Source organism: Setaria viridis, chromosome 4, assembly GCF_005286985.2.
Source record: "Setaria viridis chromosome 4, Setaria_viridis_v4.0, whole genome shotgun sequence".
In the NCBI taxonomy this organism is placed as follows: Eukaryota; Viridiplantae; Streptophyta; class Magnoliopsida; order Poales; family Poaceae; genus Setaria; species Setaria viridis.
This window is the reverse complement of record NC_048266.2, coordinates 14611157-14683245: the sequence shown is the minus strand read 5'-3', so window position 1 is coordinate 14683245 and position 72089 is coordinate 14611157. Positions and strand designations below refer to the sequence as shown.

General features: G+C 44.8%; 1 protein-coding gene, 1 long non-coding RNA gene and 2 pseudogenes across 2 annotated transcripts; 2 read left to right on the top strand and 2 right to left on the bottom strand.

The window, feature by feature from the left end:
• Positions 1 to 8629: 8629 nt before the first annotated feature.
• Positions 8630 to 10378, top strand: LOC117853124 (lecithin-cholesterol acyltransferase-like 1). Its single transcript, XM_034735491.2, has 2 exons — positions 8630 to 9157; positions 9240 to 10378. The coding sequence occupies exons 1-2, from the start codon at positions 8748 to 8750 to the stop codon at positions 10135 to 10137; spliced, it is 1308 nt and encodes a 435-aa protein (XP_034591382.1). The 5' UTR covers positions 8630 to 8747; the 3' UTR covers positions 10138 to 10378.
• A 9955-nt stretch (positions 10379 to 20333) lies between these two features.
• On the bottom strand, positions 20334 to 21295 carry LOC140222583 (uncharacterized; annotated as a pseudogene).
• A 19772-nt stretch (positions 21296 to 41067) lies between these two features.
• On the bottom strand, positions 41068 to 57407 carry LOC140222582 (uncharacterized; annotated as a pseudogene).
• Positions 50406 to 52822, top strand: LOC117853034 (uncharacterized). The gene is made up of 3 exons (XR_004640008.2): positions 50406 to 52224; positions 52347 to 52421; positions 52540 to 52822. It is a non-coding gene; the product is annotated as an uncharacterized lncRNA (long non-coding RNA).
• Positions 57408 to 72089: the final 14682 nt, after the last annotated feature.

The window sequence follows — 72089 nt, the reverse complement described above, 5'->3', positions numbered from 1 at the left end:
TCTAGGCTGCAATTTGCTAGACCTATTACCAACAAAAGTAGTAATCGGCCTTTCCTTTTTATAAAAGGCTACGGTATTGCCTCGTGATTAGCCAGGACACGGTCACGTAGCTTGTATCCACCCCAACTGAATAAGGGAAAAAAAAATCCTCCGTAGACCTCCGGGCTTTGATCAAATCTATATACATACGGCCAACTGTTTCTGAGAGTAACATTCCATTGCAAATTGCGGACTGAATACCTTCGGATTTTGCTGGCCATGTTACTCCCTTTGAATAATTTTGAACTCATCGGCTGATGATCAACAGCAATTAATTTTCTTCTGATTTTTCGCCCGCCATCAGATCAAACTCAAAGGAGCGGTGGGCACTTGCGTCGAGCCGATCACCGGTATCAGTTTTGGTTCTAGTCAACTTGTTCCATCGTTGAGCCGATTAAATGAACTATCCTGTAATAATTATTGGCAGCAGGTATATCTTCTGGTCCCACCGAGCGTGACAAAATGTGTTGACGCAAAATACCGACGGTGATGGACCCTACATCACCACATGAGGACCTGGGAGATCTGCTTAACTCCAGTGCAGAATCCAAATCGGCGCACGTGGTGTGCGCGGGCGTGCCAGTCAGTTTGACCATTCAACTGACAAGGAGATGATAGTCGTTGTGAAGTCCGAGGCAACCGGCCGATCAGGCTGATATAATCCTGGCACAGTAGCGATAATGGTGCAACAAAATAAATCATGACAAATATATTAGCTGTGAAGCCGATTCCAGTGCCTTGATGAATGTGAGTGATTCATCAGCCATCCAGCCGATTTAATATAATTTAGAATAACCATCGGCCAGGCGGTCGATAGAAAACAGGATGCTATTGAGCTGCCGCTCCACCATAGCTAGAGCCACAAACTGATGAGATCTAAACTAAACTCTCCACCAATATCTCTAGATGAAACCACAGCGATGCGCCCGGTAGTTGCAGTCTAGAAATATTTAGCAGGATGTTAATCTGAACCCCACCAGCCGATGAATCCAATCATAACGACACTTAATCCCAACAGCACTCGAAGGGGTAACCAAGACTAAGATGCAACAGGCTATTAAGCGATCTGTCATCTATAATGAACCGATCTAAAGCTAACTAAAGCAAACTGAACGGCAAGACGATAGAATAGATAAATATCAGTCGATGCAAACTTAATCAAGGCTGGATAACTGGTGAATACTGTAGATCAAGACAGAAGCGATGCGCCGTAAGTCGAAGATCCAAGATATTCGATAACTGGTAGATGAAACTAGACAAAACCACAGCGATGCGCCCGGTGGTTAAAGCCTAGAACACCTGGTGACGGAACTTTGCAGCTCGCCGGAGATCAAGGTCGATGCAGCCCAGCTTGCTAGAAGGAACTCGTCGAGAAACTACATTACTCCTATTCCTAATGCAATTGCATGAAGCAGAAAGGATAAATAAAAGATAAATGTGTTGTATATTGATCGTCTGATGATTCTTTACAATGGCCATGTCCCTTTATATTTATAGGATGGACGTTACATAATTGGCATCTAACCACGCACGAGGCAAGTCACGTACACAATCTTTTCTAATAAAAAACTCTATCTCTAACTAACCCAACTCTATCTCTAAAATATTTTATTCTATGAAACAACCTCCCGTACATGCAAAGATCAGCTGCATGCATAATTATTCTGGTAGCCTCCCACGTATGGCATGCAAAGTACACCAGAATCCATGTTGTATATTCTAATCATTTTTATCCATACGTGCTGGCCTTTCCTTTATGTCAGCCTTGCCTCTCCTTGCCGATCAATCCAATGAAGCCGATTTTGGACTCCGTGCCCATGTGCATGCATGCTAGCTTCTTATTGTTGTACGTGACTCCAATTATCTCGTACTCCGAATTTATAGAATTGGTCAAAATCCGGTGTCAACACAGCCTCCCAATTTCGGAGTATGAATGCTTCATGTTCCGAAACTAATTATAGAAGTATGATACTTGTCTTCAGAGCTAATGACGTCTGATTGCAATATTCAAAATCACGTCGACTCCTCTTGAAATATAAAGAACACCATCGGCATTGCCGGCAGTAGAAACAACAAATCAGTTTGTTGACACCAAAACTTGGTGCAGTAACCAGCAAGCTTTTGTTGTCAACACAGGCCCCCAGTTTCGAAGTATGAATATTTCATGCTTCGAAATTAATATCCAATATATTTTATAAGTAGTCGATACTATTTTGCTTGATCGAATCAGCTGAATTTTTTTTTATTGGCCAAGCAATCAGCCGATGCTTATCGCCAAGCAATCAATCGGCCGAAGCAATCAGCTGATGCGTCATTCAAGGCGGTGAGAGTTGCAGATAGGTACTTGTGGAGATAGTCCGTGGCCATGTCGACTCCATCGTGAGTAGCTATGAAAGTCTTTGCTTCAGCACTAGCCCTAGACGGAAGGTACCGGCGATATGTATACTACAGCCGTGGACATTCCTCGTGAGAGAGGACCTGAAGTGCTCTCCTAGCTGTCAGCCTCCATGGTCCTCCTCATCGCCACGTCATGGTGAACAGCCACCACCCTCCATCCTCCTTCATGCTCCTCACGAAGGGTAACCTTCACCTCCCAAAACGTAGGATAGCGAGGGTGTGTGTACTGTGCACACTTGTAGACAGGCCTCATGGTATATCCCAAATGGTGACAAGTCCATCTCAGCAAGTCAGCCATGTGTACTCCTTGTCCATAGTCCTCCTTCAACCATCTGATCCATCTTTCAGGCTCAGGAGCTTCTACGGCTGCTTCTGGCTCGGGCTCGGGAGCGTCTACTAGTGCTGAATCTTCTTCTGGCTCCGGTGCTGGGTGCTCTTCTGGTTCGGGCTCCTCGTCCGATATGTCGATGACAGGTACGGGTGTCGGGGTTGGTGCAGGTGCTGGTGCCGGTGCTATCTCCTTCTCCACGGGCACTGCGTCCTCGTTAGTCCCATCCCCTGGGTACTGAAAGTAGTAGACCTCCTCTTCCTCCTCTTCTCTAGGCTCCATGGGGTGATACGGTACGATGCCGTGATGCGGGGGACAGGTGCTCTTGCGTGCTGTCAACCAAGTGCGAGCCATCTAACAGAAAGGAAAAGAAGAATTTTAGAATAAAATTTTGAATGAACCAAGATAAAAGTAAAATAAAGGATTAAAAATAGCAACAAGGATGAGGCAAATCAAGTTTAAGAATATTTAAGTAGATTTAAATTAAGAAAAGGTAGGAATGGCTACTAGATTATTATAATCCTTAAATACGACCATTTTCTAACTAGGCTAACATCCTACATTCAACACGGCTCTGGTACCACTTTTATCACACCCGATTTTAAGGACAAAACTGAGTTCTTTCAATACATGTGCACCAAGATCAAGTTACACACATGTATGACAATAGTGAATAACAAAGACAGTGCTAAAGTGAATAGAGGGAGTATTAAACATTATTACATGACCGGCAGTCTCAATAAAACACAAAGCCTAAATTATTACGCAGCGGACTCCGAAGATGACAATGTCACCACAGGTAGCTGACTGAAGAACCGTACGCCTAGAATCCTCAAAGTCGTCACAGTACTCCACCGGATTAGCTTGGTCTGAACAGCGGTTTTGCAAGAGTGAGTACACTTATGGTTGGTACTCAACAAGACGTGGGGAATAGTGTAGTGTAAGGCAAACCAAGGCATGGCTAAGGCTTAATGAGCATCAGCTTTTATTTAAGTTGGTCAAATTTTATTAGCAATTAACTAAGTATAAGTTCATACCACCCAAAATTAAACAAGAGCATAAATAAAGTAAACAACATATGCATGAAATAACAACAATTTAAGTCCATCTTTCGATAACATTATCATGTGAGGGTCCAGGCCGCTCTTAACCGTGAGCACGGCTGATCGATCAGTTTTACACTCTGCAGAGGTTGCACATCTTTACCCACAAGTCGCGTAAAAGTTCAAAAGAACTTTGGACCCAACCATGCGGTGTTTGCAAGGCACCATACCACACTTAGTGGGTGTAGTGTCTTAGCAAAGTCCACTTCCCTAGAGAGCGAGTGCTATATCCCATGAACGCCTCCCCTCTTACCCTTTCGATAAGATTACCCCTAGACTAGAGTTTCTAATTATTCAGCCAAGACCAGAGCCATTTAGTCTTGTGGTAGCACTATTTTCCTGGGTGGTTCTCTATGTTTCGATTAAACACACATGATCTTGTATTAATGAAAGGTATAACTGAAGTAAAGCAAGCTTAATCATTAAGTTCATTTGAACCACCATATACCAAGTAGGCACTAAGCATGAACTACCCAACACAAAACGGTAAACTCGGTTGGTCAAGGCAAAGGTAAATTCAATCTAGGCGAACCTTAATTTGGGACCCATCAATTTAATCTTAACATGTGCATAGCATAAAAGTTGAGTATGAGAAACTAAAGGTGTATAGGACGGAGAAGTAGTGCTCCTGCTGTTCGTACTCCTTGAAGGCTTGATCTTCAAATCCCTCGAACTGCTGAACGTCTACACGTGTCACACGAGCACATACAAGCAAACATGGGCAAAAAGTAAGAAACAGTACACCAATCACAATTAAACAGACAAAACAAGCTTGTAAAATTGATCTACGCTTTAAAACGAACATGTGGATATAAAGAACTCGAAAAAAAAGAGTTAAGATGCAAAAGATATGATTAAAACAAGATCCATGGGCTTTTCTGCGAGAAAAATAAAACTTCTAGGGTCAAACTACGAAAAACCGAGGACCTATACATAATTACGCGTATAAACCGAAGGTTTAACACGCAAAAACACCAAAATGGATGGCGGGTTGATTTTAGAGAAACTCAAGGTTTAAACCGAAAGAAAACAGGACCAAAACACAAATACTTTTGAACTAGATTGGACCGCGGGTTGATTTGCAGAAAAGGCGAGGGCTTAAGTGCAAAAGAAACACGGCGCGGCGCGGTTGATCGGTACGCGATTTGGTTAACTCGCTGCCGGCCATCGGACCAAATCCGACGGTCACGGTCATCGATGACACCGTAGCAGCGGCGGCAGAAGGCGGCGGACGGCAACAAGCGGCGGCGAGTGACGGCGAGCGGCGGTGGGGTCGCCGGAGTTGGCCGAAACGGCGCTCCGGGGCTCGGTTTCGCGCGCGGAGAACACCAAAAGCACGAGAAAAGCAAGGTGATCTCGTTTCGGCGGTTCATGATGACCGAGGCTCACCGTAGGGCGGTGCTTGGCAGCAGAGAAGTGGGGGCGGCGCTGGAGCTCGCGACTAGGGTTTCGTGCACTGCTGCGGGGTGCTCGAGGCCGAGGGGGTGCGGCGGCTTAAATAGGGGCGGAGGGCAGCGGGATAAGGGTAGGGGCAGATCCCGCGCGGGGAACTCGCGCGGCGGTTGCGGGAGGCGGGCGGAGTCCGGCGCGGTCAGGGGAGGAAGTCCCGGCCGGATACGACCGGAGGACGGGGATGACGGGTGGGCCCCACCCGTCAGACCAGTGGAAGGGAGCGGGCCGCGCTGCTTCGCGGGCTGCGGAGGAAGGAGAGGTGGGCCGAGCGGGCGAGGAAAGCTGGGCCGGGCAAGCAAGACGGGCGGGCGAGGGGAAAACGGTCGGTGAAGCTACTGGCATTGGGCCGCGAGGGAAGGTGGTGCTTGGGCCGGAAGAAAAGAAGGAAGGGGAAGGAGAAGAATGCGGCCCAAGAGAAGAAGGAAAAGAAAAAGAAAAGGAGAAAATGAAAGGTTTTGAAAATTGGAAATTGAATTTGAGATTCAAATTTGATTCAAACACAATCAACCAAAAATTATACACCAGCATGAATGCACTATAAACTCCTATGGTGAATTAATTTAATTTGGAGAAAATCAAAATTAATATGCCTAAGAATTTAAATGACATCCTAATTTGAGAGAATTTTAGTGAATTTAATTTCTTGAAAAAAAATTTTGGGTGTTACAGAACACAAGGGAAGGGGTTAGTACCTCAGGCGTTGGACAAGAGGGGGTCCCGGGGTTCGCCTATGGGTTCAAACCTTAGCCCGGCAATCTTGCGATTGGGAGACTCTTTGTAAAGGTCTCATAGCATCCCTATGCTGTCACATCTTGGTAGTGTGATAAGTGCCTGATCAGCACATCGCAATGAGGTTAACGCGACTCATCGGTAAACATGTACCACCTCTGCAGAGTGTAAAAACTATTATAACAGCCATGCTCACGGTCAAGAGTAGCCTGGACCCTCACATGGTTAGTCTGGTTGGGTGAATCACAGAGTGGTACCTGTGGTTTGGGTTTAATTGTAAGAGGGTTAAATTTAACATGGTTGTGGTTTGGGAAGCCTTATAATATAATATTAATATCTCTAGATGCTTAATTAAAATTTGACCAACTAAAACTTGAGCTTGGAGGCCAACAAAAAAAAGCCTTTCTTTTTTCTAAGCCTGCATGTTATCAATATAATTCCCTCCACTTGCGGAGTACACGTCTCCAAGTGTACTCACCATTTTCCCTTTCAACCCTTGCTATTCTCGCCCCACTGCTGCTCAGATAGATAGAAGCTACAAGATGGAGCTACCTCAAGAAGACTTGAAGTTCTAGGTTGACATTCCCCCGGTCGATGTTCCTATGGAAGATGGTGCCGACTCCGCTGCGATTAGTCTACGACTATCTAATCTTTTTGTTTAGACCCTATGATCATTTCATGCTTATGCATGAAAACTTGATCTGGGTATGCATAAAGTTAGCGTTGGGTTTGTCCTTTAAACTGGGCGTGACATTAAATATGATAGTTTTAGTTAGGAGTTACCATATACATCAATATATACCTCCCCGAACAGGCAGGAATTGCCATGACTGTTGGATGAGATCACCGTTGTGTTCATTTGATGGCCGGATGTTTCTTATGATAATTTTTAGAATTTATCTCTATTTATCTAACGCGTCCTGGTAGGATTAAGGGGTAGGATTAACATTGAATTAGAAATAGTGATGTTTAAGATTTTAAGATAATACATTGGGTTGGTGATGATTATTTAAAATGCTTGAGTGCTGACATCTGAATACATATTGTTTTAATTCACTTACAATAATGATATCGTATCAACATGTTGTACATGTGTGTTGCATGTGCATGCTAACACTCCTAGAAAAAGTGGCTCTAGTATCGGTTCCCAACCCCCCTCTAATACCGGTTGTGCAATTGGTATTGGCTATTCGGTACTAGAGAGGGGTGCTCTAATACCTGTTGGAATAACCGGTACTAGAGGGTATTAAAAAATTAAAAAAAAGCAAGATCCCCGCCAGCCCCGTCCCTACCCCCACCGGCGGCCCTGACCGCCCCTCCTCCCCCACCCCTGCCGCCTCCTCCTCCTCCACCCCTTCCCGCCAGCCCCCTCCACCCCCGCCGCCTCCTCCCTCCTCTGCCCCTCCTCCGCCGCCGCCTCTAGCCTCCTCCGTCTCCACCCCACCTCCGCCCTCCTCCGACCAGATCCACCCCGCCTCCACCCTCCTCTGGCCGGCCTCCTCCGCCTCCACTGCCGCCGCCCCTCCTCTACCTTCTTCGCCTCGTCCCGCCCGTCGGCCACTCCCCGCCGCCACCACTCCATCCTCCTGCGTCGCTGCAGCCACTGCAGACGCCTTAGCCTGCTGCCGCCACCTCACCTCACCCCGCCGCTGCTCCTCACCGCTAGCGAGGGGCGCGTGGAGGGGGGAGGGGAGTGGAGGCAGGTTGGATCGGAGGAGACGTGTGACAGAGAGAGAGGGAGGAGGCAGACGTGAGAGAGAGGAGAGTGAGAGAGAGGAGGATAAGGAGGAGGAGATAACGGGCGTGAGAGAGAGGAGAGCGAGAGAGATGAAAAAATCTAAGTCTCGTGGTGCAGTACGTGCAGGGGGTCAGGAGGCTGGCGGATGGGGTTTTAGTACTGGGTGGGGTTCCCACCCGATATTAAAAGCCTCCCTTTAGTACCGGGTGGAGCCTCCACCCAATACTAGAGGTCTTGAGGTCCTCTAGTACCGGTTGAAGGCTCCACCCAGTACTAGAGGGTGACCTCTAATATCAGTGGAGCCCCCACCCGGTACTAGAGGGCCTCCAGGGGCTCCCAAACTTGGAACCAGTACTAATACTAACATTAGTACCGGATCCAAACCTAACCGGTACAAATGCTCGGGATGAGAACATTAGTACCGGGTCCAAACCTAACCGGTACAAATGCTTGGGATGAGAGGTCATATTTTTAGTAGTGTAACTAAGTACTACCTCCACGTTTTTCTTTACATATGATGTCGGCGGTTGACAATGTTACCTAGTTACCACTAAAGTAGCCGTGTGACCGTGTCTATAAAATGTATTTGTAAACAAAACGGAGGTACCTCTCCATCTTCAACAATGTACCCGTCATCTGTTCATACTGAAAAAATATTGTTGTCTGAAAGAATACTGAAAAACATATGGTCACACGCATTCACGCGTATCAATTGACTTTATAAAGTCAACGCAACTTACCTACTGACCACCTTTTATCCGAAAAAAAAATGCTACTAACCACTAACCACCTAATCTGCAAGACGGCAACCAGCTAGTGCCGTGTTGCCCTGCACGAGAGATTAAAGGACTCGGTACCAGCATGATTGTCATTTGTCAACCCAGTGGCGTACAAACACAAGAGAACGAAACCAAGTTCCATCGCCAGTAGCTACCAGCATCAGCAATCTCAGCGGCCCGGGATGGAGCCGCAGCAGCAGCGCCTCTTCGCGCCCCTTGTTCTCCTGCTTGCCACGATCTTCTTCGCCGGCGCACCGGCGGTCATAGGACACGGCGAGGCCGCGTCCGGTCTCCACCCGGTCGTGCTGCTCCCGGGCTACACGTGCAGTCAGTTCGACGCGCGGCTCACCGACCAGTACAAGCCTCCGACGCCGGGCTGCGGCGTTCGGAAGCAGGGCCGCGGGTGGTTCCGGCTGTGGGAGAACTACACGGCGCTGCAGGCGGACCCAGGGCTCCTGCCGTGCTACCAGGACCAGCTCCGGCTGGTGTACGACCGCGCCGGCGGCGACTACCGCAACGCGCACGGCGTCGAGACCCGCGTCGTGTCCTTCGGCACCGCCCGCAGCTTCCGCTTCGACGATCCCGCCCAAAAGTAAGCTGAACCATGGATAGACCATGTCGAATTCTAATTTACAGGTGCTGAACCAAATATTTCGCCTCGTTATCCTGATTAGGAACGCATGCATGGAAAGACTTGTGGAGGCACTGGAAGGCGTCGGGTACAGGGAGGGAGCGAGCCTGTTCGGCGCCCCGTACGACTTCCGATACGCGCCGGCGGCGCCTGGCGTGACGGCCAGGGCGTTCTCCGATTTCAGCACGAGCCTGACGCGCCTCGTGGAGCGCGCGAGCGAGAGGAACGGGAACAGGCCGGTCATCCTCGTCACTCACAGCTTTGGCGGCTTCTACGCCATGGAGTTCCTCAACAAGAGCCCCCTGCCGTGGCGCAGGAGGCACGTCAAGCACCTCGTCATGCTCTGCCACGGCGTCGGCGGCTCGGCGCTGATCATGCAGGTCCTCGCCTCCACCATGGGCAGCCCGTCTCCGGCACCGACGTTGCGAGACACCGTGCTGTCTTTCGGGAACAGGAGCTTCGGCAGCATGTTCTCGCTGCTGCCGTCCCCGAAGGTGTACGGCGACACTCCCCTGGTGATCACGCGAGCCAAGAACTACTCTGCCGAGAACATGCCGGAGTTTCTTGCGGCGGTGGGGTTCTCCGACGATGAGGTCGCGCGCTACCGTACAAGGGCGCTGCCGTTGACGCTGAATTTCAGGGCGCCGCTCGTGCCAATGACGTCTATCAATGGCGTTGGTGTGCCAACAGTGGACAAGGTTGTTTACTGGGATGCTAACTTCACTGAGATGCCTCGAGTGGTGAACGGTGATGGCGATGGGATAGTTAACTTGGAGACCGTGCTGGCTTTGCAAAGGCTTGTCGGGGATGTACCGGATCAACCGTACTTCAAGTCAATTTTGATCCCGAACACGACGCACAACAGTATGATCTCAGATGATTCTGCGCTCAGGGTCGTGGTTAAGGAAATTCTGGAAGTAAACCAAGCCACTTCTTCTTAGGGGCCATTATCTAAAGTTATGTGGTAATTTTGCTTGAATTTTGGGCATGTGTTTCATTGTAAAAATAAATTATATGCATCAAAATATTAGGCACATATATATATCAGTACGTGGAGGTACCGTGAGCTGCAGCGGAAATTAACAAAATGTATCAAATTTATAAATTATACTCGCTGAGGCTGTTACAGTTTGTAAGTAATTATTCCTAAATGTGAAACTTGCATATGCACCCGATTATTTAGCCCCAACAGCATAGAACATCCTCGCGCGCACAAGCATATACAAAGATCAGCGCACGGATCGGAAGATCCAATTTTGTTTCTTTCTATGAAACTAATCAACTGATTGGAAGCATCACACTCAGTGCAGACCTCAAGGGAAAAAAGAGGAAAAGCACAAGTGTTAGAAATTTAGGAAAATTATGGCTTTTTTAATTTTGAAAATTTAGGAAAATTATGGCTTTTTTAATTTTGAGAAATATTGAGTAAATCATGAAGTTGTCTAGCGGGAGTGATCATATGAAAGCAAAGTGTGTGGATGTGTTCATATTTAAACTTCTAATTAGAGTAAAATATACACGCGGCCCCTGAATTTGTCATGGGGTGTCATCTACATCGCTAAACTCTAAAAATGCACTTTTCAGGTCTCTAAACTCTCAAAACAACATTTTGGTCCCCCAACATGTCTCAGGGTGTCATCCATACCTTAAACTATCAAAGTGCATTTTAAGATCCTCTAATCAAGCGCAAAGCAATACATGCATGATCACTAGCATAAAGTGGTTGCGAAAGCAATGAGTGATGATGAAGCATTGCTATCAGCAGCAGGTGACAGGTTTTAAGATTTGAAAATATATTTTGAGAGTTTAGGGATCCAGATGAAACCCGAGGATAAGTTTGGGGGCCTAAATATGCACTTTAAGAGTCTAGGGACCCAGATGAAATCATGGAACAAGTTTGCGGCCCTAAAAATGCATTTTCAGAGTTTAGGAACCCAGATGACACCACATGAAAAGTTTAGGAACCGCCATTGTATTTCTATTTAACATGATCAAGAAAAGGTTCATGATATGTATCCACACTGAATGTGTTTTTCATGACTGGGGATTGTACCGGTCCGAGCTATTTGATCATTTGTTGCTGTGCAGTCCATTGAATGGTCTCCAAGGATGTAGGTGAAGTAGTCATAAGGAGTGCACCACCAGAAAGTAGTGAATTAGAGAAGCTAGCAGTCGCGCCTTGTAGAAACCTGACTGTCTGCTTGTCCCGAGCAGGATCTCAGCAGCGGAAGGATTTTGGAGGTCTGCTCTCGCAGCAAACTATGCATGCAGAATGCCGAGATGGAGATGCAGAGGTGCAGAACAAAAGAGAACGTCTCTCTTATTTAGGTACAAGGGCGAAGGAGAAGACGATGAACCTGGACATCGCGATTTCAATCTTCACTGATGAGAGTAATCGCCATCAAGCATTGGACACCTAGCATACTACCCGTGTAAATTGCTAGGGTCAATTCTCATCAACAGCAAAAAAAAAAACACCACACCGCAACACCTCCACATCCACGGACCCAACTAGACCCGACATGCGACGCCACATTCACGTCCATGGCATGCGCCTCCGCCTCGATCCGACGAGGTGAGGGGCACATGTGCCTGTGGCATATACCTATATCATTTTCCAACGACATAGACTGTGAACTCAAAGTCAATCGATTAAATGGGTTAGGATCCTCCTCAACTTCTCATGTTTGATTAACCGCTTTGTAACTCCATAGCATTAATCGTGGGCATTTTAATTTTAATCAGTTTAATTGAAAATAAATGGGCCAAGCCCAATTGAATCAACAATCCTCACCTTCAGTTTCACTGTTTGTGATACCGGTGTTTCAATGGAGCATGCTAAGTTGAACATCCACCTAGAGTTAGGACTTAAGACTACACTTACGGACAACTGATCTATGGACAATGTCTTGAATTGACAGGCTTTTATCTGCAAGCTTGTCTAGAGCCCATTACTGATACTAATAGGCTACTTTAAGCATCCTCTTTCTCTAGAGGATATAGGTCAGATTCCTTGGCCTTTTATGGGCTTCTTGAGATCTCACCTAATCTTCTAGATGTATTCCTTTATAGATGTTTTGTTGGACAATATCTTTGCTTTGAATAAACCTCTCGAAACAGATTTAGGCATACAACAACTTGCCAACAGTTTAGAAGAAAAATGCACATATAGCGGAATGAGCCCTTTACAATGTTCTCTTCTCTCTCTCAATCTATAGCTTATTTCACCATCCTACTTCACTGGAGTATTGGTCACATTGGACAGCTTACCACTATGGTATGACGCACATTAGTCTCAAGTTCAATTCCTTGGTTGCATTGTCTATTTGATTTTATGAAAGACTCTTTGTGAACTGATCTCATAGGTTTTTAGACATTTGGACATAATTCGAGGCTAACACTTTGGAGTTTCTCATTTTCCTTGATGGATTTCAACAGCCTTTTTACATGTCTTGATTACTTCTTATCCTTATAACTATTCACTTTGACAATCACAGTTCATTAAGATAGCTGATATTAGTTTTCAACATCTGACAAATCCACTAGGAGTTCACAGAACCACTCAGCCTCAACAGTGGTGGTGTTTAATGTTGTAAGTTCTACTTCTGTTGCTGACTTTATTAAGATTGTCTGTTTGCAAGACTTCTAGAATAGCACAACCTCTAAGTGTGAACATATGTCTATTTGTGGCTTTTATCTCAACACCACCAGAAATCCAATTTGAAACACTAAGTACCTTTGGATACCCAGTATAGTAAATCACATAGCTACCTTTAGAAAACACAATGATCATCTCCTTGATTGATATGAATCGGCTTAGTTTGCTCATAGGAAACAAGACATCAGACCTTATAGCACTAGCTAAGTCCTTAAGTGAGGCAAATAATATCTCAATTGATCTCTCATTCTCCTTTTAATTTTCCGCAATACTTTACTAGTATCATAAAGTGTTGGAGCTAACTTATAGTTACTATATTCAAAGCGACTGCACCTTTTTTCGCATACATGGATTGCAAGAGTGTAACCCCACCATCACCTTCTTTCACTAGTTTATATGTAGAATAAATCAGCCTCTCCTAAATGTTTCATTTCAAAGTTTTGGAACAAAAAGTCTTTTACTTATTATGGCTTGTCCAAAAAATAAGTACATACAAGCACAAGACAACTCCTTCACCCAGCCATAGCAGTAGTATAGACACTTGTAGACATGAGAGCTCTGTCAGATTCCTCATACCATTGGATAGGTACTTGCTTAAGGCAACCAAAGAGTTTAACAATTTACACATTATTCTTTCTGGACCCTTTGCTATAAACCCAGTTTATTTATTCATATAGATCTCCTACTGAAACTCTCCAATAAAGAAAGCACTGGTGGACCCAAAGGGTAGTCCAGGTAGGCCCAGGACTACCCTGAATTTTGGCCTAAATATTCTTTAGTAGTTCCCATTTGTAGCCCAAAACTAATAATTAGCCCAACAAGCAGCGCCAGGCTAGCTTGTGCCGCCTGCCAACCCTATCCATCCCCCACGCCCGACTGGTTGACTCGAGTGGTCTTGGATCGATGGTGTTGCCACACTGCCACACTCTCGATGTGCTGCAAAACCTCCCCCCAGTCACCCCAGACCCTGAGTCTTGATGCCATCCGCACCTCAGTCTGCTCGCCCATCATCCCCATCTCTGCTCAAGCATGACGCTTGAACTCGAGGATGCGAGCCCAAGCACCGGTTACCCGTGCCCTGCCAGTGCCGTGCGACTCCCTGATCGGTGATCGGCTAGCTCCTGATGCCGTGAGCCCACCGTGTCGTGTCTAGTCTATTGCGCAACGCACGGGACCCCACTCCTCGATAGGTGTCTGTGTTTAGACTCGACGACCTATCAAAGGTATCCCCTAGATAGTGGATTGGTTGATGGGGCTCACCAAGATCATGAATTCAAAGGTGAATGCTAACACACGATTAGACAAGTTCGGGCCGCTGAATAGCGTAATACCCTACGTCATGTGTATTTTATTGTGTTGGTTGTATTGAATTTCTTTGGAGGGGTCCCTGCCTCACCTTATATACACAGCAGCAGGATTACAGGTCAGTTGGCTTACAAAAATACTAGTCGAATACGATTAGAGGAGTTCTACTCTTACTACAATGAGTACTTTCTCAATCCTCGACTAGTTCTTGTCTTTCCATATAGACTACGCAGCCTTGCGCCATGGTCTCCATGTTAGATACGTCTTGATGACCAACCCTATTTGGGTCCATCCAACCTTCCGGTGGGTCCATAAATGTATGTATGACAAGCCCCCGAGTACTTTTTAGTCGAATGCAGCAGTCCCGAGTATTTTTGTAGACCTTCACCGAGTACTTTTGGTGCTCTCTGAGTACTTTTCCTGGTTGAATCTTCAAAGATACTCAAAACTGCCATGAGGTTGGAATATGCTCAAGCCCCATTTAACTTGGCCTTGTAATCTTCAATCTCTAAATTTTATTTGGAAGTGCAATGAAAGTCGCACTCCATAAGGAGTAGCCCCCGAGCTTAGGTTGAATCAAAGAATCAGGTTGAGGGTCAATCATCAAATTGCTTCACTTTCCCCTTAAAACACAGAGAAAAAATATTTTTGTCGATGGACATGTGGCACATAGCCCTCGAGCATTTAGCCGACTAGTTTGGTGGGTATAAAAGTCAAACTTGGTTAACATGACCATCTTCTTGAAAAAAAAACTTATCTCTACCTGAAATAAAGGTAACTGCCAATCAAATCTCTTGATTTTTAGAAATCCTTTAAACTGAAAAGATCCACTGCCCAGTTTTTACTGTGCCATCTTTATAAATAACGGAGGTAATTATCCTCTCCGTTTCACTCTTTGTCATTTGCCTCTTCATCTTCCGCACTATTGCCGTAGCACTACCACCGCTGCTCAATCTTCGAGCGCTAGCGCCACCATCCCCCAATCCCAAGCCCCCGAGCATATGCGAGAGAAAACACTCGTGACAACTAGAATGGGGAAGAAAGAATTTGCAACCAAACCTGCCGATGGGGAGAAGAAGAAGAAAATCGGCAAGAAGAAGGAACTGCACCTGCCGACGCTGAGGTATGGATTCGTCAACACCAAACAGCCGCCTATTGTTGTGTGCACATGGAAGTAGTCAGTGACAACCGAGGAGGATCTCCAGGCACTTGTAACTGCCAAGTTGCTCCAGGAAAAGGGTATTATCGATTGGAGATCAGCTTTGGACAACCCTTTCACCTTGGTGACATACTAGAATGAGACGGTAATCTTCCCTCTCTTATTTGAGCGAGGTCTTGGATTGCCAGTTTGCGATTTTCGGCGTGGTCTCCTCCACTATTATAAGTTGGAACATGTGCATCTGAACCCCAACGACATTTTCTATGTCATGATCTTTGTTCATTTTTGCGAAGCTTTTCTGGGGATCAAGCCCCATTTTCAACTATTTCGGAAAATTTTCCATGTTAAGCCCCAACCAAAGAAGGAAAACATGGTACTCATTGGAGAGGCAGGGATCTAGTTGCGGTAGGACAAGAGTAGTCAATATATCAACTACAAGCTGAAGGAGTCCAATGCCAACTGGAAGGACAAATGGTGCTACATTGGCAACCACAACCCCAAGCTTCCCAAGGCATCTGGATATCATCCCGTGTGGAACAATCGTTGGCTTGATGAACAAAATACTGCAGAATGCCTCTAGATCCTAGAATTGCTCAAGAGGATTGCTGATCTTAAGAAGCAGGGACTCACTAGAGTTGGAGTGGCCTATAGTTGGATGAAGCATCGCGTCCAGCCTCTTCAGAAGCATTGTAATTTTTTTTATGAGTACATTGGCCCTGACGATCCGTCGCGATTCTCCCCTGATGATATTTGTACCGACGAGGCATGGTCAGGCTTGGCCAGATGTTCAATAATGCTAATAGGATTCCTACTATTGTGCGAGAATTCAGCGTGTGAACCTGCCGAAGCAAGTAAGTACCCATGACTGAGCCCCCGAGTAATTATTTCAGCTTGTTATCCCACTGACTTGTTGTTATCTGCAGGAAGATGTAGATTTGTTGTTCTCTGCAGCTGCTCTACTCGAGCTTGAAGGCACATCCATTGCTCCCTCTTGTGTAATTACACTGGAAGATATTAGGGGTGGTGAGGAAGAGGAAGAAGAAGTTATCAAAACATCCAGCGGAATCGTCCAGCGGTACCAGCTCTGGTGCCACAGATAGAACTTTGAAATTAAGGCCCGGCCGTCTAGTAAGGCTGGGTCTTCCTATGGAGCTGTCAAGCACTGTACGATGGAGGCGCTTGGAAATGCAATCCCCACATTGCCAAAGAAAAAATAGTCCACCATTGGAAAACGGCTGGTGAAGAGGTCCAATGTGTCTAGCGAGGACATCCTGCCCAAGGTAATTACCTTTGAGGAGGAATAAGACCACAGCGAGTGTATTCTGCCCAAGGGCATTTCCAATGCCTCCATCGTGTCGACTAAGGAGGACACTGTTGGTGTGTAGGTACTCGAGCTAGCGACGAAAGCAGAGAAGGCAGTTGCTCTGGCTGCTCAAGATCGAGGATTATCCAGAGCCCCAAGCTGATGTTGAGGACAACTTGTCTGGGCAGATGGTGAACCCTGCCGGTGCTAGAACAACCCAAACAGAAAGAGGTGGAACTCAAGGCTGGCCAAGATCCTATTGCGGATGTGCAGGCCGTGCTAAAAGGACTGTCTCCCGCCATTAGGCATCTGCGTCTAATAGGCGAACCCAAGATTAAGTTAAGGAAATAATCAAGGTAATCCTCTTGCTCTGTCCAGTACTTATTGTAGCTCTTAACTTGTTGTACTCACAATTATGAGTTCTTGTATTGTACAGGAAATCCTTGAACACGGATTTGTCAAGGCCTGGCTCTAAGTCTGTCACTGATGGTAGTTGCCCCTATGCTCAAGCCATCGCCTCAGTGTTGCCAGCCCCTGAGCCTCAAGAACAACCTGTGGTGATGTCGTCCACTCCGAGCACCATAGTTGCTATGGTGGCCCTGATGCACAAAGTCATTTCTTCCACAACTGACATGGTGCCGCCAGCCCTTGAGATGAAGATATCCGCAGAGATGGTGACTACTTCTGGCGTCGTGGCTGCTTCTGCAGCCTTCGAGCCAGAAGTGGAACTCCAAGCGATGACAACCCTAGGTACCATAGCCATGAGTACATCGTCTGTCCCCGGGACCTCAACATCCGATGCTGCACTTGCATTGATTGCACAAGAGCATGCGGACGCTGATCCTGAGATGGATGCGGTGGCACGAGTGATGTGTCTGTTGAAGATATCTAGCTTATCAGCGACCCGCTGCTTAACCCAGAGGTAGTCACGTGCATGATGGACATGCACCACCATCTTTGCAAATATGCAGAGGTAAGGCTTTGCTTCTTTGCATCGATATGGTCTTGAAATTGTAGCACGTATTCTAAAATGAGTACTTATTGTGCTGTAGGATCTTATTGCGCACTTTCAGCACAAATCACAGATGTTGCAGGGATATGGAGAAACGGTACTCCATGCTAAGGTGCTTGAAAGAGAGCTAACCAAGGAGAAGCTCTTCATCTTCTGGCTTATGATGAAGCCCGATGGAGTTACTACAACGTACCAAAACCAGATCCAACAACCGGAGAAGGAGAAAGATCAACTCATAGTTGGCAACAAGACACTAAATCGGTCTCTACGAGGTAATTCTCAACCTTGGTTGCTGTCAAGTACTGATTTTGCTATATAACACTGACCAACTTGCTTCTTGTTGTGCCGACCATGAAAAAATAGAGTGTGATCTCCAAGCACAAGTCACAGAATGGCACAGTGCGCATTACTGTGTAGCGGATCAACATGATAAGTTCGTGGTTCAATATGAAAAACTAGAGCATCACCTAGAGAATGAGAGGAAAATGTGCGAGGATGCTGATGTTGAACTGGTGAATGCCATGAAGACCATCTAGGAGCACGATGCTGAGGCGGAGGTGGCAACATTCACCATGAACAAGATCATTGAAGCCACCCAGCCAATTGCTGACATGGTGGAGCCTCGCATCGAAGGCATAGAGCCTTGTCCATTGTCAAAGATTCTCAAGGATATGCCAACGAAATTCTTTGGCTACCTTAAAAAGATGGCGAAATCTATCTCCAAGCAAGTGTTGAGCTTCGTGAAGTCCTTCTACCCCTGGCCTGACCTGACACCTGTTGCGGAAGGCATGGCAGAGGACTACACAGCTAAAGATTTAAATAAATACATGTAGGAGATGGATCCCATCACTAAGGGTGCGTTTGGTTGGGCTGTGGTTTTTGGAAAAGCTGTTGTGAGCTGTGGGCTGTGGAAAAGCAGCTGTGAGAAAGCAGCTGTGGGAAAAGCAGAAGACCGTTTGGTTAGAGGAGCTGTGAAACTGTAGGCTGTGTAAGAAATACCTGTAATGCCCCTAAAGGTCTGTGAGTGTGTTTATATGCAAATTGCTCGTAACAAAATAATGTGTTCACTAGTTCAAATGTAAACCACTATTTTAGGAAGAAAAAAAATAAATTTTATATGTTTTTCATCCATTAAAGTAATTGGTCCACATAAATCGAAGTATCCATCAAAAGTTCTATACAAGGATGCCATCCCTCAACATTACTCTCCTCCTCTCGCACTAACCAAAGCATCAGCTATCCTAGTACGAATGGTATTCATGGTATCCTCATTCTCCACATCGTCACTATCATCTCCTTGTGTTTGTCTCATACCACATGTATGTTGTACCAAGTAATCCTCATCATCATCACATCTCTTGAACTCCTTGTCACACAAATTGCTGTCACGAATAAAATTATGCAATGCAAGACAAGCCATAATGATATGTTTCTGAGTACGAGGTGAGAAACTTGGCATGTCCTTCAAAATACGCCACTTCTGCTTTAAGACTCCAAAAGAACTTTCAATGACATTACGAAGAGATGAATGCAAGAAATTGAACATCTCATACTTTCCTTGGGGAGGCCCCGAATGATGCTGAAATTCTGGTATATGATACGTGCTTCCTTTGAAAGGCGCAAGATACCCAATTCGGTTTGGGTAACCGGAGTCCACAAGATAATACTTTCCTACAAAACCAAGTTAGTAAGGTACATAATAATACAAGTATTGCTAATTGGATGAAGGAACCGTGTATACCTTTAGGAGGCACGGGGAATGAAGGAAAATTTGCCAATGCATGATTGAGGATACGTGTGTCATGTGCAGAACCCGGCCACCCGGCAACCGCAAAGGTGAACCTCATGTCAAAGTCACAAATAGCTAGCACATTCTGAGATGTACATCCATGACGACACGTGTGGTTAACCACTTCGTCCACTGGCACTACCACTTTAACATGTGAACCATCTATTGCTCCAATTGCATCTTTAAAGTATGGCCAAAAACGGTCCTCTCTCACCCTTTTATGCTCTGTAGAAAAAGTGGGATCTCTTGGTTTAATATTGTCCTTAGCTAACTTGCGCAAACACTTCAACACTTCGTGAAACTTCATGTGAACTGTCCAAAGTGACCGTGTGAAATGATTTTCAGCTTGTGAAAAAGATTGTGGTCCTCCGACGATCCACAAGAACATTGCCAATGACTCAATAGACGAAACATTGTTGGTTGAGGTCAATCCGTAAGTAGAGACTAGCAAGTCATGAAGTTTATCGAAAATCTCGGTGCTGATCTGAAACATCTTATAAAAATACCTCGGGCGTGATATACACCTCATCACCCATTGAATTCCAGTTTCTGACGTTTCCCTATATTCAGCTTTATGCAAATACCGCTCAGTATACAAGTTTCCCATTTCTCCCATGGCACCAGCATGTTGTGCAAGTTCAGCTAGCAGTAGTAGTCCTTTCTGTCCTCCTTTGGCTACATCTCCCAATCTATCATCCATCTACATGAGACATTAGTATATTAATAATTAAATACAACAACTTTCTTGACAATACTAAATGAAGAAGCTCAACATAACACAATAATAGATACATAATGTTTCACATCTCCAAGCAAACTATGGTTCAACATAGGGTAACAAATTATGGTTCAACATAGAAAAATTCTTATCATATATGATAATAAAATAATCTCACAAACATGGAAACAAATCAGTGGCGCTTCATCATCTCCTTTTCTAGCTCCCTCTCAATCAAATTGAGTCTTCCTTTAGTTGTTTCTAGAGAGCTAAAGAGCTCCCTAAATTCAGGTTTAACAATTAGGGAGGCGGCTGTGTGCATTAGAGCAGTTCCTTCTTGCACCCCACATTCTTTCACCATCTTCATAGTCTCTGTAATGGTAGGAACTAGGTTGGTTGGAGGAGCTGATGATGCTTCAACACTTGTGGAGATCCTCTCTGCAGCATTTTCTATCTTCAAACAAGTGGTCTTGTACAAACGAAAGAATGGGCTCTTCTCATCCTTCTCTTCAACACCAATGGAGGTACCCTTACGTTTCCTTTTTCCTAGGTTCACTGTCATATCCTTCTGCTTAGGTTTTGCTACCTCATCCACATCCTCATCACTTGCCTCATCGGATGATATATCTCCAGGACAGGATGCAGAAGACCCACTTACATGTGCCTTGCCAAACAAGATATGCAGGTCATCAAGGAACTTGGGTCCTTGTTTTCGAAACTTCACATGGTGGCATTTGATTCCTTTCTCACGATTGTTGCATCTCTACAATTAGAAAAAAAATTAATAAGGCACACCATAACGAAGAATGGGAAGAATATAATTACAATGACAACATAGTTCTTACAGCAAGGTGTTCGTACCACCATTCGTCTGAGCAGTCAATAGTTTGTTTTGCCTCATCCCATCCAAGACCAGTTGCACAATTCTTGAACTCCATAAATGTTGAGTACTCCTTTTTAAGAAGATCTAACTTGTTCTTCAATTGTTTTTTTTGTTCTCTTGTCACCGGATTTTTCTGCAAACTTTGAAACAACATTCTTCCAACCGGTAGTAGTAAAAATTCCCATCGGCCTATTCCCAGCTTCAATCTCTTGTTTGCAGGCATCAATCAAATGCCTTAAAAAAGCATCACCCCAATCCGCCTTATCACCCATTCTTCAGCCAACCAAAAATATTGTTTGATTCAATTCATATGACTAATGATAGATATTGTGACTTCAATAAATTGTAAGATTTGCATGTGAACAATTTTGAGCCACTACCATCCTAAAAAATATTAAATAGCTTAGATAAAATGAAACTGAGGTTGTAAACTCATGGGGTTTCTATTTTCCTTCCACGAAAAGAAAGCTACCAGTTCAAACATTGATAAGAAGACCTACAATGCGTAAATAGAAAGCTACCAATTTGATTCGGTGAGCTCAGGAGCTACTTCATCATCATTACTGCCTGTCAAATCGTAAATAGAAAGTGCTGCTGTTCTACTAGCCATCAACGTCTACGGCAGCAGGGGCTACTTCATCATCATTACTGCCTATCATTGCTACTGATCTACTAGCCATCATTACTACCACGGCAGCAACTATTACCATCGACAGATGAAATTGTCGATGAAATCGAGCCAAGTCCCAACGACTCACCTTCAACGAGACGGACGTGAGAGCAGACGCGCAGAATACGACGGCCGTCGGCGGGCAGGCGCGGCGTCCGCAGGAACATGTACATACGAAATATGAGGCCGGAGGCGGACGACCGGGTGCGGTGGCCGGGGGCGCGGTGTGGCGGGTGATCCAGGGGCGGCGACCGGATCAGGAGGCAGACTGGCGACTGGGGCGGCGGCCAGCGACCGGGGCCGGAGGGCCGGCGACCGGGACTCGGAGGGAGACGGTCCGCCAGGGGCGGCACTGGAGAATACAGGAGGTGGACAGTTGACGGAAGACTTGCGCTAGAAATAGATCGGAAAAAATTGAACCGTTACCTTTCATAAAGAGTGGCAGGTGGGTAATTTTTTACCCCAAAAGCACCTCAAAGCAGGGGGGTGGTGCTTTTGCATTTGTACTACACCAAAAGCAGCTTTTGGGCAAAAACATATAGAGCTTTTTTGCCTTTTGGTTGGCTTTTGGCTTTTGCAAAAGCAAAAGCAGGTTCAAAAGCCCAACCAAAGACACCCTAAGGAAGTATCCAAACAATTTGACCTTGAGTGAATCTGTACAAAACAATCATTAGTCATGTAATGAACAATTATCAACGCTTGTAATGTAACTATATCTAAGTCTTTTCACAATTATTGTTGCTTTGCGACTTGTTCTTTTCAGTGCATCTTATGATCGACCCTGATGTTTGCCTCATGCGGTCGATATAAATGTCTACGCACATGGCTTCTCTTGTGAGCCTCATCAGATGCCAATGTAGAGTACTTATAATCGTGTATTCCTTTTGCGGACTGCGAGTACTCGGGTTATCTGGATAATAGACACTTCAACGAGTAGTCTCTTCAGGAATTCATAACTAGAGCCTATGTTTGCAACCTTTATGGGTTGTGTCGATGTGCGCTCTGGAGAACCCGAAATCTGCGAACTTGCTATTACAAGTCGTGATTGGACATGTTTGTCCGATAAGTAGTCATTCAGGTGGTTAAATAATCCCTTATATGCTGCAAACTTGTGTTTGCAAGCCGCGATTGGATGGTTTGTCCATTGAGCTAAACAGATCATTGGGACACTGCAAACTTACTTTTGCAAGCCACGATGGGACAAAGTATAATAGGAAATAAGTATTTGAATTACAACCAAAATATACTCTGCTTTGTTGAATTGTAAATACGACTGAGGACGATGGCTGTTCATGGTCCTTAAGTGCTAAATCCAACCGTCAATGTACTCGATGAACAAAGGAAAACTAACATTTCTTACTTACATATTTAGTTATAATAATCTAGCTCCACATGTATTGGCAAATAAGTGATTTTAGGGACATAAGTCCCCATAAGGAGAGAAACATGCGCAAATGCCAGAGAAACACACTAAACATCACTCTACGTGAAGCACGATTACCAAAGGGCCCACATGCCAGAGCAAACTAGCCCAATCTAGCGGGAATCCATAGGGATTAGCGCCAAGGCCCACCAGGCAGAGGCGGTGGAGGGGCGACCCAGTTAAGGGTCAATCTAACCACAGGTTCGGCCAAACCTGGATGAGTCCCGCTCATCCTCATCCTTCACATGGCGGCCTCTGGTGGACTCCTTATGGCGGTGGAAGAAGATTCCCTGAAGATACCTCCTGGGAACCGCCTCTACCACCTATAAACAGAGGAGGAGACCCCCCCCCCCTCTCACACACACCGCACTTGAAGCCTCTCTCCCCCTCTCTCTAAGCTAGACTTGTAATCTTTAGGCTAGTGGAGCAAGGCTAGAGCTACTCTCTTGTAGTGCTAAGCTATCCTCTGGGTTGTTGTGGGATGCAACCTTCGGCCTTGGGTATGGCTTTGTACTCAACTTATCGGTACCTTAGTTATAATATAGAGTATGGTTGTTATGCTCACTACAAGGTTTTGTGCCTAAAGCAACACCTCAAAATTGTTGCAATAAGGGTATTTTTGTTGCAATATGCAACACTTTGGTGGCGTTGGGAGGCATTGCAAGTACCTCCGATGCAATAGGGTATTGCATCACAGTTGTACGGCGTTGCCATAAATGTGGCATATTGCAACACAGTATGGCATTGCAATGGGTTGTAGAAGCAATGATCATGGGCGTTGCATTAGTGGTATTTGCAATGACGGGCAACGTTGCTATTGTGATTATTGCAACAATGTATGCTAGTTGCAAGCAAGCACTATTACAATGCTAGAAGTTTGTAGCAATATCCTATATTGCCACGATATCTGGTCGTTGCGAAAACACATATGCTGTTGCAATATGCTTAGGACATATCACAACGAATATGCAGGCGTTGCTATATGCTAAAAGCCAATCGCAATGAAATTTATGTCGTCACTATATGCCTAAAGAATATCGCAACTAAATGTGCGTCGTTGCTATACGCTTAAATGGTAGAGCAACACCATTTGAGTCATTGCTATTTGCTTAGAAGATATCGCAACACAATAATGAGTCATTGCTATTTTCTTAAAGGATATCGCAACACAATAAGAGTCATTACCATATGCTTAAAGGATATCACAACATGGTGTGTATTCTTGTAATAGCCACATTTAGCATCGGTTAATGATCATGGCAATATGCGAAATGGTTGTGGCAATACTGAATTCACACCGAATGAGAAACGTTGATTCCATGGTTAGTGCATCGATGTTGATTCTTTAATGCAACAAAATTTTTGAAAAAAAGAAATTGATGCAACAAATATATATATTATCAATGAAATCAATCCATCATTTACTCCCATCATTCATCATACAATTAATGCAACAGAATATTCAACATACGAAAGTAAGAACTCTTGTCCTTTAATCCATCACTCCCAATAAAAAAATATCTACAAAACCTATATACTATTCGTACGCATCTATAATCTTGATCACTCCCACCATTCATGATCTTTAACTGGTGTTGCATCAATGTTATCCACTGTGCTCCTAGCTTCATCTTGTGTTGTATCGTTGGTTTCAGGGGTAGTCTGCTCGTTTTAAAAAAATGGCAGGTAGGAGATTAGCAGACATATCTATTGTCAATCACAACCAATTATAGTTGTTTAGTCTCACAGCCACAACATAACAATATTTTTAAGTAATTCTCAGATTGTGACTATAATCTAGATGAGCAATTTGCTACCTTTTTCTCAAGTATAAATAATTAATTGCCAATAGAGCATGTACACGTAGGAAAATTGCCAAAATATCAAACACTTCTCCTATAAGGCGTGTGTCAATACACAACAGGAAACATTGCCCATAGTGGAAACAGAGAAAATTAAATATTAGGACACAGAAAACATACATATGGACAACTAGTCATAATTTGTATGCAGAACCAACATTAGTTAACATTCTACAGTTCTGTAGCTAGTTTGATACTTGAAACTAGACTAGCTATGTCACATTATACTCAGATGACTCAAAACTCATGAACACAAATAATTTAATCACCATGGTAGTACCATTGTTCTTTCTGTTTATCAAAAAAAAAGGGTTCAATAAGTGATAAATGAACTGTGAACTTGCATATTAGCATGGACAGGACATGTTTCAAAGCTGCAAGCTTAAAGTTGATCACAAATTTACATCTCTCAATCAAAGTAACCCATCATCACCAGAAACAAAAGCTAGGTTCACTAGTAGAGAACTAACTTTCGATGCGCCCCCTTTTATCCCGGTTTAAAGAAGGCCCGGGAGAAAAGGGGGTGCTCCACGGTAGGCAAGAATAGAGGGGAGATTTACTCCCGGTTGGTATTTGCAACCGGGACTAAAGGTCCCCTTTTAATCCTGGTTGTAACGGCTAGTTCCGGGGTATCGGTGGGTTGACCCTTTTGTCCCGGTTTGAATTACCAACGAGGACTTGGTAATTCCAACCGGGACAAAAGGGCCACCTTTTTGTCCCGGTTGGAGCCTCCAACCGGGAGTAAACTTTCAACTGGGACAAAAGGTGTTCCTTTTTGTCTCGGTTGGAGTTTTTAACCAGGATAAAAACTCCAACCGAGACAAAAGGGTGCCCGAATTTTTTTCTCATTTTCGTGGAAATTTCACTCATCCAAAGTGTTGTGAAGGTTTGCTACTTCATCCTCATGTTACGCTTTGATTTATGCTTTGGAGATGGATAGTTTATTTGCTAGAATGTGAAGTAGAAAATGGAGAGGTATTTTGAGCTAAAATGTGAGGATGATTGATGTGTCATATATAGTATGTATCCTTGCAGTGATTTAAGAATGATGTTACCCTTGTCTAGATGATTTATCTTGTCAAATTCAATATGATTTTTCAAATACATACTTGTTGAACTTGCATACCGTGTTCATCTCGGTGAGAATGTTCTCCACCGAGCAGCAATGTATGTCAAGGAGTAGGTCCGATTCTACGAGAAGGAGTGGATACGGACATCGTGGAAGACCGTGTCCCCTTTTTCGTAGAATCAAACCTCTTCCATGACGAAGTGCGGTGCCACCCAGTTGAGAACATGCGCGCCAGATGATCACGGTCTTCAAGTTCAACAAGTTCTGCAGGTATACCGTGTTCATCTCGGTAAGCATGTTCCCAATGGAGCAGCAACGAACGTCAAGGAGGAGCTTCGATTTTACGAGAAAGAGTGGCAACAGACATCGTGGAAGACTGTGTCCCCTTTCTCGTAAAATCAAAGCTCTTCCATGATGAAGTACAGTGCTGCCCAGTTGAGAACATGCTCGCCGAGATGATCACGGTCTTCAACTTCAACAAGTTCTGCAGTGCTAAGGTAAGAATTTTTGTACATAAATACCTTCTGCTACTGGAGCAAGTGGCGATGGTGGGGGCGATAGTCGTTCCTCTTCTAGCAAGGGGAAAATCATAGTTGGCCCTCAGGATAAGTTGAAGAAAATGAGCATGTTGGAGAAAGCAATGCTTTATTATTTGCAAAAACATCATGAAGAAGCTGTTGCGGCGGGTCAGGAATTTCCTTTTGGTGGTCGTTATGCTTCACCGTCAGTCCCGTGTGTTTCACGTCCACTTAATACTACCGTTTCAGGCAGCACAAATAAACCACAAGATGATGTTGGGTTAGCGGAACCTTCGTCTTCACCGCCCAAGGATGCTTAAAGTCCTCCTAGATAATAAGCAGTGGACGGCTTGACGTAGTGTATCATGTTGTTTGGATATTTAATTTAAATATGTGTATTCGTATCTGTATCTAAACTTTCAGCATTATTTGCACTACAACATTTGACATGCTTTCAATCGTGAATCCATTTTCATGTGTAATCAATTTTCAAGTGTAATCCATTTTCATACGTAATCCATTTTCAAGTGTAATCCATTTTCATGCGTAATCAATTTTCAGTGTAATCCATTTTCATGCGTAACCCATTTTCAAGTGTAATCCATTTTCATGCGTAATACGATGCAGATGGACTGGCAATGGATGTATAATGCAGACAGACGGAGCAAGGTGTTTATTGATGGTTTGCATCATTTTCTCGAAGTGGCCAAAGCGAACAAGCCAGAGAATGGGTTCGTAAGGAACTCTGAAGTGACTGAAGTCACTCATAAGGAATGGTGCGAGGCAATGAGTCATGCAGAACAGTGGACAGAAATCCAAGCAGAGGCCAGTGCGTGGTTCAAGAAACAAGCCGAAGAAAAAAAAAGCAAGGGAGATGGAGCCACCGCTAGTAAATCGAAGAGATTTAAATTTTTTTATAAGGATAGAAGAAGGAGCCAAGAAAAGGATACCACTACTATCAAACTACGAACGGGCTTTAGTAAAGGCTGATAAGAGGGACAAAAGGAAAGGAAAGTTATCTTTCAGTGGTGTTGGTCCTGACCTCGGGCATCTATCAAAAAAAGACGCTCAAAAGATAGCAGCAATGCCCTTGGATCAACAAGCACATGTATTGAAATTCATGGAAGAAACAGGTATGGGACTTGATGAACGTTTAGGGCAAGTTGAGCCGCCAGTTCAACTGAGATGGACTTTTGAGCTAGGCAAATCTCTAGTAAGGCCTGAGTTGGTACAGAAGCTATCAACAAAGATGTAGGAATTCCATCAATGGTACATGAAGGTGTCCGCTGACTTGAGGGAGATGTTTGGCCTTAAGGTAAAACTGATAGATTTTTACGGCAAAGGTGAGAAAGTTCTGTGGCTAGACTTCAAGGATATATATGAAGTGTACCATCATGATGCCCTGGACGTCTCTCTGATCAGCGCCTAGGTTCTGTAAGTGTCCGTTTATCTACATGTAAATTTTGGCTCATATCATTATATTTTTTGCGTGCATCATCGTACTAACTTCATCTTCCATTTTATGTAGGATGCTAATTCAGACGTGCCGACGAGAGGCATACCTATATATTGGCTTCATGGATCCATCCAGAGTTAACCAAAAACAGATACAATTATCGTCAGAAAAAACCTTGGTGGAAGTATACAATTTCCTAGACAAACAAAAATTCAAGGATTTCATACTACTTCCATACAACTTCAAGTAAGTGTGTGTATACCGTCTACTTTTATTTTCTTTTTCCTTACCTGATTAATATTAGTTGGCTCTAATATGCATGAATATTTTACGTACGCAGCTTCCACTGGATCCTCATTATAATTGAGCCTGAAAGAAGCCACGTCATTGTCTTCGATTCGTTGAGGAAAGATCCGGTGGAGTACCAAGACATGCAAGACATGCTAGGCTTGTAATAATTCTGGACCTTTATCTCTATGCAAAAGTTTGTTTCCTAAATTTTATCCCTGTTACACTATATAATTCATTATTCTAATCCGCAGCGCATGGAAACAATTCATAAGGACACACAAAGGTCCATTCAAAGAAAAACTTACATGGAACACAGACTTCCCGGTACGTATGAAGTCTGCACATTTAGTACATTGTATAACATGAATATCTCATAACTTATTTTTTTCCGCATTGAAGTGCTTAAGACAGGAACCCGGGAATAATCTATGTGGCTACTACATCTGTGAGCACATGCACAATTTTGTGGGACCCAAGGGACTAAAGATGACACCGCACAACTTTAAAGTACGTAAAATAAAACTATTACTAGTTAATTATTTTCTAGCTCCTTATATTTAATTGTTCGTGTAACATTCACATAGTTCCAAATTATAGATGTTAAATATTCAACAAGGACTCTTAAAGAAAGAAAGAGTAGCGGCAATATGTGAAGGTCTCATTGGATTCCTAATGGACGAGGTGGTAAATCCACAAGGAGAATTTTATTACAATGGATGACATTTAGACGCTCCGAGCAACACCTCGACGGCAAGATTGTAGATATATAGTTTGATTTGTATGTATAATACGTGCTAAGATCAATTTGTATATATAGTTGATTTCATTATACTAGTTGAATTGTGTATATGAATTGTGTATATATATAGTAATTGTATAATTACTAATTTCATTCGTCTAAATACTAGTTGATTTCATTATAAAAAAAGTCTCAACTACTAAAGATTAACAAAAGGGTCGCGGTACGTACGTGATGCATGAAAATTTCAGACGCCATGTAGGGCGCGATGCATGAAAATTTAAGTAGGACTTTAGTCCCGGTTGGGAAACCCAACCGGGAGTAAAGGGCCTGTCCCGTGCTAGGAGTGGCTGGCCCTTTAGTCCCGGTTGGAGGATCCGGGACTAAAGACCCCCCTTTTGTCTCAATTGGTTTATCCCGGATGGATTTTTGGGAGATATGCATCCTACCAACTGGGATTAAAGGTGAGTTCTCTATTAGTGGTTCATGCAAAAAGTTTGGTTCCAGCAAAAACTAGCATACCACATGTCGCTTAGCTTGGTCAACTTTGACCTAGCAGAAGCTCAACCTCGTTGATCATGTCCTGCAGCTTTGCTTCAGTGGGGTTCTGGCCAAGGGAGTGCATCACAGTTCTAAGCTCCTTGGTAGCGATGCAACCTGACAAGGGGAAAAGAAATACATATGATTAGTATTAGAAAACACAGTCTTCTCGTCAGGGGCTTACAAAGTCATATTTAAAGCACAAACAAAGTGACATACTCACTCTGGTCCAAATTAGAAGTCATTTCAACTTTTTGGAGAGTCAAAACATCTCAAGTTTGACCAAATTTATACAATAAAATACTAACATTCATGATACAAAATAGGTACCATTAATTCCTTCATTAAATATATTTTTCATAGTATATCTATTCGGTGCCATAAACTTTTGTGATCTTCTCTGTAATTTTAGTCAAATATAAAATAGTTTGATTCTCCAAGAAAGTTGGAATGACTTATAATTTGGAACAGAGGGAGTAGCTTTCAGCTTATCTTTTGAGAATATATACTCAGGCCTGGTTTGGTTACATGTGCTTATTTTTAGCACCCGTCACATCGAATGTTTAGATACTAATTAGGAGTATTAAACGTAGACTATTTATAAAACCCATTACATAAGTGGAGGCTAAACGGCGAGACGAATCTATTAAGCCTAATTAGTCCATGATTTGATAATGTGTTGCTACATTAAACATTTGCTAATGATGGATTAATTAGGCTTAATAGATTCGTCTCGCCGTTTAGCCTCCACTTATGTAATAGGTTTTGTAAATAGTCTACGTTTAATACTCCTAATTAGTATCTAAACATTTGATGTGACACGTGCTAAAAATAAGCAAAGGGAACCAAATACCCCTCAATTATTGTCAGAATACAGGGCACATCATAGTGCCATGATCAAAATTGCAAGCCAAGCTACTAGATACTGCTGGAGTACAGGAACAAAGGCATAAAACGAGCTTAATCTTGTACAGATACTATATGCAACAGAAATTAAATGCAAGCAATAGGTTTTTTCATGTATTAGTGCTAATCTGCTGCTACTGAAACCAATGGAAAATTGAGGGGAGGAGAGAACTGTTGCAGCTTCTCACCTGAGAGAAATCGAACTTGATCTGTGGTGTTGCTGCCCGTGCAAGGGCTGTCGAGCTGACCTCCAGAGAAGAAGTGCAGAGACGAGCTGACCTGCAGAGAAAAGAACAGAGTTATAAACCAAACACAGTGAAACAACTATTAGATCTTTCAGAAAAAATTGGTGCTACCAACCAGTAACAATTCTGGGATTCCCTGCCCTGGTAGAGCCCCTCGACGGCCAGCACGGTACAAACTCAATTCGCCATGAGAGGAGCCTTACATCGTATCAAAGGTCACAGGTCCAAGATCCTACAGGCTACAATATCCCTTTGGCGAAGACGTCGAGAACTCATGGAACATCGAGCATCTCTGTCGTTTCTACCCCTAGTCAGTAGACTACGGGACATTGTACACAGGCTACTAGCCTCAATCTTTTTTATGCAATTATTTTTTGGCGGCAGCCGACTATATGTCCTCGCCTCAAATAGCAGCTCGCAAAGGTGGGTCAGCTGCAACCATGAGCTATTCAGCTCTCTGGGCCTTAGCGACCCAGTACGACTTGTAGTCACAAGTCTAGTTGAGTTATTCAACTCACTAAGCGGCTCGCAAAGGCGGGTCAGCTGCAACCATGAGCTAGTAAGCTCTCGGGGGCAGAACGCCCAACTTGGCTTGTATTCACAAGTCTAAGCGAGTTATTCAATTCATCCAACAGTCTGTAAATATGGACTAGCAGGGCAACAAGCCAACAATTCGACAAAAAGAGTACACAAAACTACTCGTTTCGACTACTTATCTCATATATACATTTTTTGTATTAACAAATCTTGCAGGATACATCAAATGCTTCCACCTCAAGAAGTCGGAATGTCATGAATCTTACAGGATACATCAAATGCTTCCGCCTCAAGAAGTCGGAATGTCAAGAATACAACAAAAGGGCACAGCAATGACTGCAAGCAACTTCCTACTGGTGGTTACATCAGAAGCCCCAGGCTTTCACTATATCACACCAAGCATGCGTGGATGAGCCTGGAGACTACTCCAACACCCAGAGCAAGAAGTGTCGAGGAGCAGGAAGTGCATGCAAGAAAGCTGCGCTCTAGGCAGTTGTGCCCTACTCCTCCCCTCGACGGTGACCTGGATGTAGACTGGGGCATACAACACCCCCGTCGTCTCATCTAGCATCACCTCCCTCTCTCTTCCACAAACACCCAGATTAGGACTATGAGGACACATCTTGTACTTGAGTCTTGCCCGGAGAAACCACGGAGAGAGGTAGCGGTCAGAACCACACCACCCTCCTCAACAAGATAGTTGGATAAAGATCAAGATGCTGACCTTTCTCTGCCTGCGAGCTCCAGCGTCGATTCATCCAGAGAGCAGGGGAAAAGCCGGGGCACACGGTGCTTCCTCGTATGAGGATTCTTCTAGCATGGGAGCCACCGAACTCGGCTCGAGGATCTGTGGAAGGAATGTGGAACCTCAATACAAGGAATCTTCTAGCACCAGAGCGCTCATTGGAAGCTCGCCACCATCAAAGAGAAGAAGCCTAAGGCGAACTACTACTATAACCCAAGCCATACTTTTCACAGAGACAGATGGAGCTCTATTTATAGCCAGGAAGCCAAGCTACCATCCAAGGATTGCAACAACACTCTCGTGACTACACAGTGCAAAGCTTGCCCCACCGCCTGGCACAAGTACAGTGCCCACGTGCAGAATCAATCGATAAGAGTAAACACTCGCATGTGATCCGCCCTGATTGCAAGACGACAAGGTACGCATAGTACTCTCGTGCATCCTCTCGGATACGCTTGCAATAATGCAGACACAAAGGACAAAGGCACAGTGTTCTCATGCGTCCTCTCGAGTACACTCATAATAATGCAGAGAAAAAGGGATGACTACTTCCACTACGAGGCTATGAGTGGTAAACTACTACAGACTACTCATCAGCCGAACTCACAAGAAGCTCGCAAATATGACTCATGCCAAGTCAACAATAGAAAAATGCTCAACAAACTACTAAGGATCATCATGGCTGCACTAGTCAAAAATTGCAATACAATATTTCAGTTCCTCCAAAACATCATTGTTCAAAGGCACAAAGATTCAGAAGCAGTTACAACCAATATGAACCCAGAAAACTACTGCAGGTTGATGAATTTGGCTACTTCCTCAGCTATAGGGTCCAATTCTTCCAAGTATTGCTGATAAGTTTTGTTCGAGCAATCCGCAGCGACACCCTCCGCCACTGGAGACAGTTCAGCCTTGGGATAGAATGATTTGACAAATCCCAGCAGCTGCTTGCACACCGAATTGGCCATGCCTTGGACTAGGCTATCAATCTTCGCTGGTGCATCCTTGACCCTCTCCTGCAGGGGACAAGGCTCTACTCCTTCTTCAGGGAGCTCCACCATATTAGCCAGAGGTCACGCCGCATCAAACCACTCCTAGAGAAGCTCTTGTTGCACCTTGAGAGTAGTCATGGCCCCAACCAGGCCAACACCACCATCTCAGTGCATCTTAGACTCCTTCTCTAGATCACACTCTATTTCCTCCAACCGGCTCTTGAGCTCTTCATGCTCCTCCATCAGCCTACAGAAGGCATTCTTCCAGTCAATGATTGTGTTCTTCAACATAGTCTCCTAGCTTTTCAACTCTGCAAAAATAGCAACAATTAGTCAGAAGACAGACCACATACAACAGACAACTCAGAGACTGCATGCACGAGTACTCACCCTCAACTTTTTGGTGCAAGGACTTGTTGCGCGCAACAATTCGGCTCTTTTCACCTTCAAATTCCCACCGCTCCACCTGGAACGACGGAACGGCGCTATCATACTGCTCCAGAAACTGGGCAGTCCGCCGATGCTCCTCGCTAATTTCCTTCTCCAGGAGCTCAACATGATGCGCAGCCTCGCTTTGCTCTCGCAGAAGTTGGACATTTTGGCAAGATTTCTCAAACAGATCCTGAGTATAGAAAAATTAGTACTCTCAACGGAAAACTAGTCACTCAAATCAAGCAACAAGAGTACAAGAGCTGAACTCACCTTAGTATATGCCATGATACGCTGGTTCATCTCCAAGATGGAGGATATGGCCTGCGGCTCCAACAGGGGGCTCTCAAAAGCCTTGATTTCCCTCCGCAGCGATAGATGCTCAGCTGCTGAATTAGTCTTTGCACCGGGCACCAAGTCTAGTTCCCGACTAAACGACGGCCCTGCCTCCGACGATGTTCCTGCAGCTGCCGCAACAGATCCAAGGGCGCGCATGACCTCGGGGGCTCCAGTACCCGCAGAGTTGAGAGGAACGGCATCCAAGACGTATGTCGCAGATGGGTCTTCAACAGATACGGGCTCAGGCAGCGGTCCGGGGGCAGTAGTCTGGGGAGCTGCCGATGCTACGTCCTGGAGAGAACCGATCACATCCTGCAACAATGCGGCCGCCAATGACATAGCGTCTTTCCTCACCACCGGAGCTATGTTCTCCTCCGATTCGATGACATGTGTGGGGGTTGGGTTCGCAGTTGAGTGGCTTTCGTCATCAACTGCTAGGCCTATGCCTACTGCACCAAGGTCAACACTCAAAGATGACCTACACACAGCAAAGCATCAGAACCAGATAGCAACTACTCGATACAAATTCAGTACTCAATCACAGTGCCAGGGTACTCACCTGGTCGACCGACGAGGCACTAGGGGAGCTTTCCTTACCAAGCGCATTGGCAAGGTACTAGGAATTGGCATACTTGATGGGGTAGCTAGCGGAGCTCCAGGGTTGTCGCCAATACCCGCAGTAATAACTTGGGTAGCGGCAGCCACGCACTTACCACTGGTGTCCACGCGTTCTCTGCCTCTGGAAATTTTGGACAGAGTAGCATCAGACACAGCCTCTGGCGTCTTAACTGCTTCACTCATGTCCGTCTCCGTTGAACTAGCTACACCACCAGCAGTCACCGCTGCCTCCATGGTCACACATGGAGTAGTTGTCTCCGAAGCCACGATCACATTACCAGCAGCCATATCCACCGCAACAGCTCCGTCGAAGGTTACTATTTCAGCAACTTCGCCATCATTATTAGTAGCCGTCTCCATGGCATCAACAACCTCATCAGCAGCTGCCTCTACAGTCTTGACTACTTCACTAGTAGTCTGCAGAAGAAAGAACTTAATAATAAGTAGTCAAAACTACATACAACAAATACAAGAGTACTCGCACCTCAACACCTTGCCCTTCCACAAAAGTTATTACTAGCGGGGGCGCATCATGAATGCGAAGATCATGCCTAGTGCGCCTTTTGGGCACAACAGTTCACTGCTTCTTTGGCGGCGATGCCAAATCAGCATTTACGTCATTGATAGCACGGTGTCTCAACGCGACAGAAGATGACTTGTCTTGCTCCGACGTGCGTGGCTGCAATACAAAGTCACCTTCATCGTCAGAATTAGAGCTATCAATGGGATCAGACTCTTCATCCTCCCCCTCCTCCCCTTCCTTTTTCTGAGGAAACCCCAGGCAATTGGAGTGAATACACTGGCATTGCGTTCTTTGCGACATCCGCACCGGGAGGAGGAGGAGGAGGCAAATAATACACGAGTATATTTGCCTGCACAAGAAGAAACAAGTCAGAAAAGAACAGATCAAAACAATAGAAGTACTCGAAGTAGAACACTGACAAATACTTACTTCATTCGGCTTTTTTTGGATGTCGAACTCTTCAACCGCTCCAGGTTCGCCCTCAAGTTCTTTGAACGTCCGGCGCAGTCGGGCTCCAACCTCTTCATCAGAGATATCATCAGGCAACATCTGTGAGGGATCATCGAGCCCCAAGTACTCGTATGCAGGAGTCTGCCGAAACTGCAATGGCTGCATCCGTGTTTTCAGAAAGCTAGCATCTACGACTACTCCTGTCAAACCATGCTTCTTCAATGCAGCAATCTTGGTCAACAGATTGGGTACTTGAATACTTTCAGCAGTTGTTGGTTCATCAAGCTACCGGCTGCTGTACTTTGGATGATGTCCAGTAATCTTTGGCAGAGACGGCCTGTGATCTTCATTATAAAACCACTTCTCCTTCCAACTGCCATGAGATTCCATCAGCTCATACTCCAAATACAGATTCGAGTACTACTCACGGATCTGGAAGCCGGCACCTCCAATAACCTGCATATTCTCCCGATTAGGCTACGGCTTCAGACAAAAAATATTACGGAAAAGGCCAAAATGGGGTAGAATCCCGAGAAACGATTCGCACAAGTGAATAAAGATGGAGATATGCAAGATGCTGTTGGAATTGAGATGGATGAGTTGCAATGAATAGTACTCCAAGAGGCCCAGGTAGAAGTCAGAAGTCGGAATAGCAAGCCCACGCTCCACAAACCGAGCAAATATTACCGTTTCATTGGGGTGCACTTGAAAAACCTAAGCATTGCCATAAGAGGACCTTCAACCCACGACTGCCTGCTCCAGTAGCAGCTTGGCATCCACCAGCTCTTAGATTTCCGCGTCCTTCATGGTGGATCGCTTCCAGGCCATCGCCTAATTGGGCGGCGCAGTCTGGTTGGTCTCCCCACACTTCGGTGCTGGCAGTTCGGGCTCCTTCCCCTTCTTGGAAGTTCCCCTCTGGGAACCCTCCTTGGGTGCCTTCTTGGCATCCTCCTTGGACCCCTTCTTCGGACCTTTGAGTTTCCTCCCCATCTTGATTATTGCCTTGGTCTTTACTCACATGCACTCGGGGGCTTCGAGGAGGCATCGCAGACGACGGAAGGCACGGCTGCACTAGCGGTTTAAGATGAGATCGCGGAGGCGCTAAGAGCTAGGGTTTTTTCAGGCAAGACAAATGATAGATGTAAAATGGCAGCGTAAAGGGAAGGAGTAACTCCCATGTAACTTTTATAACCGCGATGGAGTCTCTAGGATAACGGCAAGATGTTTTCGCTAATTAGCAGCAATTACGGCCTTATCCATGCAAGACAGGTTTTTTTCCAAACCAGCAGCTGAAAGGTCATGGTAACAGATTAAAAGACCCTTATACCTCCCAAAACTAGTCAGGTAATGGCTCGGGGGCTGCGTATACCATGCCCGTTGGATAAAATTTCTTTTTCTTCAAAGATCAAGATGAAGATGGAACAAATGCAGATTGACCCTCTGCCTAATTGTTCGATTCAACCTAAGGCTCGTGGGCTACTCCACATGGAGTGTGCATCGCACTCCCATATAAAGGTTTGAAGACAGACTTCTCAGAAACAACATCAGATGAGGCTAGAGTACCTTCCAGCCGCATGACAGCACTCAAATACTCAAAGACTTGGCCACAACCAAAGTACTCAAAGAGCACCAGAAACTAAGTCGAGCAACATCTGCAGAAGTACCCGAGGCTGTTACATTTGACTACAAAGTACTCAGGGGCTTGTCGGGCATACATCCATGGGCCCACCAGAAGGTTTGTACAAATCCATACGAGAGAAGTACACCGAGATATATCAGGACATGGAGATTACGGTACAGGGTGGTGTGGTCTACATGAACTACCAGGACACTAGTCTAGACAAGGAAACTACTCTTCCGAATTAGAGTAGAACTCTGTAGTCATATCCGACTAGTACTCTTGTAAAACAACTACCCTGTAACCCTGCTCCCCAGAAATATAAGGGCGAGCAGGGACCCCCTCCAGACAAGTTCAATCCAATACAAGCGAACAATACACAGGATGTAGGGTATTACGCGATCTAGTAACTCAAACCTATTTAAATCGCGTGCCTACGTACACCATCGAGCTCCTGATTTGGCGACACCCACCAACCAAAAACTCTACCTCGGGTACTCCCTTGGTAGGTGAATAAAAAAAGGTTAAAACACCGACAGCAGGGGCCAAGCCGATCGGCCTAGACACCCTCAGGCCGATCGGCTTGGGTGGTTCCTCCCTCCCCTAGACCCTCTGAATTTTGGCATGGATAATCCTCAGGACGAATAAAATAATTTTCTGATGAAAATTGAAGATTCTAGTACTTACCTTAGTAGTTTATCTTTCTTTCTCTTTCATGCTCAAGGATGAGCATTGCCTAAGCATGGGGGAGGAGTCATCGCATTATGTTTGACTACTACTGAGTAAAGTACTATGTCGCAAGAAGTTCTGAGGAGTAAAAAGAAAAAAAATAAGGAAAAAGAAAAAAAGAAGAAAGAAAACAAAAAGGAATGAAAAAGAAAAAATAATGGAGAAAAGGAATAAAATGTTCCTCAGTTCTTTGAGCCTCATTAAAGTTCCTAGTGCTCTTAAGGTTACGAATTGATCCATACTCATTCTCCAACCATGTGCAATCCGATTACAAGAACTTCATTTGTGTCTCGCAATCACCCTTTGCCCTTGCACATGTCCACTATGTAAATGTGTGTGTTTCATCCCTCTCCCTCTCCAAAATTTATTTTCCATGGTCTTTTTGACAAGTCTCAGCAATCCCAATAGATTTCTCTTAGTTTGACAATATTTCAGATATAATGTTTTGCTAGGATTATTTCTACCTACCAAGCTTCACATAAGCCTTCCACTTTCATATATAAGTAGAATAGGTGCATTGTATTTATTTTATCGTGGCATGTTCTTTATTGCTACTCTATCTTCCATGATGAAAATAGCCGGTCACAACTTGAACTTTAAATGCTAAATACTTGAGAGAGCAATGTGTCTTATTATGTATAACAAAGTGCAGGGATAACATCAAAGGGCAATACTGATTTCCTGATTAAGTATTTTGGACTTACTCCAGAACGAGCAAGGTTTAAGCATGGGGAGATTGTTGACGCTCATTATCTACAAACATTTAGTGCCATTTGAATAGTATTTTCATGCATATTCTTATACTAACCCACCACTTGACACCTGAAATAACCCCATATTCACATATGTGTTGTGTTTTGAACCATATTGCAAAATCATAGGAAATACGACATAAATGAAGGGTTTTTCTACAAGTTGGATTTGGACCTGTACTTTGGATAACACAAGAAGTCTACACGAGAAAGACGAGGATCAGTGGAGACCAAAAGAGGGTAGGCCAATCGGCCAAGGACCCATAGGCCGATCGGCCTGAACCAATTCACCATCCAAATGTAGCCATATTGAATGAACCATCATTCTAGATGACTTAAAGGTGAAGTATATGGTAATTTGGCAAGTCAATCTCATGGTCAATCTAAGGGAAACCAAAGATTGGAAGGTCATAAGGCCCGTAGAACTAACAAAACTTGCACAAAGCCTATCTCCCTCATCAAGAATATGATTGGGGTGAATTTGGTGTCTAAATTGCATGGCTCAAAAGGATCTACAACTTTTGTATAGAAAGTTTTGGCGTTTGAGGCAGGGAAGGAGGCAAATTCGCCTAGGCCCATCGGCCCAATGGGTCCACGCTGATCGGTCTGGCCCATTTCTGGTCCCGATCGATGTGCCCTTCGCCCCATGGCACCTCTAACTATAAATATGCCCAATTTTCATCGGCACATAGCATCCACTAGAACTCGAAGAAACCAAGGGCATTCACTAGAGGGAACTGAGGGTCGCCGCAAGTCTTCAAAGTTGTCTAATAGATGGTTTAGGCCAAACCCTAGCCGCCATGGTAGTCTTTGCGCGGCAAAGCCATGGTGGATTTCAGAAGCCAAGAGTTGTATTCATCAAGCCCTATGTATACATGCTGCTGCTGCCTAGGGATCCTCCGAAGCAATATCTCCAATGTGAGAAATGACATCCTTAGGTGTCGTCATCGCTACTCCAACTAGAGCACGGCTTTCACCATGAGTCCATCCCTCTAGGGGGAGAGTAGGTAGCATGCCGACGCCTCCAAGGAGGAGCGTGGCGCCCAAAGGTGTCACCGTCACAAGGCTTTTCGCCTGCTGCCACATTAACCCGACCCAGCAATGAAGCAGCCTAGAGAAGAGAGGGAGGCCATCGCAGTCAACCACACCCCCACGGCGTCGCTGACGCGCACCCGCACGGCCGCAAGCAGCTACACCACCACGGTGTCGCTGGTAGTAGCACCACAGGCCGCTGGCGGCCATGCCACCATGGCGCAACCAACAGCTTCGTAGGCACATCCTCTCTACACCTTCACTTCACTGCAGCACAGCAGCCGCCTACTGCTTGAATCAAAGTGCAAGGCCACCACCTCCTCCCTCCGCATCTGGCTGCTGCCATGAGCAGCCCCTCACCCCACGCGCACCGTCGCCGCGTGGCCATGCTGCCCCGCCGGGCCACCGCCACAGCCACCCTTGCCCTGCGCCTACTGTTGCCACAGCGTGGCCTCTTCACGCCGCGTGGGCTCACACCTCGCAACCTCACCTCCCCGCCCTGCGCCATACACCGTCGCGCAGGGCTCACCCCCTGCGCTGGTCGCCGCAAGAGTGGCCTCATCTCCCTCACTCCATAGGGCCTCCTCCTCACCGTAGACCAGTCCACCATCCGGTCGCCATTGCCCACGCATCGCGCCTCGGCGCGCCGCCTCCACTGCGCCCGCATGCTGCCACGCCCTAGATACAGCGCGTGGCCCATCATCCACCACTGCCGCCTGCTCCTGTGGCCTCCTCCTCCTCGCCCACACGCAGCGCTACCATGTTTGCGCGCCGCCGTGTCATTGTTGCGGCTAAGATCTGGCCGGATCTCACCCTTAGCCAGCAAAAGCAGCCCCGCCGCCACCATCCTAGTCATCACGCGGGCTTCCGGTGCCGGGCTCTAGCGGTGGCGAGGCGGGGATTTGGGGATTGGGGCAGCGGTGGCTAGGGTTTGGGGGGTGCTGCTCGTGCCGCCTGGGTGAGAACGACGCTGGGGGAGAAGGTGATGTCTAAAGAAGTCTTGTGCACCTCATAAAGATTAGAGAACTGCATCCTCCTGTTTCAAGAGTTGATCAGTTCCACCAATCTGAAATCTAAAAATGACGGATGGCAGAATCAAGAGGAAATCCAGATTATGATATTATAACACCACAGATAGCAGTAGGTTAACAAGCTGGTGTAAAACTGAAAAGGGCCCATGAAATTAAAAGATTCAAACAAATTGAATATGTAGGGTCCACAAACATTCCTCAACAATTTAACATTGAACACAGCATGCACAATATAGCTAGAAGATATCTTGGGATTGGCAGTATGGCACTGGTTGCAGGGCCCCAAAACAGGCTTTTCTGATATGATCCATATACATTACTTTACATCAATGTACAAAATAGCAGGCTATGGGATTTAGCGTAGAGCTGTGCTCAACCGCTATAGCTCAGCTATAGCCCACTATAGATCCGCTATAGCCCGCTAATTAGTACAACACTGTTGTAGCGGCAGCTAGCATCAACCGCTATAGCGCCGCTATAGCCTCACTATAGCCCACTATTTCGTACATTGCTTTACATGTGCTTCTAGGCTAAAAGCCACGGGTTGTGTCGATCACAAGGCATCGTAGTGATGAGGTATTCTATAATTTGGCATGTTAGCTCAATCAAGCTCTTTGCGCAGGAGAATCGTTTGATTGATACTTTCTTGGGGTTGGCATGGTGGAATTCTTGGACTGGATGGAACATGAGCACTTCATGCAGGTGGTTCATCATGGTTGGTCTTTGCCTATTTCTCACACTGACAAGGCTATGATTATTACTGCAAAATTCAAGAATCTGAGAAGAGTATTCAAGGCCTGGGCAAACAAAATATCCAACTTAGAAACAATCATAGCCAATGTGAAGCTCGTTATATCCTTTTTGGAATTGATAGAAGAGTTCAGAGATCTTACAATAGTGGAATGGAATTTTAAAAAAATATTGGATGACAAGCTAATTTCTCTTCTAAATCAGCAGAGAATTTACTGGAAACAACGTGGCACTATTAAATGGGTCAAGTTTGGGGATGAAGGATCCAAATTTTTTCATGCTAATGCCACCATTTGTTATAGGAAGAATTGGTAACCTCGTTGACTGATGACAATGACAATGCCATCCATGATCATGAAGGAAAAGCAAATCTGCTATGGGAAGCCTACTGTTGACGCTAGATTTCGTCACTAGTAAAATCGGCGCCAAGAAGAGAAGGAAATGGAGAAGCACAGTTGGGAATCGGCCGAATGGTGCTACAGTACGAGATCGGCCGATGACTTCCGTCTCGCCTCGGGTCGAGCGTGCCGGGTTCCCAATCGGTTGCATCTTGCCGATAAGGAATCGGCCGATTAGGAGGTTGGGTTAATTGGGCCTGTATGGGCTTGGAAAGGAATAAGGGGGAGATCAGCCCATGAAGCGTAGAGTAACCAACCTAGCACGAATCGTGCTTGTAAATATTCGTTTTCTGTTTGAATTAGGGATAGAATTCTAGTCGGTTAAGAAGTCATCTATACGGGGCTATAAATAGCTACCTTTGTAAATCTGTAATCATCAACAAATCAATACAACCAACTACTTTTTCCTCGTACTTACTTCCAAGCAGGCGACTTCGCCAAATACTTTCTCTTTTTCATGAGTTTGTGCGGGTTGGCAGGGCTGCATCAACTTGATCTCCGGCCGATTCTGTAAGTTCCATTTATCGAGTAATATCTAAGCTTTAACTTCGGGCGCATCGCTGTTGTTTCGTTTAGATTTATTCACTAGTTATCGATATTTATTAGAATCATAGGTTTTACCCATTTTTCTAGTTTTATCACCAGTTATCCAGCTAGGAATCGGTGGTTTCGGCTTTCTTTACATTCTGCTATTAAATTCATCTATTTTATATATTGCCGATTAGATCTATTCCTAGTGTTGAAATCCTAGCATTGTGTTGATTACTCCGATAGTTTTCTTTCCACAAGGCTATAGTGATCCGCTGCCTTATAGCCGATTTCTTTATTACGGCAAATCGGCCGATTCGCTGATAAGCTCTCTCGAGATCGGAAATATAGCCGATCGCGACTTCTGGATCTGACACGTATTCTTCCTTGCCAATCAACAGGTCAGATTGGCTGGCACGCCGCGCGAACCGCACTAGGGCAATCACCCGAACAGGAGTTAAGCAGATTCTCCCGGGTCGTGTGTCGGACGCTGGTAATTCGGTTGACCGATTTCTAGCGCCAACACCTACAAAGAATGATTAGCTACTAGTGAGTACCAGCATATGTTGATTGACCTGGAAAACCTTCTGGTGGCTTCAACTGAACTTCATTGTCTAGAGGATCCCTTCAGTAAGGAAGAAATTGATGCTATAGTCAGAAATCTGCCTGGTGATAAATCTCCAGGACTAGTGGATTTAAAACTGATTTTGTTAAAAAGTGGTGGCACATTATCTCACAAGATTTCTATGACTTGTGTGAAACATTTCAGCAGGGAAATGTATGCTTACAGAGTATCAATGGATCTTATATCACTTTGTTACCTAAAAAAGATGGAGCCTCCCTAGTGTCAGATTTTAGGCCTATATCTCTGCTCAACATCTCCATTAAAATCATCACTAAATTATTGGCTAATAGATTACAAGTGGTCATCAAGAGTCTCATCCATGAAAACCAGTATGGTTTTATAAAAAACAAGAACAATCCATGATTGCTTAGCCTGGTGTTTTGAGTATCTTCACTTGTGTCACCACTCTAAAAAGGAGATAGTTATTCTGAAATTGGATTTTGAGAAGGCATTTGACAAGATTGAGCATCAAACAATGCTGCAGGTGATGAAACACAAAGGTTTTGGTGATTTGTGGCTTCAGTGGATGACAACAATATTTAACTCAGGGACTTCCTCCATTTTATTAAATGGTGTGCCTGATAAAACTTTCCATTGCAGAAGAGGAGTTAGGCTGGTAGCAGACCTACTCCAGTCCATGGTCAATAATGCAAGGCAACAAGGTCTTCTATCATTGCCTATACCCCTAAACTCCACTCAAGACATCCCCATTTTGCAGTTTGCGGATGATGCTCTAATTATTATGGAAGGCTGTAGCCAACAGTTGCTTGTTCTCAAGAATATCTTGCAAACTTTTGCTGATTCTACTGGTCTCAAGGTTAATTATGCTAAGTTGATGATGGTACCTATCAACATCACAGAGAATACATTGCATATGCTGGCCAACACATTTGGGTGCTCAGAAGGAACCCTCCCTTTCTCATACCTTGGATTACCTCTAAGCCTCGCCTCACCAAACCTCAAGTGGAGGACTTTTGGCCAAGCCTCACCAAACCTCAAGTGGAGGACTTTTGGCCAAGCCTCACCAAACCTCAAGTGGCCCTTGTGTCTCGATGTGAAAGAAGACTACTAAGCACTGCCCAATTCCTCAATTCCTCTCTGAAGCTGGACATCTAGAACTCACAAACTTAGTCTTCACTACTTTCCCGACACTCTACATGTGCACTTTCCTTTTACAAGGCCAGGTTATCAAACAGGTGGACAAGTTCAAAAAGCATTGTCTCTAGAGGGGGGTGATCTTAATGCTAGAAAACCTCCAAAAGCCTGGTCCCTCGTGATTAAACCCAAATCTGAAGGAGACCTTGGAGTTTTAAATCTGAAAACTCAGAATGAGGCCTTGTTGCTTAAAAATTTGGATAAATTCTTCAATCGGCGGGACATCCCATGGGTAAAGTTAATTTGGGAGAACCATTACTCCAATGAAAAATTGTCGGGTCAGGTAAAGAAAGGATTCTTCTATTGGCGAGATGTTGTAAAGCTTTTGGACCCCTTTAAAGGGTTGGCTGCTGCCTCAGTGCAAGATGGTGGCACATGTTTTATCTGGGCTGATCTTTGGAATGATCAAGTCCCGAAGCTTGCTTTCCCAGAACTCTATTCTTTTGCAAAAAAAATCCAAATATCACAGTTGGTAAGGCCAAGGAAAGTTCACATTTGCACGACCTGTTTCATCTACCTTTGTCTAAGGAAGCGTTTGAACAGTACCTGGTGTTGGAATCTTCGATTGCCTCTGTAGCTGGCAATTCATTAACAGATGTGTGGAGTTATATTTGGAATTCACCGCAGTTTACATCAGCTAAAGCGTACAAAGCTCTTATGGGTCATGCTGAATTTACCCAGTTTTCAGTTGGATGTGGAAATCTTCTTGCCTACCTAAGCACAAGGTTTTTTTCTGGCTCCTACTGCACGACTGTCTTAACACCCATGACATCTTGAGGAGGAAGAGTATGGTGCTAGATTCATATGAATGTGTACTCTATGTTGAGCCCGTAGATGAGACACCAAAGCACCTATTCCTTGATTCTGGCTTCGCTAGAGCCTGTTGGCAACTGCTCAATTTGACCGTCCCTGACATGGATGATCCGTGTCAAATCTTGTAAGGCTTCAAGAACCAGCTAGGAGTGCCTTTCTTTATGGAAATTATTATGCTGATGAGTTGGACCATTTGGAAGGTTAGAAATGATTTGATCTTTGAGCATATTGATCCAAGTTTCGAGTGGAGTAAGATGGTTTTCAAGAATAATTTTGCTCTGTTGTTGCACCGGGCAAAAAGAGTGTACTTTCCATCAATAGCACAATGGCTAGATAGCGTTCTGTAACCCCTTCCCTTTCCCTTTTTCTGGTAAATATCTCCCTTTTAAAATTATCAATATATATAACCACTAGGGGCAAAACCCCTCCTATTTCCCTAAAAAAATGGTGGAATTCTGGAATCCACCTAATATGTAATGAATCTGCATTGGAATCTTGAGATGTTGTATCCTGCATTGCATTATCATATTCACCGGCCTGCACAAAATCAATATTGATGTCACTATCCTCCAATAACCGAATGGTTTGAAGTAAACTCACATTACGACTTTAAAGTACACTCACAATACAATAAATATTCATTGCAGATCTATTAGCTACCAGAATAAAAGAATTAAATACAGAGACTGAAAATATCACCAACAAGTTGCCCGGCACAGAAGGAATTCAAATCCTAAAACAAGTAAAAGCCTGTGTGTTTGCAATGGTAATGATATAATTCGTGGAGCCAAATAAATAATAATGCCAACAAAATAATACTAAGTATGAGTTCTCAAATCATAAGAAATACAAGTCTATGTCATGGCCAAGTAAGTATCATCTGAAAGAAAAACTTAACCAAATGATTATGTAGATGTACTGAGATTCTCAAACTTAATTATTTTAGCAAGAACATCTCTAAGAAATTAACATACTTACGGATAAGATGAAAGTTTCCAAGGCTGGACAAGCTTCAAGAAAAGAAACCAATGAAAAATAATCGTAGCATTGGAATACAATGCCAGAGAAATAAATATTTAGGTGCTTGAGGTAGAAGAATTTGCCAAGCAACAATATCATATTGAAAGTCTGAAAAAAGATATGCAATGTTAATAAGTGTCCCAAGTCGTTCGAGACAAAAAAAATGTTCCAAGTTGTATGGTGAATAAGTTAACAATTTAGATTTAGATACCTCTTTAGATGATGACAAGGCAAGAGTTTGAAGTTTCGGTGCAATGGACTGCAGTTTCACGAGTAGAGAAATGTCTTTCGACCCTTGGATAAAAATCTTGGAACGAATCGGACCCGGGACTAAAGAGGCATTAGTCCCGGGTTTAAAATTGGTAGTCCCTTAGAGCTCTTTTAATCTTGGTTGGTGGTTCCAATCGAGATAAAAATGAAGCTTCTAATTCCAATCGGAGCCTCCAGCCGGGATAAAATGAATTAATCCCAGTTGGTGGCTCCACCCGGGACTAAAAGGATCCTTTTTAGTTCCGGTTGGAGCCACCAACTGGGACTAATTTATGACGCCAGCCTTCATCTGTTCGACTCCTCTCTCTCCCTTATCTACTCCTCTCCTCTCCCTGAACTCACTCCACCCTCTACTCCCTCTCCCTTCCCGACCTCCTAGCTAGCGCTCCTCCCTCTTTGCTCCCTCCTTCCTCCCTGCCTCCTTCTCCTAGCTCCCTCCACGTGAGATGGCCCGGTGAGAGCGGAGCGGCGCCGCCACAACGCAGGCAGGTGAGGGCCTACCGCGAGCAGGCAAGGGCCTAGCGTGGCGTGGAGCTGTCCGATGTGGCGCCAATGGGCGATGGCCCAGCGCGGGCGGAGCTGAGCCGCCACGGCGCCGGCGGCAGGCGCCGGCGGAGCTCTGCCGCTGCGGCACCGGCAGGTAAGGACCCGGCGCAGTGCGAAGCTGCCCAACGCGGCACCGCCGGGTAATGGCCCGACGCGGTGCGGGCGGGCCCAGTGCAGGTGCAGGCCCAGGTGGCTTCGGCATGGCACGTCGCGTGCTCCTAGGCGAGCTGCTAGATTTGATTTACCTCTGTTAATGATTTGTTTGTGATTTTTGCTGATGAATCCACCGCTTGCTGTGAATCAAATCGAACTCATCACTACAAGGTTTTGTCACTAATGCAACCATTTTTTTTTTGCAACAGGCGACTTTCATTGCAATACATAGGGGTTATTACGACAATAGTCCATTTTGGTTGCAATATCCACCATTTGTGTAGCGTTGCGACAACAACTTAGTCATTGCAATAGGTACGCTATATCGCAATGAATATTTGTTGGTTGTAATTGCGGCGACGTATTGCCACGCTATTTTATAGTGGTGGCAATCAGTTGTCCATATTGCAACGATTATAACATGTTGCAATAAGTACTATCGTGCGTTGCAAAAGAGTCTTAGATATAGCAACGAACTCGGTGTTGTTGCAAAAGATATCTTGGTTATTACAACAAAAATAGTGTGGTTGCAAAAGAAATCTTGGTTATTGCAACGAAAATGTACAATGTTGCAAATGAGTCTTAGATATTGCAACGCTAATATGAATCATTGCAACTAGTATTAGATATAGCAACGAAAATGGTATTGTTGCAAAAGAAATCTTGGTTATAGCAACAAATACTGAAACCGTTGCTATACAGGAGGTGCTATTGCAATAATATATAGTCGTTGCAATATAGGGGAACGCATGGTTGCAATAGATGAGTTTGTGAATGCCGCCAGCTTGGTTATATTGGTGGGTCTTTATTTTGGCCCACACATATGGCAGGCCTTTCTTTCACGAGCTGAGAGGCCTAATCCTGGTCTATGTCATCCTAGCATCGCCTCCCCTCCTTCTTCGCACGACTCCTCTCCTCCGCTTTTCCTCGCGTGATGCTGCCGCGCGACCGCCGCCTGTCGTCGTCTTCCCTAGCGCGTGAGTTGCCGAGTGCCAAGGAAGAGTCCCCTTGTTAGTCCTCCATGTTCTCGTCGCCTCCCGTCCTTCTTCGCACGACTCCTCCCCTTCGTCGTGCGGTCGCCGCCTGCCGTACATCGTCTTCCGATCCCTAGCTAGCTCGCGAGTTGCCGAGTGCCAAGGAATTGAAGGGTCGCCTTGTTAGTCCTTTACAATCTCTCGATGCGCGGGATGACATGGGCGTTGTCCAATTCCATGCCCGGTTTCTGTGACGAACATTGGTAACCGTCATAGATTGAAAATGAAAATCGTCACGAATTTGATACTATACTCAACAATTTTGAAAAAATAAATATATTTTCTTTTTTATTTTCGACTCAGCTCCCATTTACTCATGGGCTTGTTCTTTTTTTACCTAGCCTCCATCTTCTTAAGTGGGCTAACAACATAAATTATGCGGAGTAGAAAAAAATTCACAAAATGGGTGCAAAATAGCGCAACTAGGAAGCTAAAATGGAAAAATCAGGAGAAAAAGAGTAAAATTGAAAATTAAGAAAAAAAAGAGAGAGAAACATGCAAAGTCTAGGAATTGATCATGGAACCTCTTGACTCGGAACCACCACACTTACCACTAAGCTACATGTTCTTTGGTTGGGGTTTTAGGTATTTAATAATTTTTAACACAATTTGTTGCACTACTGCTTCCGTGGCAACCCTTGGGCAAGCACGCCATGTCACCCGGCCACCGGCCGCGCCACATCACCCGGCCACAGCGCCTGACACGCCCCCTGCCACGTCAGGCACCCGTGAAAAATGGCAAAGATACATTGGTGGCCAAGGGAATCGAACCTATAATCTCTGATACAGTCCACACATGCCTTACCACTAGGCTACAAACTCACATGTATAGTTGAAGATTTGGATTGACATAACAGTGATCAACAGATTTGGATTGAAGAACACATGAATAGTTGATCTTTCTCTTTTTAATCTAGAATCAAAATTTGTAACTGGTATTTCTCCATCATACATTATCCAAATTTGATGAGGTTTTTTTATAATTTTTTCTAAAATTGCCATATTTTCTTTAGTGGCATTTATTTGTATGTTAATTGCTATTTCTTAAATTTTTTATTTGACATATTTTCTTCCAACTAAATAGAGAATAGAGAAAACATGTTTTTGCATAACAATTGCTAATGTAAGTTGATTTTTTTCAATGTTATGCTTAAAATAAGGTTGTGTTCAATTTTGAGGTGCATACGAGTTCGGACATGTAAAGTGCTACTTAAATTTCAAAGTTGGACTTGAGTTAAAACAAACTATGTTAGAGATATATCTATTTGTGAACAACATACACTTCAATTTTTGTGAATTCTTATGAAACTTTTATGTCAAGCTTGTAGACCCAAAATATGTTTTCATGTAAATTTGTAGAAATTTCTGACCAAATTTAGATATTATTGTAATTATTATGTGGTAATTTGGAGATGGAAGTTTGAATTGTTCCTAGAATACAATGGAATTTTTCATCTATCTCCAAGGCATGGGCTAGAATTGAACACACAAGTCTAAATGTAATTTTTTTGCATTTTTTAATCTTATTAGAGGTACACATAGTTCAACTTGGAATTACTTTCGATAAGCGCGTAGAAATTCATTTAAATGATAGAAAATACTAAATCTATTAAAAAATTCTTGAAACTCCTACATGACAACTTAGATTTGTATATTACATGTAAAAATGTAATTAGGGGTATATAAAATAATTATTTTGCAAGTTACTTCACGAAGGTGTATTAATTGGTTAGTTAAAAAATAGAAAAATAACTTTTTTTCACAACAAGTGGCAATATAAATCCATAAATGTCAACAATGAGGTAAAGGTAAGGTTGTGTCCAAGTGTGAGGTGCATATGAGTTTGAATATGTAAAGTGCTACTTAAATCTCTAAGTTTGACATGAGTTAGTAGAAACTATGTGAGAGAAGTATCCATTTGGAGCAATGTATAGTATAAGTTTAATAAAATCTTGTAAAACTTTTATTACAAGCTTATAGACCCAAAATATGTTTTCATGTCAATTTGTAGAATTTTCGGAGAAGTTTTAGGTATTATTACCATTATTTTATAATAAGATTGCAAGTAGAAGTTTGAATTATCCCTAACAAATATTTGAAATTTTCATCTATTTTCAAGATATGAGCTATAATAGAACAGATACACTTAAAAATATATTTTTGATGTATTTTTTGGATATTATTTGAGATACATGTAGATCAAATTGTAATTACTTTCAATAAAGTTGCAGATATTCATTTAAACCATTGAAAATAGTAAATGAGTTAGAAAATTATCAAAACCTTTACAGGACAACCTATTTGTAGTCTATTATATTTAAAAAATATATTGGTGTATATAAGATAATTATTTGTATGTGTTACTTCACAATGATTCAATAAAATAAAAAAAGAAAAAGAAAAATATTAAGTGAACTGGCCTGTTTTGGCCCAAATGGCCCAACTTCGATGTGCCTCATCTGGACTGTCCATCCCAGATGGATGGCCGCGCTCCTTCCTCGGGGGATCAAAACCCCAAGCGCTGGCTCCCCCGAACCCTAACTCTCATTCCCACTCCTCTCTTCTCCCCTCTCCTACGCCGCCTCCTGCCCCAGCCACCGGCGCCCACAGCCCCCGCCGGCAACCCCCTCTCCGCAACCCCCTCCAGCTGCAGCCCCCTGCCCGCTCCCGATAGCAGATCCACCTGCTCGCTCCCGTCTACTCCCCGGCGACTTCACCAAGCGCGCGCCGCCGCTCCATCAGCCTCCCCTACCGCTCCTACCCGCCGCCTGTGCACCTCCAGACCCGCACCGCCACCGCCCGCGCCTAGGCCCTCAACCCCACCGCCGCCTCGTCGGCCTCCTTCGGCCTCACTCACATCGACGCCCTCCACACCGCGCTCCTCCTCCTCCTAGAGCCCCAGGCCGCGGTCCGCGCCGCCTCCTCCGACCGCCTCCTCAACGCCTTCCTCCTCCTTTGCGCGAGTCCAGGAAGATGAGCCCGTGCGCGGCGACCTCAGCAACGTTGGGGATGGACGCCTGCGCTGCGACGCGCACGCGGTCCAGGCCTGCGGAGGACAGGGAGGCGAGAGCGGCGTCGAGGGCCTGGACGTTGGTGATGGACAGCCGCGGGGTGTGGTGCGAGCCGCCGCCGCCGGCACCAGCGCAGCCGTGCGTGTTGCCTCTCCGACCACGGTCCGCGCCCCTGGTATGGAACTGAAAGAGAGGGAAAGGCCCCTGGTATGGAACTAGATGTCGCGCGTGTTGCTTAATTTCATTCCATTTGTACACATAGTTTTATATCTTTCTCCAGTTCTAGATGCCTAGATCGAGTCGGTCTTTGTTTGTGCTTGTCTACTTGCTCAAGATAAAGTATATGTCCACTTAGCTAGTTTGGGAATTTTCAAGTTTTGCATTTCATGAATCTGTGCTAATAAGTGTCACTCGTGCGTCTGCACACATCTGGGCTTTATCATATGGCATATTGTATGCATGAGACTGTCCATTCAGGAACTGCAGAATTGAGGTAGCTTGTAGCTACTTGCTTTGTGTATTTCTGTATGTTATGCAAATAATTTTGCTTGACAATTTTGTCATCGGTTCTCCATTTGCTCTTGCTCTGTGACGTGCGGACTACTATCTGAGTACCTGGTGTAATGTTTGGGCTAGTTGTGATTTGGAGTGTAGTACTTTATAAGTATAATACTCCGTATAGTTTTGTGCATCTGCTGTCTGAGCTCTGTTCATGAGTTGAGAGCTTAACTGCCAAGTTCATTTGTCCAAAAGAACTGATCAACTGAATGTCCTTTAAAGTGAAGTTCAAGAGAAATATATGTTCTACAAGTTCCTAGCATGAAGACAGATTTGGGTTATTGGGTACATAGTTAGAGTCGGCATAGATTTTTTCCTTTTTGGCCATATGAATTTTCTAAAATCAATAAAATATTGCCATCTTGTTGTACATAGAAAAGGATTTTACTTCCTGTAATATCTTGTTTTTTATTTGAGTAGCTTGCACAATGCTTATGCCTGCTTAAATGTAAGATTATGTAGATGTTTGCCCACATTTTGTTTCGTAATTAGATTCAGGACTTATATGCACACATTCAGAACTTATATGCACACATTAGTTCTGCATGCTCTTGACTGAGGAAGACCTAAAGAAACCGCAACTTCCATTTGGTACGTACAGTCATAAAATCCATCAACCTACTTTGACATCTGTGTAAAGACACTCAATTCAAGTTTAGGTCCTGATAGTTCCTCTTGAGTTTCACTAGTTGGGGATTGTGAAGTGGGGGCAACAAGGAAAGCATGCAAGAACTGTACTTGTGGCAGGGCTGAGGCTGAGGCAAAAGTAGAGAAGCTAGAGCTCACTGCCGAGCAGGTCAACAATCCTCAGTCAGCTTGTGGTAGTGTAAGTATTGCTTCTAGAATTACAGTATCATTAGTTCTTGTGGAGAATCCATCATATGCAGCAATTATCATCTCCTGGTTACTGATATTGCCTCTGGCGATCTCTTTGAATGATTCTTCCAGTGTGGGTTGGGTGATGCCTTTCGATGTGGTACCTGTCCGTACAGAGGTCTCCCACCATTCAAGCCTGGCGAGAAGGTAATAGCATATTTCACTTGCCTAAATTCTAGATTATCAAGGAGATCAAAGATGTCAATTGTAGTTTGGATAACGATTGTAATGCCAGGTGCTCACTGCTATTTTCTCCAATTGGCAGGTTTCCTTGTCTGGCAATTTCCTTGCTGCAGACATATGATGGCATCAGTTACGGGTGAACATCGGTAATTGCAGGTTATAGGAATTACCTTGGTCATTTTGTTCGTTCCAGTTCCTTTGGACGTTAAGTTGGTGGTTAAGTAGTGATGCTTGCAGGAAGAACAGTCGAGTTCAAGTAGCCCTGTTAGCCTATATGCTAACTATTTTTGATTGAACCTGAACATCATAATTGTTATTTATGGTTGATGGGTTGATATAATATTATTGTGATATATGGGCTGGAATGATGATTGTCATATGTGGGCTGAAATGATGATTGTCATATATGGGCTGAAATTGCGTATAACAACAACCCATATTGTGTTGCAATACCCTGTACGAATATAACCACGACATACTCCGTTGCGACATGGTTGAAGCATATAACGATGGCACGTACATCGTTGCGATACCTTGTACGCCTATTACGATGCTTTCTCGCCGTTGCGATATCCATTGAGCATATAGTGACGACCCATATTTTGTTGGGATACGATTGATGCATATAGCCACAACTAATATTTCGTTGAGATAGCCTATTAGCATATTGCAACAGCATAGGTCTCGTATTGTAACAACATTCTTGTGTTGCATTATCGCTTGCAACAGCGCAATGTCATTGCAATAGCCTCTATAGCAACGACCCCTACCATTGCAATAGCCACTATTGCAACAATAATGGGCGTTGTAATATCCACTTATTGCGATGACACACGTCATCGCAATAACGCCACCTTATTGCAATGGATGCCTGTGTCATTGTAATAGCATATTACAACGCCAGTTTACACGACGACATGATTTTTAGCGTCACGACACGAAATCATTGCAATAGACCCCTATTGCAACGAAATGACCCCTATTGCAACGATTTCGTGCCGTTGCGCTAGTGACAAAACCTTGTAGTGCATGTGTTGTGACTTGTGAATCAGATCATGTGCTAATTGATTGGTTGTGTGGTCTGTTACTTGTGTGATAGTTATGTAAGATGAGCATGTTTCTTACTTCAATTTGTGAAGCGTCAATTGTTTCTGCTCTTAATTTGATTCTCTGTAGTGGAATTGTAGCTCAAGGAGGTGGTGGTTGAGGCGGAGCTGCAGCTAGCGGCGGCGGCGCGAGCAGGCACGACAGGGACGGCCCACAATTTTTTTTATATTTTGGGAAGTCTTTTGTACCAACCGGGACAAAAGGTAAGCTTTAATCTCGGGTGAGATAACCGGGACTAAAGGCCGGAACCGTTAGTTTCGAAAGATTAGTCCCGGTTGGATTTTCGAGACCTATGTGTCTCTCCAACCGGAACTAATGCTCACTTTTCCACCGGTGTTTGGTCCGAGCACAGTGGATCATGTCAGAGTAAAATACAACATGCATAGTCATGTACTTCAGTTGGGATGAGTTACTTATTAATATTTCCATGGGCGGGCCTTTGAACAAGAAAGTGCTAAGATTTGGAGCATAAATTTCTATGATTTGTAGCCTTTTGCACATAAACACCTTCGGAGTACTAAGCTCCTGTAGATGAGAAGGTATGTTCAAGAAAGTGATCTCATTGCAATTGGAAAGTTCAATATATTCCAATGAAATTGTACCGGACAAAAGGCATCCTAGTTCCTCCCCAGTAGTGTGGACAAGGTTCAGATACGTTTTTCAAGCTTTTCCAACAACCAATTGTTAATGTCGGGTGAAAAGCACAACAGAAGAGGGAAATAGACTGAAGAGGGCTTCCAGCACAAGATAAAAGTGAACATGGGAGGTTGTACTCTGGCCTGTGATGTTGAGGAAGCACCATAGAAATTTCTGAAATTCCAGATCTAATGGTGGCTTGGAGCCAAATGTCAAGATCGTCAGGCGTGATGACTTTGTCGCAATGGCGAAGATCAAGGTTAATTTTCTTCACCCCAATGCCAGAATGGTTTTGAATAATCTGGTTAATTCTGTCAACGAGTTTCTTTCCCCGTTCATATGATGTACCCTCATTCAAGCCAAATGTTTTCTGATTAAATGTGAGGTTAGGGAAGCATCTCCAAGAGCGTAGAAATTTATGAGACACGCAGGCAGCACGGGCAGCATCTGGTAGTGGCAGAAGGGAAAGTATATGGCACAATATATCCTGCAACAACAATGGTTAAAAAGTTTAACGTCGCAATTTTGAATGTAATGCCAACGTCAGATGGATCAAACAGTAGATGATAATGTTATTCTTAGCACACGGACTTTGCAAATGATGATAATGTACTACAGATGAAGAAAACTCATGGACTTATAATGCTATTTGCGAATTCCCTTTTATTTACTCTGGACCTATTAGTAGCTGTAAGCAACCAATCGTTGTATAACCCGAGACAGCCAAAAGTGAAACATGTACTTTACGAGTTAATTGCTTGAAACTGCAGGAGGTGTAAAGCATAAAAAAGAGCAGTAATGTGGTTGAGTTCACACAAATAAAGTACGCTTGTTATCAGTTGACTAGTGGATAAAATTTTGATGAGTAGATATGAGTTTTCTAACAGAATTCTGCAGTTACGGTCGATCCAATGCGCCGGTGTTAACACGCAATTGCAATATTCTACAGGGAATTAGACTATTCCAGGATCAGCATTCGATTTCTTACCACTGGAAGTTTATCAAGCTCGAGCAGTGGCACGGCATCTTGGGGAACCCCACAAATATCACCTGATTGGCAAGGTGGAACCTCTTGTATGCGCAATACAACCCCTGTTCCATGGTGATCTGCACCACAGCATATAAAAGGAGGACATATACCCAAAATCAGCGATTAATTAACTTTGCTAATTTTTTTTAGAAAAAGGAATAGTTTCCGGCCTCTGTGACATTAACTTTGCTAAATAGCTGGGAGCAAAGATTGGGATTTTTTCAGCGGAATAGTAGGGCCTAATGATAGAATCGCGTTGCGAGGCTGTGAACTAACAAGCCAGCCAGATGCAATCTGAGGAAAAGTGAAGGTGATATTCGCAGAGGCACAAACCTGTTCTGGCTCGCTGCCGCCTCCAGCACTTCGGCCTTCAATCCAGATCGCTGTTCGCCATGGGGCTTGAGAGAGAAGACGCGCGATGCGAAGGCGGTTGACGGAGGGCGGAAGCCGGGATGGTGTAACACGTGTCACACATTACGGTCAGGTGTGTGGTGGTGGTAGAGGACTTCTACCATACACCTGACCGTAAACGTCACGTTCAATGATTTAGCGAAAGTAGAAATATTTGTTAACTTAGTGTGGGCTACTTTTCAAACTTCCATTTTAGTGTAAGGACGCTCACAATGGAGAAGTAAAGTAGTCCATATGGAATATAAAATAACTGCAACTAACCCATAAACATTGTGCAAGTGGTCTCTAGGAAGGAAATAATTTCAGCTACCCATAGTGCTATGAGTTACCCATATGGAATATAATGAATTTATGATGGTTCCTTTTCTTTCTCACCGCCGTAGGGAGGTTGGGATCCATTTATTTTTTTCTTTTTTTATTTAATAGTGGGTCTTATCTTTTGGCTCATGTAGATATTTATCATTGTACACATTTTATAAGTATGGCACAACTAACATGAGCTCCACCTATTTGGATCAGTTAGGCCAAATGCATTGTGGTTGTCCTAAGGGAAGGTTGGGCTTGGGCTAGGAATACAAATATACAATACAATTTCTCGGCCTTGGGCTACGATTTACTTGGTTTGATCATAGGATTTGTTTGCACGATGCAAGGAGTCCCTAGGGGTGTAGCCGTAGCTAGGATTTGATTATAGGTGGGGCCAAGTTTGATCATAGGATTTGTTTGCACGATGCAAGGAGTCCCTATAAAATTTCCTGCTAATCAAATACTTAAGCAACCAACGTGCACTTTGGCATTGCTCGTCTAATCTCGAGGCATGCTCCTCTAATCTCCTAGGAACAAAATGGGAGATGACTTTCTACAAAATTACATTATATTTTATATTAAAAATAAATTGATAGCAAAGACAAGTTCTGACGAAAACCATCAAATCTTATAATTTAAGTTGGTCCTCTTAAGAGATGTAATTCTTTTATGTTGGCAAACATATGATATCTTATTTTATTCTCCTACTTTTGGAGCTAATTAGTAGACAATTAACTTTCTTTTGTTTCGCAAAATACATGTTGATTTCCTTGTGTGCTCTAGCCAAATCGTTATAAGTATATGTGTATAGTTTGTTGTCGGCCTTATCAAAACTTGGCCCCCATGATAAAATCCTGGCTACGCCCCTGTGTCGGCGGCACAGCCAATCGGCTGTCCTAGTTGCTACTACTCTACTGTACAATTCTTTTGCGGGATTTCTTCGCTTTTGTCTTCTTTCTGACAAGAAGTCGAATCGTGTTTGTACAGGAGTCAAAAAAAACTCTGCTGCTACTCTGCTGTATTTGTCGGTGTTTCGTACCATTATACGTCGCGCTCCCCTCCCTTCCAATAGCTAGCACACACGAGACAAGAAGTTATACTGGTTTGGTAAGATTCCTACGTCCAGTTTCGGCAGGAGTCGTGCTCCATGGATCGAGTGCACTGGGCATACAACGGGGTGCTTGTAAGCAAGCGATGTGTGGGTGCGTGTGTGTGAATGAATGCGAGCAAGCGAGAAAGAAGGCTCGGTTCCCTTTAGGGACCGGGTGACAATGTTGAGAAATGGAGGGGTCCCCAACCTCAGAGGTCGGAGGTTTTCGCGTGGTCGGATCTTCCTTACACAAGAAGCCTCCTTGTCCTATCCCCTGGTCGGTCGTGGGCTTCGCACGCCATGTACGGTGGCTCCTGGGCAGCATGGGCCGCTTACGCACGGCCTGGTCTGCTCCGTGCCATGCCCCCATCCCGTCAGCCAACCTCGTGGCAGTGAACGAGACGGGAGCTGTTGTTGATGTCTGTATTGGTGATGAGTGGGCGGCTCTTGATTAGTGGCCCGGATGAGACGTGCCGCTCGTTTTGGCTTTCCGTGACCTCATTAGTACGCTCATGGCCGCTCCTCGCCGTAACATCTATCGTTGGGTCCTGCCTCGCTCGCGGGACCATATCGGGCCTTGCGCGATGGCATGGCCTTGACCTTGAAGGGTCACCATGGTGAAGGCGATGATGACACCGGGGCGCGTGGGCATGTACGGCCACACATGACCTCATCCCGCAGGCCGTCTTGGGTGGTCCGAAGGGTGTAGCCTCACCCTCAGACCCCCCTGGTTAAAGGTTGGCTCCCCTTGCCCGGTCATGTCTCTAGAATGGGGCGGTCAAGGGGCCACGCCCTGCATTTAATGCTCTAGTACGGTGCAGGTTTTTCTGAGTCAAGGAGTGGGTGAGGCGCTGTGGGCCTCTTGCGGGCCTCGCCCCCAATCTGGCCATGCCCGCAAGTCATGGCTCTTCGCTCCCGACCAAGGGAGGTCGAGAGGTAGGCCGCAACATCATCTGGGCCATTTCCAATATGCTTCTAGCTATTAGGCCTTTGGCCTTTTGGCGCCTGGTCGCCTTAAATCCCTTACCTAGGGGTACCCCTAGTACAGGAACCCGTTAGTAGCCCCCGAGGCTTCTTCTGACCTTATTGTCGAGGGAAGGCTCCTTTGCTCTTCTTGCACGTCGTTCGATGGCTGAGGCGTCTTGTGGGTTCGCGCGAGTAGACCTACTAGGTCTAGCCCTCGAGCTTTCGAGGGAATCAGAGATTCGCTTAGAAGGTTATTAATGCAGGCACTGCCCGTCTCTTACCACCGTTCAGGCATTGTCAGGAGACCCTTTCTAACCTTTTGGTTTCTTCATGGTTGCATGCTGATGCGCAATCAGGACCGGTCTGCCCGATGCCTTGGTCAATGCGGAATCCTAAGATCCTGCTCAGGGCATCATTTTGTCTTGTAGCTATTCACGTGGGTTTGCTAGGGGAGATGGTGGCATTGCTTGCTGGAGCTGAAAGTGCTCTCGTCCTCGGTACCACCTTCGCATGGGCGGCCCCCGAGGTGTTGATCCTACAAGAAACTCAGTGACGTGAGCGTCCGCCGCTTCATGCCATCCTTGTAGCAGCATGCTCCGTGGGCCCCAGGTGTTGCCTTGCTCAGCAGCACCAGCATTTTTTGTACTTGTACACGGCACCTCGAGTTCTTTCCTTGTAATGTTTTTCCATGGAATGATAGTTTTTTATCCCTGGTGTCCGCTGCGAATGGTTTGCTTGGCCTTGGGGGTGGGTCGCTCCGAGCCCCCGGGTGCGCTGCTCGAGAGGAGCGCGCTTGTGTGGTTGGGGGCGTGCTCTACATGGTCCCTTCGCAGGGAGCGGCTCCTTGCCTGCCAAGCTGGTCGGGCAAGTGTCCTCGTTCGAGCATCGCTAGGAAATTTGAGGGGGACCCGATCGCCTCCCCATCGCGGGGAGTTCAGCTATATCTTGCTAGGAGACGTCCCATTAGTCCTAGTTTCCCTACCCGTTTGGTCCCCTACCTCTTGCGTGGGAACTCGGAGTGCTCGTTGCCTTCCCTCATTGGGAAAACCCAAGGCGGACTCGTCACCAAGACTCGGATACAGTGGGGAAAGGTTGGGGGCAACGCGGCATCCCGGCTCATAGTCAATGGGACTCTCTCGACACATCCATCCCTAGCCCTAGGTTTAGTTGGGCCTTAGGATGGCCTGTGAGCCCGTTTGTTGGACCAGCCTTCGTATCCTGGCCTGCTGCTTGGGCTCAGCCCAACCGCTAGGGTGGAGCATCCGAGGGGTCGCCACACGGCAGCCGAGGTGCCGTTTGGTGGCAACCTCATCATGTCTTGTCGAGCCTTGATGGCGCAGGTCATGCACGCTCGTCGCACTTCTAGCGCGTGCGTTTCCAACGCCATCACAGGATCTAGGCCCACCACCCCACGTGGTTGCTTGCAGGGGACAGTTGGCCTCCTTAGGGTTTGTTCCCTTAAATCCGTCACCTCCCCTCTCCTCCCCATTCTTTTCTGCTTGCCTGCCCTCCCCCGGCCGTCACCTAGTAGCCATGTGCGAGTAGCTAGGAGAGAGAGAGAGAGAAGAGGAGTGACCTGATAAGTTCCGCGGTTCACTCGCATGCATATCCTTTCGTATGGCGACGCTGCATCCCCACTACTCCTCCGACGATGAGCTCATGGGTTCCCTCGAGTGTGATGCAGGCAAAGCTGCAGGAGCTAATGAACATGGGGTGCCTTCCCCCGGAGGTGGTGGGGTGGCGTGCCGCTATGGGCAAAGATTTCCCGCGACCCAAGCTCGGGGAGATGGTCTCCTTCCTAGAGTTCCACACCCGGGGGTTCGAGCTGCCGGTGCATCCCTTCCTCCGGGGATTCCTCCATGATTTCCAGGTCAAGCTGAAGCACTTTAAACACAATGGGCTGCTACAGTTGACTGGGTTCATGATGGTGTGCGAGGGCAGCTTCACCATCCAGATGTGTGGCGGGTGTGGGGAGAAGCACCCGAAGATCAAGGCGAATGACTCCAACCGCAGGTGGCACGCCAACAGGTTCTACATCCGCGATGATGGCTACGGCTCCGCAGATGGTGCCAGTAAGCTGCCTGCGTTCACCGGCGAGCGCCCTGTGTGGCAGGAGTCATGGGGTTGGGGCTGTCCAAATGTGGGCAAGGAGAAGGTCGACCAAATTATCAAGGTGATGATGGGATGGGTGCGAGCCGGAGTGACTGGCGTGGGGGTCGTCTGGACCTTCATCAAGCGGCGGATGCATCCACTCAAGAAGAGGGCCCACGCCTTCTTTGAGTACTTCGGGGTGATGGACAACTCCTGAGAGCACCAAGGGATCCTTCACGACCATCCCATTTGCACGAGGCGGGAGAAGAAGATCTGTGAGATCGCGAGGCATCCCATTTGCGCGAGGCGTCGCCGTGCACGCTACAACGTGGGGTTGCCTTCCGATAAGGACAAGGACGAGAAAGAGGAAGAGGAGGTGGATGATATGGAGGATGAGAGGGGGAGCGATGGCGCGCCCATCCTCGACTTCCCTTCTGATTAGAAGCTCTCTCGTGGTCCTCAGGTCGGTGTTCCCAACCCCGTTCCCTCGACCTTTGAGGATGGGGAGGTCGGGGCCGGAGTGGAAGGAAGCGGGAGTGCAGCCCTGGAGCAGGATCGGGCATCCCAGAAGCGGGCCGCTGACGAATCGGGTGCCAAAACAAGCACGAAGCGTGCATGGGCCCATTCCAGCCGAGGGGCCGATCGGCCTTCCTTGCGCTCGCTCATCGGCCAGGGCCGCGGTTTGGGAGCCCCCGAGCAGCTGCCGCCACCGCCGCTCGGCGCTCTGCCCAGCACAGCACAGAGGTTAGTGTCCCTCCTCCATTCGTCAACATTATCACCTGGTCCTTGGCCTATATAAAGGGAACCGGACCTTCTTTCTCACTCACTCGCATTCATTCACACACACGCACCCATGCATCGCTTGCTTACAAGCACCCCATTGTAAGCCTAGTGCACTCAATCAAGGAATACAACTCGTGCCAAAACTGGATGTAGGGATCTTCCTGAACCAGTATAACTCCTTATCTCTTGTCTGCTAGCCACCGGAAGTGAGGGGAGTGCGGAGTATAAGCACTAGTCGGCGGTACAAAACACTGATAGTATTTCCCTTCGTTTGACTGGGCCGAAATCAAAGACTGACCGGTTTGCACAGCCCAAGCAGCCTTGACCATAGAGGAAACCCAATTTACTACCCCAAACCCGAGAAATTGTATTGTATATTTGTATTCCTAGCCAAGGTCCAATCTTCCCTTAGGTCAACCACAATGTATTTAGCCGAATTGATCCAAATATGTGGAGCTCATGTCAGTTGTGCCATGAAATCTCTACAATGATAAAGATCTACATGAGCCAAAAGATAAGACCAACTATTAAATAAAAAGGAAAAAAATAAATGGATCCCAACCTTCCTATGGCAACGGTACCGGTGAGAAATAAATGGATCCCAATCATAAATTCATTATATTCCATATGGGTAACTCATAGCGCTATGGGTAGGTGAAACTATCACCTTCCTATAGACCACTTGCACAATGCTTATGGGTTGCAGTTATTTTTTATTCCCAATGGACAACTTTACTGCTCCATTGTGAACGTCCTTACACTAAAATGGAAGTTTAAAAAGTAGCCCACGCTACGTTAACAAATACTCCTACTTTCGCCAAATTATTGAACGCAACGTGTTGCAATGTAACACATGTCGCACATTTCATTCAGGTGTGTGGTGGTGGCGGAGGACTTGTGGTGGATGCTATCAGCGCCATCTCGGTCAGAAGGGGGAGGAGGCACACCGGGAGAGTGCTACCCTGTTCCCGAGAAACCGAGAAAGAGGAGATGCCATAGCAAGTAGCAAGATCCAACACATGGAGCTGATGATTGAAGAACATAGCCTCACTTTTATTAGACATTGAATGACCGTTGAGCAATCTACCATCTATTTAGCACAGTTCTTCAGCAGTAGGTATGGTGCTGAAGCCATGTGCATCACAAAAATACTCAGCACATATGTAATACTCAAGGTACGATTAGGATATCCCGCATCTACAACATAGTACTTGCCTACACATATGTAAAACAAGATAAGTTTGTGCATAAAAATATGAACAATAACACAAGGAAAAAATTGTACCTTGAGGAGGATGTGGGAAGGCATCTACATCTGCTTCCAATGCATGGTACAATACACTTGTGTCATGCAAAGAACCCGGTTGACCCACAGCCACATAGGTGAAGTGCATATCAAAATCACAAATGGCAAGCACATTTTGAGTTGCAATTCCAGTCTTACCAATATATCTTACTTGTTCTTCAGGTGATAAAGACACACGAATATGGGTTCCATCAAGTGCACCAATGAAATCCTTAAAGTGTGGATGTGCTCTCTTGTCATTCCTAATCCTCTAGTGCACATTGCAAAAATTAGGATCTGTTGGTCTCAAGAAATGTTGTGCCATAGCAACCACACAATCTAGAACTTCATGAAATTTTCTACTAATTGTTTCACCTGAGTGTTTAAACTTATTTTTTCCTCTTCTATTTGACTCACATCCACCATATGTGAATAGAAAAATTGCAAGCATTTCATATTTATTCAAGTGTTTGAATGGTTGTAATCCGTACCTCTCAACCAACACATCATGAAGATCATGAAAAGTAACCTCATTCATCTGAAGCATTCCATGACACTCTCCTGGAGCATTTATCATCTCCATCAGCCATCCCATTCCACTTTGTTATGAAAATATAAACCTCGGTGGTGCCTTGTCCATATACAAGTCAACATAACTTTGTGCTAGTTTAGCACTGGTCTCAACCATTTTTAAAAAAAATTCCCCTCATCACTAGAGTCATTAGTCTCACTTGAAGACATCTATGAACATTGACATAAATGAAATGTAAGATACAACTTGATCACAAAAATAAAGTGCAAAAAAATAAAATGTGGCATACATGTGACAATAAAATGTGGCATGCATGTGATAATAAAATATAGCATACATGTGACAATAATTCATGCCGCTGCCATTTCTACATTTCATATTTGTCATTGTATTTCCTCCTAAGCCAATTGAACCTAATCTCATTAGTAGGCATGGTCATGAACATCTCCCGTTGCTCCTTTTTCACAAATAGTTCAGATGCAATGTAATGTTCATTGCTATCATAGTCGGCCCCACAAGCAATCATAACCTCCATCACTTCATTAATAGAATATTTTCCATGTCGCTTTGAAACATATTCATTTGCTGAACTTGCCATACTTGTTATGGCTTCTTGAATTAGGTGTGCATTCCCAGACTTCGCCTTCTTGCCACTTCTTTCAACAGGCCATGCCAATCTCTTGCCACTCACAGGTAGAGGAGAAATACCGATATCCTCCTCTTGTGTTTCAGGAAAGAAATCATGATCTTGTGGCTCAAAATTAGTTGCCTCATCTTGTGTCTTATCAACATTTTCTGTTGCTTCAACATTCACAAAATGAGGAGACCAATGATCAATACTAATAGTAGTGATGTCAGCAAAACACTTGGCTAATTCATCTTTATTCTCAAGGCCCTTCTTTTTAAACTTTCCACAACCTGGAATGTCTTGAAATAAGCAAAACAACACATTATTACAGCTCTAGCATATGCAAAAGAAATATATCAAAATTTTTGAACCAACTTACAGCTCTAGATTTTTTCCACCATTCATCATCCATAGCAATAGTCTTCTTTATAGGGCCCCAACCAGTCCCTGTTTGCCTCATCATTAGTTTCTTCCATTCCTTGAAATTTTCCTTCAACTTGTCCCATTTGTTCTTGATCTGAACCTTGGTAACCATAATTCCAGTCCTATCTTTGAACCCTTTCTCAACCTCAGCATAACCAAGTGCATTCAAGTGTGTGTTTGGCCAATTTCCTTTTCCAACTTGTTTGGCAAACAACATACAGAGCACTCAAGTGTTCTCCGAGTTCCAATCAATTTCAGGCATCTATCCAACTCATAAATTTCATATTAGAAGGCATTAATCTACTTCATTGAAATGGTATTGTCCATATTTTTATAGTACAGACAACAAATAGAATCAATTTTGCATGTATTCTACTATAATCTAAGATTGCAACAACAAATCAAACCAATTTTGACTATCAAATGAACTAGGCATACAAAACAAACCAATTTTTTAGATCAAAACTGAAAAAACAAAAAAAATAACCTTGTTTTGCTCCTGTTGATGGGGGTGGAGGGCAACGGGGGTTGGCGGCCGGTGGCAGTCGGGAGGGGCAGCAGGAGGGGCCGGCCGGTAGTGTGTTGACAGCAGGGGTGGACAATGACGACCGGCGGCGGGGGTGGACGACGACGGCCAGCGTCGGGGGTAGACGGCGGCCGGCGGGGCTGGTGGTGGCCAAACCCTAGGCGGTGGCGGGGGTCGGGTGCGAGGAACAGAACAGACGCGGGATGGAGGAACAGGCACGGGAGGGTCGAGAGAGAAAAAGAAGTGAACCCTTTTTTGTGTAATCAATGGCATTAGTGGGTAATTACGCACCAACTCCACGAGAAGGTTCATATTGTGTGGTTTTGGAGCTGCAAAAGAGGTGCTCCAAAACTCCACCCCGATTTGCACTACAGCTCCATGGAGTTTTGGAGCTGGGGTGTTTGGCTGGAAAATTGGCTGGAGTTGCTGGAGTTCAACTGCAGGGCCATGCCAAATAGGGCCTTATTCACCAGTTGCTCGATTGACCACTATTCGAGTGTTACTTTTTTTGCAGTCTCTCATGGTCTTTTCATCCATCAAATGGATCTTAGGAAAGTTTTTCTAAATGGAGAGTTGGAAGAGATCTATATGGATCATCCAAATGGGTTTGTAGCAGAGGGTCAAGAAGGAATGGTGTGTAAGTTATTGAAATCTCTATATGGTCTCAAGCAAGCGCCTAAGCAGTGGCATGAGAAGTTTGATAGAACTCTCACATTAGCTGGCTTTGTTGTGAATGAAGATGGCAAATGTGTATACTATCGCTATGGTGGGGGTGAAAGAGTGATTTTTTGCTTGTATGTTGATGACATAATGATCTTTGGGACATGCCTTAAGTGATTAAGGAAGTCAAAGATTTCTTGTCTCAAAACTTTGAGATTAAGGATTTAGGAGAACCTGATGTTATCCTAAATATTAAACTATTAAGATAAGGTGATGGTGGGGTTACCCTTTTGCAATCCCATTATGTGGAAAAGATCTTGAGTTGCTTTGGTTATAGCGACTGCAAGCCTACTCCTACACCTTATGATGCTAGTAAAATATTAAGAACAAAAGAATTATGAGAGATCAGCTGAGATACTCCCAGATCATTGGTTCACTAATGTACTTAGCTAGTGCTACAAGACCTCATATCTCATTTGCTTTGAGCAAACTAAGCCGATTTGTTTCAAATCCGGGAGATGATCATTGGAATGCTCTTGAAAGAGTAATGCACTATCTAAAAGGTACTATGGACTATGGGATTTATTGTACCAGATACCCAAGGGTACTAGAGAGTTATAGTGATTCAAATTGGATTTATGATGCTGATGAGATAAAAGCCATAAGTGGACATGTGTTTACACTTGGAGGTGGTGATGTTTTCGGGAAGTCTTGAGCAGACCATCTTAACGAGGTCAACAATGGAAGCAGAACTCACAGCATTAGATACTGCCATTGTTGAGGCTGAGTGGCTTCAGGATTTCCTTATGGATTTGCTGATAGTTGAAAAACCAATACCGGCTATCCTAATGAACTTTGATAATCAAACTTTGATTGTCAAGGTGAATAGTTCAAAAGAAAACATGAAGTCATCAAGATATGTAAAGGGGCGGTTGAAGTCTGTAAGGAAATTGAGAAACTCTGGAATGATAGCCTTGGATTATATCCAAACGGCTAAGAACTTGGTAGATCAATTCACAAAGGGTCTTTCACGAAATATGATTGACAATGCATCTATGAAATTGGGCTTGAGACCCACGTCGGTCTTTCTATAGTGGTAACCTGCTCTATGTGATCGGAGATCCCGTGAAGTAGAGTGGTGAAAAAGGCTCATTCTAGTGAAGATGCATATCTCTTCTAATCTGTAAGGCAGGATGGTTTATACGTTAATGTATTCCAAGTGACTTCTTAGAAACAAGGGTCTTATTTACTTTGAAGTAAAGATGTTGTCCTACAGAACATCTCTTGACGAATACACCTATTTGGGTCTGACTACTAGTCATAATCTATGAGATTGGTGATCTCTAGAAACCCATGAAAGGCTTGGAGTATGATTTATAAGCTTAAAACTGCAGGGATGCTTTCGCAGCCTAGCATCAGTGAAAGGGCTTTGGCCAAGCTTGTTTGCACAAGACTGACAATTCAAGGCATACAGTCTTCATTAAAATACTAGTTTATCAAAGATTACAATAGATTTGAGAGCATTTCTAATGTGGCTTGAAATTCTTGGTGGGGATTGTTGGAATATATGGGCTTGGCCCAATTATTCAATAATTCAATGAAAAGAATTAAAGCCCACTAATAAATGCTTGGGAGTTAAAAGTGGTTAATACCATATTAGTTGTTGAGGAGAATTCCAATCAACTTAAAAGGTGCTTTGTTTGTACACCCTATGTGAAGTTGAAAAGGGAATTGGCGAGCCACACGCGCGCACTCACTCACCTCACTGGGCCAGGCCGAGGCTATGGGCATGGTGTGCCATGCAGTGCGATGCGGAGCGGACGGGCACGGTCTAACCTTACATTGTGATGTGGTGGAGTTTTTGCTGTTGACTATAGTAATAAAGTGGCGCAATCAAATCAGTAACCGATGAATCAATGGTTGAGCATTATTCTCAAATGGTAACTGACGAATTATTGGCTATTGCTCCACCTAGAGGCATCCAGGTTCATCCCCCTGTCCATACTGTGCGCTATATAGGAGACCCTGTCAGTGTTTTATACCCGGCAACCTACCAAGGGAGTACCCAAGGTAGTAGATTGGTTGGTGGGGAGTTGCCGTATCTAGAACTTGAAGGTAAAAGCGAGGACACAAGACACAGATTTATACAGGTTCGGACCGCCAGAGTAGCGTAATACCCTACGTCCTATTTTGGGTGTTGTATATTGCACCCTGCGCTTGGGTGTTGAGGTGTGAGGATTTGGTCCTCTGTTCTGGGTCGCCGATCTAGGTACTCCGGCCCTCCTTTATATACTCCAGGGGGTAGGATTACTAGTCAGTTACAAGCAGGAGTCCTATTAGGACTACATGGTATGAGTCCCAGTAGGATTACAGTGGAATCCTAGTAGAAGTCCGTCTTCTTCCTTCCTTGCGGGTACTGAGGATCCATCCTCGACAAGCTCCCGAGCGCTTCATAGTCAAATGTGGCAATCTTCGAGTACTTGTAATATCCTCGCCGAGTAGTTTTTGTGCTCTTCGAGTACTTTGTCTAGCTGAATCTTCAAAGTTTCTCAGAGCTGTCATGAGGCAATGGTGTGCTCAAAAGCCTTTGATCGTCTTGATTCTGTAACCTTCATATATGGAGGGCGGTGAAAGATGCACTCCATATGGAGTAGCCCCCGAGCCTTAGGTTGAATCATAAAATCAGACTGAGAGTCAATAAAATTCTTTGACTCTTCTTCTTTCAACTTGAAAAAATCAATTGGTAGGAATCCTTGGATTGATTGAATAACCAACTCAAGGATCTTGAATCTTCACGCAAGTAAGATCCGAGTAGTTTTGTGGCGTCCAGCCCTCGAGCTTATGCGCCAGGTGAGCCGGAGGAGCCATGTCGAGTACTTATTGGCACTTAGCCCCCAAGCTAGGAAGCTAGCTAAGACATTAGAGATATTTCGAGTAGTAATTGGCGCTTAGCTCCCGAGCATGGAAGCTAGCGGTGCCTTTGGAGGTACGCTTAGCATCCTGGAGCGTCATCGCCGAAGCTTGACCTAAAAGAAGAGATGCATACATTATGTAGCATATTTGTGGAATATTGAAACTACTGAAATTTATTCAGTGATCAATATAAATGTTTTGTGTCATGCTCTTATTTTGGCCATATTTCTCCCGAGTAGTTAGCCTGTGATGTTTAGGCTCTCAGTCTTTGTTAGCCGCAGCCACTGCGTGGCGAGATCTTTGTCTCTTGTACTCATACGAGCACTGCCATTTGCACAACTGAGATCTTTATTTCGTGTATGCGTGCTGGCACTTAGGCATGACAGATGCTCTTGAGGCTTTCATGAATTAAGGCATGTTCTGCTCAACGAGATTAGTGACCTCAAGAGAAGACAAAATTGAGTAGTCATCGTTGCGACAAAAAGAGAGTGCGATTGCGCACAAGAGTTTGCTGCCCTCCAGCAAGTAAAGCGCGATTTGTGCGCAAGAGTTTGCTGCCCTCCAGCAAGGTGTAGCTTTGGAGGGTAACTACCATCAAGAGACATACACAAATAAGTAGTCAGCGTGTTGCCTCGCATGTGGAAGACAAGCCGAAAAACCATTAGAAAAATGACTTAGCCTGATTCGTGGATAATAGTCAATGAAGCTGTGACGGTCGTCGATGAAGCCACGATGGTAGTTTGATGAAGCCAATTAGTCGGAGTCGATCCCGACTAGTTGTCGACGGTGCGAGGCCCACCTCCAACTAGTTTTCTAGTCTACATGAGTAGTCGAGGCAGTAATTAGCGGGTCGCCGAGCGCCCTCGCGAAGTTGAAGTAGTCGTCGGCGAGCGTCACGATGTAGACAAAGTAATCGTCGGTGAGTCGCCCGCCGAAGTAGTCGAGAAGAGTAATCGAAGTAGTCTTCCTCGCCTAGTAACTAGTTGAGACGAGTAGTCGAAGTAGTCATCCTCGACTAGTTTTCTAGTCAAGATGAGTAGTCGAAGTAGTCGTTCCTGAGTTGATAGAGCCATGCGCGATGAAGTCGTAGTGCCCCGTACATCTTCAGTGTACATTAAGCGAAGATCTTGTCGCTTCCTGGTAGACCTCATGGTGCGCATAGCTGAATTCCACCAAATTTGCTTTCACAGAGAAGAATGAGCCGCATGGGTAAGCTATCTCTGCCTCGATCCACAAGTGGCTGTAACAGATGCTATTCATCTTATGGTGTGGGTCACCGGGTCCCCTCCACCTGCAAATCCGATAGTAGTGCATCGGTACTTGTTGTAATCGCGCACATTGATGGGAAACTTGTATCTTCAACTAGAATCGGATTGCCTCTGTCTTTTTTCTTCTCCGCATGCGCCTAGTGTTGGAGGTATGCCCTAGAGGCAATCATAGAGATGATGATATTCCATTTGTATCCATGATTTGTATATTGTGTTCATTGAATATCCATTAAAGGCTACTTGAATTGATTTGCAATTATGTGAATTGTATGTGAAACTCTTTACTTGTATGGTTATTCTAAAGTTGTCCCTAGTCGGAGTTCATGTGAGGACACACATGAATATTAGACTAGCACATGTATTAGTTGATGACTATGTTTCACAAGTCATGGCCATGGAGATGTTGAACTAATAGTGTGAACACATGTGGAGACATGTGCTAGGACTGACCCAACACGAGAAGTAGTTCTCTCTTTAAACAACATATACGCTTTGTCCTTAGACCTGAGATTGTCGCATGTATTCTAGATGTGGATCGACCTACTTAGGGGCTATCAAACGCTACGCCGTAACAGGGTAGTTATAAAGGTAGCTTTTGGGTTTGTCTAGAAGCATGCTATGAGACATGGTCAATCAAGATGGGATTTGCCCCTCTCTGATTGAGAGTGATATCTCTGGGCCCCTCGAGTGATCGGATCCGAAAATGCATGGCCATGCTACGTACGGTTAAGAGTTGACCTACAAAGGGATTCCGAATCACAGGATCGAGAAAGAGCGGTCGGCTTGAAGCTAGACCAAATATCGTGAGGCAAAGGGAATAGCATGTATATTATGTTGTGATGGTTCGTCTGATATGATCTTCGTGTGCGTATAGGAGTTGGCACGTCTTGCTAGAGGTCGCTACCGACTATTGGGCTGAGTAGGAGTACTCGGGCCATGTCTATATGTATCCGAACCCATAGGGTCACACACTTAAGGGGCTGGAAGCCCAATTCGGATCTGATCCGAGTTGGATTAGGTTTAGAAGTACTAATGGGCCTCGGACCCAGAGGCCCGTCAGGAACCTCTATAAATAGAGGGGTGGGGGCGCCCTAGGGTTTACACCTTTTTTGGCGAAACACACCTGCCGCGCCTCCCACGCCCTCGCCTGTTGCAACTCGCGGATCTAGCAGTCCGGCTTGCGACACTTCCTCCCTGCACGTGTGGATACCTTGGAGGTGTTGCGCCTGCAGCACTTGGACGAGCCACCGACGAGCCGCCGACGAGCCACGACGAGCCGACGACGAGCCGCAGCACCGGAGGCGATCTTGCTGCACGTGGACGAGCTGCTGAGGAGCTGCTGGACGTTGACGTGATCGACTACGTACGACTACGTTGATCGACTACGTACGACTACGTGATCGTCTTCACTACATCGACGCATATCTACATCTTCCGCACCAGTAGTGCGTCGAGTGGTAATCCCGTGATCCTTATACGGCAGTTCTTCCTGGTTTTACGCGGTAGAAATTTTGATTTGCGCTAGTGTAGCCTACCTCGTATACCAACAGTGGTATCAAGAGCCGTAGCTGCTTAGTTTTTGATTCAGGATGTGTGCATATGGAGATATGCGAGTTTTCCGTTTGATCTATGTCCTGGTTTCGTGCCCTTGCTGCAATGGTAGTGTAACGACATACTCCTACCGGTCGGTTTCCGCCATCGGAGTTAAGTGATACACGTAATTCCAGTTGCAGTGATTGGTCGAATCGAAATCCAGGTTCATACGCCAGGCGCATGAGATGTGCAATAGTAGATGGGATCTACTACCGGGGTCGGAATTTTGCCGTGTGCATGTGCTTCGGTAAAACAGCCGTAACTTTTCGGTACGATCTCGGATCGAGGCAAATTGTATATGAAAATTGATCTACAGAAAAAGTTACACGTGACTACGACCGACTTTGTCGGTTTTGGCGAAATTAGATTTCCCAAATTCGGCCTCTAAGATGGTGTTTCGGGCCTCTGAAGTTTGGAACGTTAGAATGCCTAACTCTGTTTTGCAGGATGTATGTATCTTGTGATCAGTATGGCCCCTTTTGTATGTGATGCATGTGTGTAACTCATTCGTGACCTGCGTGTCGCGTGTACGGCAACACGGTAGGAGCCATATGTGTTGTCACTTTATTGTATTTAATGGTCTGCGTACCAATCTGTGATGATCCAAGCAACTATGTAATCTTCATTACTAGCTTCTTTACTAGCTATTAGGTGTAATAGCATGTTCTAAATTCTTGGAGGACTCATCACAAGAAGGATGGCGCACATGGAACATGGAGATGGAGATCACCATGGTGAACAGATTCTATGGAGATGGAGATCACCATAAGAAAAACGGGCCATACTGTGTCACAACTGTGTGAATGCTATTCTGTTTATGTTTTACTTTCTGCATGCTGTGATGTTAGAAGTAGAATGATCCCTCACAAAGTTTAAGTTAGTATGCCTTCCCAACTAAAACTTGCACCGTCCCATATCTTGTAACATTAGTGGTGGGTCTATGAAATTAGGGTGCCACTAGTTTTCCTTGACTAGACGGGTTTGTGTCGGACACTTACACGCATAAGGGTTGGTTTGCTTAACAAGGTTATCTTAATGGTTAAGGACCTTGGGGCATTAAGGTTGGGCGCCGAGACATAGAGATGTCACCCAACAACAGGAGTCATATGTGATATGATTAGCAAAAGTTGCTTACCGATCTACCTTGTTCGCTAGCGGTGATGCTAAAGCTCACTAGTGGACTTGTTAGTTGTGGATCCTGATTCACTAAGTTTCAATAGAGGGATATTGATTTTAGTGGGAGTAGATTCTATTAAAATAGTTTAATGTGATTTGCTCTATCATGGATACGTTTGTCTTAGTGTATTTTGCATTACTTTGTTGTAGATTAAATGGCACCTAGCAGCACTACACCGTTTGCTTTGCGTTCGGTCCTTGAGAAGGA

Bases quoted from the DNA above. Each gene is read 5' to 3' on its own strand.
- LOC117853124 (XM_034735491.2), top strand. From the start codon at position 8,748: ATGGAGCCGCAGCAGCAGCGCCTCTTCGCGCCCCTTGTTCTCCTGCTT. The intron at 9,158-9,239 runs GTAAGCTGAACC...TATCCTGATTAG, and splicing joins TTCGACGATCCCGCCCAAAA to GAACGCATGCATGGAAAGAC.